This window comes from Pinus tabuliformis, chromosome J (assembly GCF_031772625.1).
Source record: "Pinus tabuliformis cultivar Carrire ecotype Pingquan chromosome J, CPIR1, whole genome shotgun sequence".
NCBI lineage: Eukaryota > Viridiplantae > Streptophyta > Pinopsida > Pinales > Pinaceae > Pinus > Pinus tabuliformis.
In genome coordinates, this window is record NC_142295.1 from 845,518,143 (window position 1) to 845,590,231 (window position 72,089).

The 72,089-nt window shown below is 38.0% G+C and overlaps 1 protein-coding gene across 1 annotated transcript; it reads right to left on the reverse strand.

Annotated features, from left to right (window-relative positions):
* Positions 1-35,353: 35,353 nt before the first annotated feature.
* LOC149229345 (cytochrome P450 720B2-like) lies at positions 35,354-36,118 on the reverse strand. Its single transcript, XM_089375819.1, has 3 exons — positions 35,997-36,118; positions 35,768-35,886; positions 35,354-35,572 (listed from the first exon to the last, which is right to left on the reverse strand). Exons 1-3 carry the CDS (start codon positions 36,090-36,092, stop codon positions 35,467-35,469), a joined length of 321 nt encoding a protein of 106 aa, XP_089231945.1. The 5' UTR covers positions 36,093-36,118; the 3' UTR covers positions 35,354-35,466.
* Positions 36,119-72,089: the final 35,971 nt, after the last annotated feature.

The following is a 72,089-nucleotide window of genomic DNA, read 5'->3' on the forward strand; positions in this document are numbered from 1 at the left end:
CTCTGCGTGTTTCCTAGCTGCCTAGAAATACGCACTCCTTGCTCTGCGTTGTCTGCTAGTGTATGTCACTACTCTGGAACTCCTGAAAACTCTTGTGGAACAGCCTCCCTAGGGTGGGCATGGATGGTCCCCCGAAGTAGAGGTTGAATCTCCCGCTTGAGAGACTCGTGGCTAAACAGTCGGTAGACTCGCTAAATAGCAGAGTGAACATATGAGTAGTTGTTTGCAAATGTCAAAGATACCAAATGGAGGCCTCTAAGCTCTATTTATAATTGCTAGTCCTCTCCCTTGGTGGTCCCCACCTTCCACTAATAAAATATTACTTTTGCGCCATTATTCATTAAAATAATAATTTCCACTTTTCTCCCACAAAATAATATTTTCTCCTTTTTATTTAATATCACCAAAAATTGGCAAAACTCCTTAGTGAATTTTGCACTCACAAAAATTGGGAACATTACAATAAACAACCATGTTCAACCATGGTCCAACGTCGCATTGTGACAAGGATTGTCTCAATATGAAAATCAACCATGTTTATTTTAGTATTTTTAATATTTATCTAAGGGTTTTTATACCTTGGGTTTATAATATTACTCCCTTGGGTTTATTATTCCTTTGGTTTTATAATATCAATCCATTGGGTTTATTATTCCCTTAGGTTCATAATATCAATCATGGTTAACCATTTTCAATCATAGCCAACCATGATCAACCATGGTTGAATGTCGAATTGTGACAAGGATTGTATCACCATGAAAATAAACCATGTTTATTTTAGTGTTTATAATATTTATATTAGGGTTTACCAATGTTGAGTTTATAATATTAGTCCCTTGGGTTTAATATTATTCCCTTCAGTTCATAATCCCTTGGGGTTGGTATTAATCCCTTGGGTTCATAATATCAATCCCTTGGGTTTATTATTAACTTGGGTATATAATATCAATCATGGTCAACCATGGTCAACCATAACCAACCATGGTCAACCGTGGTCAATCATGGTCAGATCTCGCATTATGGAAAAAAATTTCTACATATAAAAAGCATGGACAATCATGGTCAACCATGGTCAATCGTGATCAAACATGTTTGAACGTTGTGTTGTGACAAAAATTGTCTCGATATGAAAATCAACCATGATCAACCATGGTCCAATGTTGCATTGTGACAAAGATTGTTTGGATATGAAAATTAACCATAGTCAACCATGCTCCAACATGGCATTGTGATAAGGTTGTCTCAATATGAAAATCAACGATGATCAACCATGGTCCAACATTGCATTGTGACAAAGATTGTATGGATATGAAAATTAACCATGGTCAACCATGGTCCAACATGGCATTGTGATAAGGATTGTCTCAATATGAAAATCAACCATGGTCAATCATGTTTATTTTAGTGTTTATAATATTTATCTTAGTTTCTATATACGTTGGGTTTATAATATTAGTCCCTTGGGTTTAATCTTATTCCCTTGGGTTCATAATCCCTTGGGGTTTTAGTATTAATACTTTGGGTTTGTTATTCCCTTGGGTTTATAATATCAATCCATTGGGTTTATAATATTAATCATGGTAAACCATGGTCAATCATAGCCAACCATGTTCAACCATGGTCAAACCATATGGATATGGAAACCAACCATGGTCAACCATGTTCAACCATGGCCAAACCATATGGATATGGAAATCAACCATGGTCAACCATGGTCCAACGTTGTGTTCTGACAAAGATTATCTCGATATGAAAATCAATCATGGTCAACCATGGTTAACCATGGTCCAACATTGCATTGTGACAAGGATTGTCTCTATATGAAAATCAACCATGGTCAACCATGGTCAACCATGTTTATTTTAGGGTTTATAATATTTGTGTTAGGGTTTATATACCTTGGGTTTATAATTTTTATCTCTTAGGTTTATTATTCCCTTGGGTTTATAATATCAATCCCTTTGGTTTATTGATGTAAGCGTTCATATTCATAGGGTTTAATATTATTCAACAATGGTCAACCATAATCAACCATGTTCAACCATGGTCCAATGTCACATTGTGACAAGGATTGTCTCAATATGAAAAGAAACCATGCTCAACCATGTTTATTCTAGTATTTTTAATATTTATCTTAGGATTTTTATACCTTGGTTTATAATATTAGTCGCTTGGGTTTAATATTATTCCCTTAGGTTCATAATCCCTTGGGGTTTTAGTATTAATCCCTTGGGTTTATTGTTCCTTTGGGTTTATAATATCAATCACTTGGGTTTATTATTCCCCAGTCAACCATGGTTTATTAGGATGCCAACCATGGTCAACCATGGTCCAACATCGAATTGAGATAAGGATTGTCTCAATATGTTCAAAATCAACGATGGTCAATCATGTTTATTTTAGTGTTTATAATTTTTATCTTAGGGTTTATATATGTTGGGTTTATAATAATAGTCCCTTGGGTTTAATATTATTCCCTTGGGTTCATAATCCCTTGGGGCTTTAGTATTTATCCCTTGGGTTCATAATCCCTTGGGGTTTTAGTATTAATCCCTTGGGTTTATAATATCCATCCATTGGGTTTATAATATTAATCATTGTTAATCATGGTCAATCATGTTCAACCATGGTCAACCATGGTCAAACAAGGCTTGATATGGAAATCAACCATGGTCTAATGTTGTGTTCTGATAAATATTGTCTCAATATGAAAATCAATCATGGTCAACCATGGTTAACCATGGTCCAATGTTGCATTGTGACAAGGATTGTCTTTATATGGATATCAACCATGGTCAACCATGTTTATTTTAGGGTTTATAATATTGATGTTAGGGTTTATATACCTTGGGTTTATAATTGTTATCCCTTAGGTTTATTATTCCCTTGGGTTTATTGATCTAAGGGTTCATATTCCTAGGGTTTAATATTATTCAATAATGGTTAACCATAATCAACCATGGTCAACCATTGTCCAATGTCGCATTGTGACAAGGATTGTCTCAATATGAAAATCAACCATGCTCAACCATGTTTATTTTAGTATTTTTAATATTTATCTTAGGGTTTTTATACCTTGGGTTTAAAATATTAGTCCCTTCAGTTAAAATTATTCCCTTGGGTTCATAATTCCTTGGGGTTTTAGTATTAATCCCTTGGGTTTATTATTCCTTTGGGTTTATAATATCAAAACCTTGGGTTTATTATTCCCTTAGGTTTATAATATCAATCATGGTTAACCATTGTCAACCATGGTCAATCATGGGGTTTTAGTATTAATCCCTTGGGTTTATTTTTCCCTTGGGTTCATAATATCAATCCATTGGGTTTATTATTAACTTGGTTTTATAATATCAATCATGGTCAACCATGTTTTATAGAATCAAACATGGTCAATCTTCAGTTTTTTGTATTAATCCCAATGGTTTGTTATTCCTTTGGGTCAAACATGGTGAATCATAGTCAACCATGGTCAACCATGCTCAAATGTCGCTTTGTGACAAAGATTGTCTCAATATGTCAACCATGATCCAACGTCACATTGTTAACATTATTAATTATTATTATTATGTAAAAATGAATTAATTATTATTATTATTAATTAATTAATTTATATTCATATTATTATTATTTACCAATATTTAATTAAAAAAATATTATTATTATTAGTTAACAATAATTAACTAGTAGAAAACATTCTTTCGGATTAATCACATTGTAAGGATTGGGTCCTATTGACCCAAAGGACTCAAAAGGGGTCTACCTCGTTCCCTACTCCTCTGCTATCACCTACATTGGAGAAACAAGAAGGTCTATTAAGTAGAGGATTAGGGAACATGCTACTGACATCATATTTTTAATATTATTTATTTTTAATATTATTAGTAATTTATTATATCATGATAACAGCTAGTTTTCTACCCAATTCACATTGATTAGGTCAACCCTAACTTATAATATTATATAAATAAGTTTTACTTCGATTTTATTATTATTTAAATTGATAAATTATTGAAAATTTCGATATTAAATAATTAATTATTACATAACCGCTGGTTTCTAACTAAGTATTAGTTAATTACTCCTAAATAGTTTTATTTTCACCAACGGCTAATTTTGAATGGCTAACACTGAACAATGATGCATCCATGTTATTTATTCTTTCACATCGATTGATTTCTCACCTTGTCCTGAGGATGAGCCACATTAGTTGGTTTGAAACATCGACCCAATCCTTACAATGTGATTAATCGGAAAGGTTGTTTTCTAGATCTAACAATAATTGACTATTATTATTATTATTATTATAAAATAAAATAAAATAAAAATATTTATATTTTTCTTAAAACAATAGTAAATATATATATATATATATAAGTAATTATTTATTTACATTTTATAAAAATGAGTAATTATTATTATTATTATTTATCAATTGTTTATGTCATAGATAGAAATAAAGCCTTATAGGTATATCAACTACATTTACTAAAATAATTATTGTTGTTAGATCTAAGACTTTTGTGATCCATAATGTAGAAATAAGTCTTTCGGATTAATCACATTGTTAGGATTTGGTCGATGTTTCGAACCAACTAATGTGGTTCATCCTCAGGACAAGGTGAGAAATCCATTGATCAAAAGGAATAAATAGTAAGGATGCAACATTGCCCAGAGTTAGCTGTTAAAAATTAGTTGTTGGTGGATTAGTTAGTAGGTAAAGAAATTAATTATTTTGGGATTAGAGGTAAGGAAAAATATTCTATATTTAGTTAAAAATAGTTGTTAAATAAAAATAGAAATTCAATATTATCGATTGATGTAGAAAACATCTTGTTTGTTATGGGTTGACTTATTCATATTAGAAAACTAGTTGTTAGGAAAATATATTTAATCCAAAATAATTCATTAATAATTATTAATAACATTAATTTCAGATTATTTAATAATAATATCATGTTTAAATTATCTGATAGAGGGGCGCTTAAATCCCTCAAAAAGGAATCCAAAATAAATTAAAACAAATCAGAGTCAAAGGAAAACTAAAAATTTTATAATGTGAAAAGCAAAAAAATAGATAGAAAATAAAAGAATAGAAAATATTTGATAATAATAAAAATAAAATAGGGGATCAAGACAAAATAAAAATAAAAATAAATAAATAGATAGAAAATAAAAGAATATAAAAATAGAAAATTTTTGATAATAATAAAAATAAAATAGGGGATCAAAAAAAAATTATCAACAAATAAATAAAAAGATAGAAAATAAAAGAATATACAAATAGAAAAATTTTGATAAAGGAAAATAAACCAGAAAGAAAAGAAGAGGAGAAAGGATAAAAAATAATGATGAGTTATAATGAGAGAGTTGGAATGCAGCGCTTACTCAATTTCCAACAATCATCCTTGTTAGGATTTATGGCATGCCTTTCGATCTCAATCACCTCCCTAAGTTTCCTGTGGTGGAAATGATCTATCTTAGCGATAACTTTGGATTCTTCAATGCAAACATGGTACTTCGATTTTTCTGCATGCTCAGCTAAGGCTGATGAGCACGAGTGATTGTGTCTGATGTCTGTTGCATGCTCATTGATCCTTTGTTTAATAGATCTACCTATTTCTCCAATGTAGGGGATACCACAGGAGCAGGGAACAAGGTAGACCCCTTTCAAGGCCTTAGTGTCAATAGGGTCTTTAATAAATCTAAGAGAATTTTTAATGGTATTGAGAGGCTTGAATGAAGAAGATACATTAATATTCTTGAGGATATGGGCAATCTTATCAGTGGTTCCTTGGATATATGGAAGATGAACTTTAGAGATAGGATTGTCACGAGAATATTTAACTCTAGACACTTTACATGCCTTGTGGAAGGCCTTGACGCTTTGAGATCTGTTATACCCATTATTTTTGAGAACTTCAAGAAGATGGGATACGAGTAGCAAGAGTGCTGAGAACCCCGAATTTCTGAGCTGGGAAATGATGAGAAATGGCATCCAGATACTGTTCTATGTGAGTCTTTTTCCGAAGGACTTGGTGACAAATGGAACCATCATCCATCCTCGAAAGGAGAATTTCAAGAAAGGGAAGGTGCCCATCCACCTCAACTTCCATCGTGAACTTGATGGAGTCAGATAGAGAATTAAGGTGGTTGAGAAACATGTCGATTTTGTCTCGACCATGAGGCCAGATGACACAGGGATCATCAACAAACCTCTTCCACGTTTTAGGATGAAATTGTGCAGTGGCTAAGGCCCTAGTATGAAAATATTCCATAAACAAGTAAGCAACGATAGGGGAAAGAGGGGAGCCCATTGGCACACCGCAAGTTTACTCATAAAACTCACCTTGGAAACTAAAGAAAGTCGAGGTGAGGCAAAGGCCAACCAACTTGGCACTGTCTTTGTCAGTGATGCGGTTTATGATATCAATGGCTTCTTGGATGGGGATTTTGGTGTATAAGGAAACAACATCAAAACTAACCAGTAAATCACCCGATTCCAATTTGATATCTCTCCATTCTTGAACAAAGGAAGCAGAAAGTCTTATTTCTATAATTATTGTTATTAAAAATATTATTGTTAATATTTTTAATATTATCAATTAATATTATTATTATAATAATATATCATATTATTATAATAATTATTATATTATATTATTATTATAATAATAATAATAATAATAATAATATATTATTATTATTATTATTATATAATAATAATAATAAGAAGAATGTAATATTATTATTAGTTATTATTATTATTAATTAATATTAGTAATATTATTATGAGTTAATATTATTATTATAATATTAATATAATAATAATAAATATATAAGAATATGGTTGTTATTATTTATATAGTTATTAATTATTATAAATAGTTAGTTTTAAAAAAATATACATAATAATTATTAATGTGGTTGATAAAGGTTAATAGGCTTATATCTTACATTGGAAAACATGGTTATATATAAATTTCATATAAATCTATTAACTTATATCAACCACATTAGTAAATGTAATTATGCTAATATATACCTAATAAACTTTTTGATTTTTAACATAGTTACTTTTCCATTTACCTATCACATTAAACATAAAGCAAATAGACTGCTACATCCATAATATATACCACCAATAAACTTTTTGATATGGATTGTGTAAAATGAATCTGGTTCCCTATATTAATTTTTGGTTTTAAAATCGGAGTTGTCTATAATGCGACTTTTTGGAGATTCCGGTGACGGAATCCGGCGAAAGAAATTGAGGTTAAATCTTGATTTCTTGCAGTTAAAATGGTTTTTTAACTGCATATTTGGATTCAGCACCCTCGAAAACCCTTGGGACGCTTTCATTGTGCAGAAACTAGCTATCAAACTTGCGATTCCAATAAATTCCTGCCGGATTTCGACCGGAAAAACCGGCCGGAAAAGCTTTCAAAAAGTCGCGTTATAGACCACTGCTTTAAAATCTGTGTACCTCATCGACAAGATATATCAATGGTCAACTCTAGATTGCTACATCCATAATATATACCACCAATAAACTTTATGGATTGTGTAAATGAATCTGGTTCTCTATATTAATTTTTTGTTTTAAAATCTGTGTACCTCATCGACACGATATATCAATTGTCAACTCTAAATTGCAATCATAAAAATGGCTGGTCACCTAATTATTTACAAATAACTTTTTCCCCGACGATTGTCATCGTGATCTTCGGCTATGATTTAATATGCTTTAACGAATGGGGGAAAAGCAAAAACATGTTGGCAACCATGAATACTTACATGAATGAAACATTGAATTAAACAATACTAGCACCTTCGAAGCTCGCGAAGGTGCTCCTTTTGGTGTATAGACTGCACATTATTGAAGTCCAGTTTGGCCAGTTCCAAATATTTGCCGTTGTTAATATATGGCATCCTGCTCCCCTCAATTATACATTAAAATACAAATGGTTTACTATTTAGCATGCTGAAACCAATATTGGGTTCAACGGTATTGGAAACAAATATTATAAATTTTACAATCTTACTTATACATGGTTTTCCCAAGCCAAACATCGTTTGCCCCGTAATGTAGCTTCTGGCCTCCATCCTTGGCAGACTCCTAAGCCATGGAGGTCAGATGACAGTATAGAATCAATAATATCATCCTTCCAAACTGCCGGAGGGAATTGTGGTGTCGCTAGTGTCTGAGCAGAAAGCGAATCTGAAGGTATCCCATAAAAATGAAAAAAATAATAGTGCAATTAATCACTTGGCAGGATGTTGTGAACATTTAAAATAAGCGTACCAGTCTTCTTTTTATCGGAGTGATTGGAAAGGCAAGTTGAGTCTTCGCCAACACAAGCAATGATCTTGCTTGAACCTGCATATTCAAAATGGCATGGCCATCTTTCCAAATGAGCCGCTGGATTAGCAGAGGTAGCGAATGAGCTTTCAGTATATGGAATGTCAAGTTGTAGGAAATTTCTATAAATAAGTCCAGGAGAACTTCTGTGACCAAAACCAAAGTTTCGTAGCCGCGTTGAAAATAGATCTCCTCTCCACAACACTACACTCCAAAGATTTGAGATGCCGAAATTTGTCTATTGTCCATAAATTTTCGTTGGCATATGATGGATGCAGATAATTCAATTTGAAAGCTACGGTGGCCTCGAACTTACCGTGAATAGACTATGGAAGAAACGAGAATTGCTGAACAATTTTCAAATTAGTGGTGCGCTGTTCAGAATACGGACGCGATGATAGGAGCCCTCGAAATTTTTACAAACTGGTAAATTTTTCTTTCAATTCAAAATATAAGTTAGATAGATAGATCTAATAGTACTAATCGATGAAGTTGTTGAATAATTTAATAAGGCAAAGGGTTTTTTCAATGTCTTTTTGAAAATTTCATTTTCAAAACGTATTGGACAGCAAGGTTTTAATGTACAACGTAAAAATGGAATGGACTTTCAATTCAAAGTAACAAGTTAGATAGATCAATGTATTCGTACAATTAGGTAAAAAATTTCTTTCAATTCAAAATATTGGTGAGAGCATTAATCTCTAACTCTCATTCTCGTCGGCTAGATGCAGTTAATTGACTTTCAATTCAAAATATTGTTGAGAGGATTAATCCCCACTCTCATTTTTGTCTATGGGGTGTCATACTCACTTTCAGGTCAATTTACTTAGTTGAGTTATATTGTTCACAACATTAATCTCTCACTCTCATTTTTGTCTATTGGGTGTCATACTTAGTTTGCCTTAGTTGAGTTGTAGTTGAGTCTTATTTCATTGATTTATTGCTATTGTTCCCTTCTCTCTTATGTAATTTATTTAGATGTTACTCAATGATGAAAAGAGCTAGAGCTAGTTCACTCCATTTCTAGTTTCATGTTTTCAACCTTTGCAATCTTTATCATGGTATGAGAGCGCCAAGTTGCATAAAACTCCTTGAGAGCATTTGAAAACACAGAGAACAAGGAGAACTAAGAAGCAGGCCAAAGCCAAGGTGAGATGGAACCATCACTATGCGAGAAGTCATGTGTTTTTGGCTTAAAAAATTGTGAGGAGCCATAGGGGACACCAGTTGTTGTGTGCCCTCCCTTCCACGTCATCAAAGTGCATGCATTCATTCACATGGACCATACAATAGGTGTCATACATGGAAGGTATGAGGTGTCGCCAACCTTTTGGCATTGCTCACAATCATTTTTGAGGTTGTTTAGGGTTTGTTCTTGCTCAAACGTAGGAGGTGGTATTATGCCCTCGCTTATGTTGCTCAGGCCTGATGTGTGGGCGTTATGCTGCCTTGAATCCCATGATAGAAGCCTTCATTTCCTTGCCTCTTACGGTTGTCATTTTCTTCGTGTGAGGTTGTTTCGATGAGATTGTGGGGGCTTTGCCATTTACGGGGTTGTTGCACGCCATTTATCCCTTGGCGGATTGTTGTAAGTTGCCTGTGGTGCACCAAATCGTGGTAAATTTGTCCCTGCGCAGACTTATTGCAAATTCCATTAGGTCGAATGGTTGATATGGAGGTTTCATGCTTGAGTCCTATTTCATGAAGGTAACCCTTCAAATTCTGCAATTGTTTTTACATGGATTTCTCTTGGGTTTTCTTAGAGTGTAACACCACTGTCTTTTTTTAGTTACAGGAGTTTGTTGTAAGTAAGATTTGTTCGGGTCCTCAAGTCTTCATCACTGTTGCAATGGTGTGTGGGCATGGCTCACAATTTCTATGTTTTTTAACACATTCTTCTTGTTGGCATTATGATACAAGTGTTGTCCTTGATGGAAACTCACTCAGATGAAAGCTCACAGTGCAACAGTTCAAATAATTACAGATTAGACTACAAAGAATGAAGAAAGAGAGGTATACGCAGCTTCACTTTGTCCAAGCTGCATATATACGTAGGTTTATTGAACAAAAGGAGCGTATACGTACACATGCACTTTCACAGAAGGAAAAGCACGTATATCTTGGAAAAACAAAGTTTTTGGTCCAAGGATTTCTTGGTCCAAAGTATTTGACCCAAGGTAATTGGTCCGAGGTATTTGGTCCAAGGTATTGGTCCTAAGTAGTTTTGGTCCATGGTATTGAGAAAGGCCTAAAACTATATAAGGAGGAGAAGATCATTAGGCCAAGTGTGCAAGTATTTGAATATCTTATGAGGTGTTGGATCATATATGCAAGTTAATGAGCTTCTGATGGTTTGCTTGATCTGATCTAAGGAGGCACCTATATGGCTGATGAAGGTTGATGGACCGGGATCATAAAGGCTTAAAAGTATTATTATTATGTGGTTTTGATCTTGAACAATCTAGATCTAAATACTAACGCATGTTTTATTTTGTAAATATGATGATCTGGGTATGACTGAAGTCTGGAATAGTTGTGATGTTTTAAGTTAGCATTTACAAATCTATACGCAGGTTCACTTTAGTAAAAGAGCGTATACACACTGGTTCAGCATATCAAAGTAGTGTATACATCATAAATTAGAATTTGCAGATCTGTACGCTGGTTCCCTTTGGTAAAAGTGCATATACACGCTGGTTCGACACATGGAAGTAGCGTATACCTTATGAAGCATGATGTTTAAAGTTTCAATAGTTTCTGTTTGCTATTGCAGAGTTCTGGGTTCTGCTTTGTGTTCTAGTGACTGTATTTTGGTAACAGTGTTCTGAATGATCAGATTGATTGATTGTGATTTGCTTCAGTGATGATGGGTTGTTAGTGATTGATTGATTCAGTTGTGGTTGATTCAGAAAGTGATGATTGAGTTTCAGTGATTGGTTGATGCAAATGTATTTGATGGTTGTATTGCAGTTATGATTTTCTGAGTTTCAATGTTGTTGATGGGTCCAGTATGAAAATTGGATGAAACGTGGCCTTTAGATTGTGGTGTTGTGTTCCAGGAGTATCCAGTCTGAAAATTCATGAAACGTGGTCCCTGGTGGAAGAGTGGAGTTTTATGTAGGCTAGCACCTACGTACTAGTAAACATATTGGCTAGTACAAGAGCTAGGGGGTTGTAGCTCCCTTCCAGTAGTAGCTAGAGAATGAGAGAAGGTTGTAGCCTTCTGCAGGTGTGTGCCTGCGTACTGGTATGATTTTGCACTAGTACAAGATTGTAAACATATCTTATTATTATTAAAAGAAGACAGAGACGACAACAGTAGGTGGTTTTTACCCACATTGTGTTTCCACCTTATATCTTGGTGTTCATGTGTATTACTTATGTGTGATGCTTTATTCTACTTTTACTGCATTGTCTAATAAATCTTTGATATACTGGTTAAAGCTCAATACATGATAAATTGTCTAAATCAAAAGTTCTCTGCATATATGCTGGTTGCTTTAAGTACAGTCGCATGTACACACTAGTTCACTTAGCTGAAGTAGTGTATATAAATCTGTTTGGGAAATAAAATTATAAATATGATAATACTGATTCACCCCCCTCTCAGTATTATTTCCAACACTTCCTTGCTAGAAATTGTAGTTTGGGTGTTATGGCTCTGTTTTTTTTTTGTTTTGTGGTGGTAAATTGATGTTATGGCTTTGATTTTAGGGTTTATGGCTCTAATTTTGGTTCCGGTTTTGTGGAGGGTAAATTATTGTTATGGATTTGTTATGGATATTATGGCTATGATTTTAGGGTTATAGCTCTCATTTTAGGGTTATCTGTGATGAGTTATGGCTCTGATTTTAAGGTTGAACAAGTAATTTATTAAATATTGCTTAATTTGACTTGAGAATAATGTGTTCAAGCAGGAAAAAAGCTAACCTTGCCTAATTTACATGGCTAACCTTGCCTAATTTTTAAAATTCGACTCAATTCTGTGAATTTCAAATCTTTAGGGTTAGGGTTTTATATGGGGTTGGGGTTTGTGAAGCACTAATTGGGAAGGTCTCTGCGTGATTCTTATTTTATTCTACCGCCTCACAATTTTTGTGTTTTTTAACACTTTCTATCCTACTATCCTACTAGTAATTCACATCACATATTTTACAAGGAGATTTAAACCTTTGCGCACTATATACAGATTTAAACCTTTGCAATACATTAAAACAATCACATGTAATTTAAAGACATGTGATATGAACTCCATTTCACATTATTAAAAAACTTTTCATATTGGCAATACAATAGTCCATCTCCCATGGTTTAAAAACTTTAATACTTGCAATATAATTGCTCATGTCCTCCATCCAAACTTGTTTACATTACAGAGAGCCTGGATGATGATATTATACTTTTGACCTTTGTCCAAACTTTGCATCGCAAAGAGCTTGGGTGATGGTATTACGACTTCATTTGCACTCACACCATGGGTATCTTATTTAGAGGTTGTTGTTCGGTCATTTATGGGTATAAACTATAATAATTTTTGTTTTATTCATTATATTTTTTAAGTATTCATATTTATAAAATATTTCAAAATCTACAATAGAAATAGGAATTTCAAATAGGGAGTCATAACATTAAAGACAAGATCAAAACCCTGCCTTTCCAATACTTATATGCATCTTAAATTCTACGCTACCATCTTTACAAAGGCCTTCAATAAGGGTATTGTGTGTGATAGTATCCACAGGTTTTCCCATATACTATGGTGTTCTTATGAACCATAAGTTACCATCATGACGAAGTTGTTAACTTTAGATAGTTGTAATGTAGATGCAACTGCTTTAGTTTATGGCATATGCCATTCCAAAACTTATATACATCTTGAATTGTACTCTACCATCTTTACAAAGCCCATCAAGAAGGGTATTGTGTGTGACATTATCAAGTCCATGGCTTTTACCATATTCCAGGGTGTTCTTATGCACCATATGTTACTACCATCACGACGAAGTTGTTAACTTTAGAGAGGTGTAATGTAGATACAATTGCTTCACTTTATGGCATAGACCATTGAAACATAAGGGTAGGATGAGACATCTATCATAAAAATACAAATTGATTCCAAAAACAACCTGCATAATTATATAGCAATACACCACCCATGGTGAGTATCAAGGAAGTCAAGATGATTTTTGGAAATGCATTTTATTAAAATTAAAAAACATCAGTTGCATTGTCAAACCTTTTTTATTTAGAGTTATGCCAAGTATAAGAAGCTAGATAGAATAGACCCGAACAAAGAATACTTGACTACGTTGGTCTTGCAATGGTGAATTGCAAACATTGCAATGAACATGTTTGTTACATTTCCAAACGTGGAAGTTTATGAATGGAACCACACCATCTTCGAATAAAATTAATATATTAGTGTCAATAAATTATGTGATGAGAGTAGCTTATTCTTTATAAAGTTTATCTGTGATGAGAGTAGCTTCAAGTTATATTTTTCATGCGATATATGATGAAATTGCAGGGCTTTTTTTTAATTACAATATGTTGTCAGTGCTGGAAATTCATCAACTAAGGGGGTCTCCCTGATGTGAAGTCCCAATTAGACCTCACACTATATGGAGTAGGAGCCCCATCCGGAGTATCGACCTGACTACCATGTATGTTGTAGATTTTCCTTGGCTAGAAAGTTCAACACAAGAGAGTAATACACATGTATCTTAGCAAGTGAGTATGCCTTGTGAAATGTTCAACTGCGGAAAGTATCAAGGTTCTTCTACCGAAAGGGGAGAGAAAAGTGGGACCTTTAAAGACAAGTAATAATACAAATATAGAAAAGGCACACAAGCACATACATAAGAATGAATCATTGATCAACCAGCAAAATATTTCACAAGGAAGCAATGATTATTAAAGCAAATACAACACACTTTTAACAAGATAAGTACCAAAGCCACCGAAATAGTTAAATTTCCTTAGTACATATGAGAAACAACATCCATCGCAAATACTCAAAGAACAATCTTACAATATTCATGACATATGCATGAAAGTGTGTCATCTCAACGAGCTTCTGAATTAAGTAAAAGTTCTGAGATACATCGAAACAATGAACACCACTAGCCCCAATAGTGGAGCATTATAGAAGTCACTTTCTCCTCCAAAATAACTATCTTCCTCTTTAATTCTTGGTAGGAGGAGCCAAGGTGAAAATCCCTTTGCATGTACAATGTGGGTGTATATATAACAAATGGGGTGATCATTCACCTCCCATGTAACTCTTGGACTACCCTCATGACTGTTTGACTTCTCTATGACCTTTCAACTCCCACATGACTTTTCACATTACATAGATGACTTTTGGACTTCCATTTTACATTACATTTTCCAATATAGAATTTACATAATCCACAAATGATGTGGCACATGATGATTCATGACATGACATCACACTGATGACATGGAAAAGTCAAACCACTCTTTACTACTACTTTGTCTTCAATAAGAGATGTGTTGATGGTGTTGGACCTGCCAACATGTCAGGGGATCTCCCTAGTAAGAAGTCCCAACTAGACCTCAGACTGTTTGGTGTAGGAGTCCCAACAGTGGGTCGTACGGTATCGCCTTGACCACGATGCTGCACAGAGGCAAGTAAGATGTCCTTGTTGGTAGCAAGGGTGTGACATATGCAGTAAGTCAAGGAAGGTGCATGAGCGGTTCTAACACATGGGGGTGAGGTGAGTGTGCCCCTTGGAAACCTATGAAAGCACGGAGTTAAGAAGGGAACACACGAGCAAAGATGCATCACAAACTAGAAAGCAAGTGAGCTAGCAATCCAAAGTGATGGTTAAACCAACAACACATTTTAGTAAGATTCATACATACTTATATAGGAAAGCCATACATGCATGTGTAAGCAAACATATACATATATTATTAGTGTATACAAGTTAGCTGAAATACAATAACAAAATATGCATGAAACGTGCTGGCTCTGTTATATTAAGAAGTGAAATTTCCAGTCATAAAATACAACCATGACCAACCACTAGTTCCGATAGTGGAACGTTACAGTCACCATCGCCTGCTCCTCCAAAGAGATATATTAGCTCTGCACAGTGGAGAAGCTAAGGCTCGTTACAATATTGTCCAAACTTTCTCTAAGATACTCCTATTGGAAGCTTGGCTGACCAAAAACCTATACAATGAGTTATGAGGGACTATATATAACAAAGGGTGGGGTGGCCCTTGAAATTCCCCTTTGTGACTGTTCACCTACCCTCATGACTCTTCAACTACTCTATGACTCTTACATTCAACTATCAACACTTGAACTTCCACTTGACAAGATGTTACATACAATTTGCACATGTACCCATGTGAGACAAAATAGGCTTGAGCAACCCATGCAAGACATCACTAACACTCAGACTGTTGTGGTAAGACCAACTCTTAGACATCCTTGCGATAATTGACGGTGGAGAACTGATGCCAAGCTTGGTAGTCCATGATGGTGTTAGCGCGCTCAATGGTGACATCCTGCTGAAAGAGAACTCTTGCCTCCATTGCATCCGGGTACACTGATATGGCCCCTCTGTCCAACTCGTTTGATAACATGCACATCATTGCCTTCAATTGGCTGGACCAGCAACATACTGATGCATAGTGTCTGTGCTAATCTCCAAGTGTGTGCTGGTGACCATGCACATCAACTTGTCCAAGTACATGTTCAGCTCTAGTCGGACTTGCTTCTTGTCTTCGCCTCAGTGAGTGTGCCAAATGGGTGGGATCACATGCGTGCACATAATGACATGCATGCTGTTGAATTCCATTGCATGTGATCAACATCATTTCTCACCTTGTTTGCTTCATGCCAGCTGCTGGGATGGATATATAACTTGTACGGGCACAGTTTCATCCATTTGTGCATGTTGTGCCCCCTACTGTACATGTTCCTGTTGTAACTCATTCTCTCATATGTGCATCTCCTGTTCTTCCTTGAGTTGTTGCTTCAGCACATGCAACTCCTTCTTTGTTTCTCTCTCTTCCTTCGCGCGATCTACATATTGCACTGTCACCTCATAGCCTCAATCTCCAAAGCTTCTTTCGTCATGAGTGGATCTGCTTTGAACTTGCAGCTTTGTTTCGCCTCTATGCTATCAACAACTTTCCTCTTGCATTTGTCGCATGCAAGTGTGTCACCTTTTTCTGCTGCTAATGGTGCTACTTGATATGATGTCGTTTCCATTCATTTTGATATCCTTGTCCATGAACAACTTGATGTCTTCGTGGATAGGAAAGTCCATAGACGCTTGAATTACTGCATCCCCAGTTGCGATCTTAGCTTTGTCTTTGACTCTGCTCTCCTGGAAGCCATTGTACCTGTGCTGCTAGGAGGTGGATGACACCTGTGATACCTAGATACATAGCAACACTCATGGAAAACAATCTGTTAGTTGAAAACCAAAACAAACTAGAGGACTGACATGCAACATACATGTGTGATTGATCGTGAAGGTTGCACAATTTCCGTCGAGAGGTCGAGAGACTTACTACCAAAACTACGCAAGGCACAGTTTGGGCTCTCAGGAGGCTGACTGACTGCTGGAACTGCGGAATGCACATTCTAGCCTGGCTTGCTGAGGACCAAAACTGCACAATGCTCCATTTCAGTCAGCAGTGACATGCAACCAGTAAACTGCATTGCGCAGTTTTTGGGGCCAGCAGGACACTGCCTCCAAGACTTGCACAATGCAAGCCTAGAGGTCAGTGCTGGGCTAGACTTGCACAATTTCTGGAGGGAAGGTAGAGCCTTCACTTCTGGAGATGCGTAGTGCTAGCCAAGCAAGGCACGGTCTGAGCCAAGGTAGCTCAGACTGGCTGATATGCGACTGAAAACATGAGAAGTCTAAATGCATGATGAGATGAGTGCAAACAAGAGTGAATGATTATGCATGCAAACAATAAGTGCAGGATTCAGAAAATAGGACGCATGCATGTGTGTGAAGTGGGTCGTCGCGACGACGGTCGTCGGTGAAAAAACAATGTCATGCATGCGACAATAGTGAGATGCGAATGAAAAATGAAATGACACTTATACAAGCTGTCATGCATGCAAATGACAGCAAGAATTCACAGAAATCAAGAAAACAACACTCACAAAAGCCGAAACACAAAAAGCGACAAAATGAAGCACAAGATATGCGAAGGTGGCTTAACCTAAAACAACTGAGCTGAATGTTTCGAAAAATGCGATGTGGGATGTTAGAGATGCAAGATTGATGCGAGGAATGAGCTCTGCAACATCTAGAAAATGATTTTTGATAAAATCGAGGTTATGACGTGCATGCCACAAATCTAGGAAAAGCGACACTTGGTGGGAGGTTTCTAAAGTGATCCATGCATGTAACCTCCATTTGCTAAAAATAGATCCCTAAATATAGGGTGTCCTTTGCATGCTGCCTTGGGAAAAGAAGTCCATGCATGAAAATTAGTTTTTCTCGGTCCCGGAGGGAACTTGTCAACCTGAACGCACATGCATCGGTGTGCGAGCCTGGGAGAGGGATTTGTGTAGTTTCTAGGCTGAGCAAAGATGGTTGTCCCAGAGGGATTGCACAATTTCTGGGAGGAACAGGTGACTGTCTCCCAGTATTATGCAATTTCTGGGCTAAGCAGCTGCCTTGGGTCAGACTGCGTAATTTTCTCAAGGAAGTCTGTCTGACTGCATTGCACAATTTCTGAACCCAGCAGGCTACCTAAATGATTTGCACAATTTATGTTAGCTACTGGGCTGGATTTCCCAGATGGATTGCACAATTTCTGGGAGCAGCAGGTGACTACTGCCCAAAATTTCACAATCTCTGGGCTGAGCAACTACCGTGGGATGAATTGCGCAATTTTTGAGAGGAATACTGTCAGGAAGAATTGCACAATTTTGGAGCCTAGCTGGGTGTCCAGCTAGGTTTGCACAATTTCTAGAGGGAAGGCTCATTCCCCTCCAAAATTGCGCAATTCCCAGAGGGAGATGCTCAACCAACAACTGACACTAAGTCTAGAAATCAGCCTATGAAGGAGGTGGAATAAACTTGCATGCACAGGCTGACAAGACTATGAAATAGCTGAAGCTGATGTGCTTGACAGTGCAAAACATGCTGCTGAGGATGGTTGGTAGGAAGGCTCCAAAATGAAGCTAAGGAAAAATGTTGGAGGGTAGTTGTAGCTGCTACAACACTTGGTGACACACTGGTAGAACTCCAGCTCTCTGAATGGACCTTGTTTGTGAAAAGAAAGTCTAACACCTTTGGTAGTATTGTTCAGTTCTTTGTTCCTCTTGGTTTCCACACTTGCTTGATTGTAAGATGTAGAATCTGCCATGCTCTTGGTCGGTCGACACACATTCCAAGCCAAGCCAACACAGTTGTTTCGATTGGGGATGAGGGGTATATTGGTGCACAAGTCATATGATCATCAGAGTTTTAGTTTCATCTCTGGTGTTGCTCCGTTGCCAGCATGCTTGAACAATACCTCGACGGAGTCACATAGGAACACAAGCATCACTCCGCTACTAGTGAGCCTGGTCAGTACCCCGGCGGAGTTACTTGCATCACCTCTCTGTGCAGGAACCCTTTCTCTTCTTTCACCTTGTTCATTTTCATATTTTCATTTTTCATAACTATGCATAGGACTTATTCATTTTAGAGGCAGAAGAGGGATCCCGACTTATTTAGAGCAGAAGAGGTTGTTCCTTCACAGAAGTAGTTTGTATATACCTTTGAAGTGCTTGTTAAGGTTTTTCTCCTCATCTTACTCTACTTGACCGAGATGACAAGGATTGACCCAAAAACAACCTACTAGAGTAGGTGATACTAGTTCGCACGCAAGGGTTGTGTTTTCACCAAGCTTCACTTCGAAGAGTATGTATTTTCCATTGATGTATCATGGACTGAAGACAACAAGTTCTTACATAAGAGGCAGGACAACGGATAACCAAGTATTGATAGTTGTAAAAGTCCTCTTGTACTTCACCCAACTTGTTTCAAGAGTCACACACGATCCATGCGAAACTAACATATGGACATAAACAAGCAAACAAACCAAAAATCAAAGCAAGAAGAAGAAGCAAATGTGTATGCAAAGAGAGTAAGCAAACAAACAAGCAAGCAAGAAAACACACAAAGAAAGAAGCAAACATGCATGCAAGAAAACAACTCAAAAGAAAACACTACTCCTACTTCTAAGCTAATAGTGCATGGGTCGTCTCACGTGAAGTGATACTTCCAATGCAGCCATCGGTGCATTGGTCGACCAATGTTGGTGACGGCATGGTTTGCGAACATTGCAGTTGCACAAACCAACAATCATGAAATATATAACGATGAAGAGAGACACGCTCCGAGCTTACAAGCATCCATAGAAAAAAATGAGTGAAAGCATATGACATGCACTCTGTGGACTTGCCATGGTGTTGTGCTACACTGCGTGCAGAGGTTGAGTGTATGCATTCTCTTGACTGTGACATGCAAGCAAACGCGAGAAGGGTAGACCACTTATGTTGTGCAAGTGTGCTTGTTGTGTAAGATTCCTCCAATGCATGGGTGATGGGATCATGTAGTTCGAGTGGAGGAAGTGAAATTTGAGTGTTAGATTGATCTTCAATGCATACATATGAGTGATGAGGAGCCTTGCATGTTTGATCAACTTCCTAATCAGAAGTGGAACCAACCTCAGGACAGTGAGGGCCTAACATAACCATCATCTCGAGTTGAAGTGCCTCGACATTCTGCGGGGTTTCGACTTCATCGACATATAGATCAACATAGACTAGTGGCTTAGACAGATTAACAACGAGTGAATCAACATCATGATCGGATAAAGAAGTAGAGAGATCACGACAACCAAGATTAGAAAATCCAGGATGTTTGTCAGCATCCTCATGATTTGATGAATCATGCAAAGGGGTAGATGAGAAGAAAGGATGTTCACCCTTTGTGCTTTCAGAAATGACAGATGAATGATTAGACGGATTTTCCGAGGAAGATGTGTCCTCTCCACAATGTAATGATAGACTGACATCCAACGTGTCCTATGAACGATCAAAAGTAGAAACATTCGGAAATGAGTTTTCACAAGGGAAATCAACAGTGGCAGAATCACAAGGGATGTCAGGATAAAGCAGATGAGGCGTGGCTGGAAGGGAGTCATCCTTCACCGCATGTTCTTCTTTAGATTCCCACATACACTCATCATGAATGATGGCGTAGGTTGGCTACATAGTACCAACTCCGTCGACAACTTGATCCTCGTTCACAATAGGTGAGGAATCTGGAATGGAAGAACACAAGACAGTACAATCTGGAGGATCAACATAACGCAGGGACGGAGGTTGAGGGAACGAATCCACGTGACAACCAACATTCTTGCAAGACAAATCTACGCAGATATTAAGAGCAAGTGGGGTGGGAGGATGTGACAGTTCAACGAATGTGTGTGCATAATCTCCCACATCACTCTGCAGTGGTGGAACTGTCTGATGAGGTGAAGGCAGATAGTCACTTGTGACAGCAATTGTGCCTGCCTATGATTGCGCAGCTCCATCACCGAAGTGTGCTGAGCGGGGTTTGGATGGTTTCAAGAATTATGGATTTTTCGGATATGTGAAGAAGATATTCAAATATTCCATCGAGAAATTCCCAATCAATTTCATCTTCGAGAAATCGGTATGCAAGATTACAAAAGCATGTGTGAAACTGTTCAACGGATTCAATGGGTGCTTTTCGTAATTCCACAATTTCTTTGTTGAGTGATTTATGGTTAAAGTGATTGAAAGCATGGTCTATCTTTGCGACCAGATGAGAAAGAGAATGAATAGATTTTTCAGGAAGTGTGGCACACCAGTGCAATGGGTTCCCTCGAAGCGTGTAGATGAACAACGCACAGGTCATGTATTCTTCAAAGATTCCATGTCTTTCGCATGAGCCTACAAAGTTGGTCGCGGGCCCAACCAAGGCTACATAGCCTCCACCATCATATGTTTTATGTGACAAGTTATTTGAAAGCTCTTCTGAGATTTCAAGGACTCAGCTTGTCATCTGGACCTCCTTGTAGTGCCAAAATGTTGATGGTGTTGGACCCACCAAAATGTCAGGGGATCTCCCCCATAAGAAGTCCCAACTAGACCTCAGACCATTTGGTGTAGGAGTCCTAGTAGTGGGTCATATGGTATCGCCTTGACCGTGATGGTGCGCAGAGGCAAGTAAGATGTCCCTGTTGGTAGAAAGGGTGTGACATATGCAGTAAGTCAAGGAAGGTGCATGAGAAGTTCTAACACACGGGGGGTGAGGTGAGTGCACCCCTTGGAAACCTGTGAAAGCACAGAGTTAAGAAGGGAACACACAAGCAAAGATGCATCACAAATTGGAAAGCAAGTGAGCTAGCAATCCAAAGTGATGGTTAAACCAACAACACATTTCAATAAGATTCATACATACTTATATAGGAAATCCATACATGCATGTGTAAGAAAATAGATACATATATTATTAGAGTAGAAAAGTTAGCTGAAATACAATAACAACATATTCATGAAACGTGTTGGCTCTGTTATATTAATAAGTGAAAGTTCCAGTCATACAATACAACCATGACCAACCACTAGTTCCGACAGTGCAACGTTACAATCATTGTCGTGTGCTCCTAAAAAGAGATATACTAGCTCTGCATAGTGGAGAAGGCTAGAAATCTGTCAGTTGAAAACCAAAACAAACTGGAGGACTGACATGCAACATATCTGTGCGATTGATCGTGAAGGTTGCGCAATTTCCATCGGGAGGTTGAGAGACTGACTGTCAAAACTGCGCAAGGCACAGTCCGGGCTATCAGGAGGCCGATTAATTGTTGGAACTGCATAATGCATAGTCCAACCTACCCTAATAAGGAATAAAACTATGCAATGAAAATTTCAATTAGTAGTGACATGCAACCAACAAACCGCATTGCGAAATTTCAGTTAGCAGCGACATGCATCCAACAAATTGCATTGCACAATTTCTGGGGCTAGCAAGACACTGCCTCCAAGACTTGTGCAATGCAAGCCTAGAGGTTAGTGCTAGGGTAGAGTTGTGCAATCTCTAGAGGGAAGGTAGAGCCTTCATTTCTAGAAATGTGTAGTGCTAGCCGGGCAAGGCACAGTCCGGGCCAAGGCAGCCCAGACTGGCCGACAGGAAACTGCAAACATGAGAAGTCTGAATGCATGACGAGATGAGTGCAAAAAGAGTGAATGATTATGCATGCAAATAGTATGTGAAGGATTCAAAAAATGGGATGCACGCATGTGTGTGAAGCAGGCGTGTGTGAAGCGGGTCACTGCGACGACAACCGTCGGTGCAAAAACAATGTCATGCATGCGACAACAGTGAGATGCGAACAAAAACCAAATCAATTCTTGTACAAGCTAACATGCATGCAAACGATAGCGAGCTTTCAAGGAAATCAAGCAGACAACACTCGCACAAGCTGAAACACAAAAAGCGACAGAAATGCAACAAGATATGCAAAGCGGGGTTATCCCGAAACAGTTGAGCTGAATGTGCCGATGAATCCTAGATACGACGTGGGATGTCAGAGTTGCAAGATCGATGCCAGGAATGAGCTCTGTAGAATCTGAAAAATGAGTTTTGATAAAATCGATGTTATGATGCGCATGCCACAAATCTAGGAAAAACGACACTTGGCGGGAGGTTTCTAAAGTGATCCATGCATTGTACCTCCAATTGCTAAAAATAGATACCTAAATATAGGGATGCATTTGCATGCTACCTTGGGAAAAGCACTCCATGTATGCAAATAAGTTTTGCTTGGTCCCGGAGGGAACGAGTCAACCTGAAGGCACATGCATTGGTTTGCGAGCTTGGGAGAGGGATTTGCGTAGTTTCTGGGCTGAGAAAAGATGGTTGTCCTAGAGGGATTGTGCAATTTCAAGGAGGAATAGGTGATTGTCTCCCAGGAGAGCGCAATTTCTGGGTTGAGCAACTTTCCTGGGTCAGATTGCGCAATTTTCTCAAGGAAGCCTGTCTGACTACGTTGTGCAATTTCAGAACAAAGCAGGTTTCCTAGCTGATTTGTGTAATTTTTGCTAGCTATTGGGCTGGCTGTCCCAGATGGGTTGTGCAATTTCTTGGAGCAGCAGGTGATTGCTGCTCAGAATTGCGCAATCTCTAGGATGAGCAACTGTCCTGGGATGAATTGTGCAGTTTTGGAGCCCAATTGGGTGTCAAACTGGGTTTGCACAATTTCTGGAGGGAAGGCTAGTTCCCCTCCAGAATTGCGCAATTCCCAGAGGGAGCTGATCAACTAGCAACTAACACTAAATCCGGAAATCAGCCTGTGAAGGAGGTGGAACAAACTTGCATGCACAGGTTGACAAGACTATGAAACAACTGAAGTTGATGTGCTTGACAGTGTAAGACGTGCTTCTGAGGATGGTCGGTAGGGAGGCTCCAAAACGAAGCTAAGGAAAAATTTTGGAGGGTGGTTGTAGCCGCTACAACAAGATGTGAAATAATTCATCTTCATGAGAGATATGCTTTGTTCTTCATATCCACCCTCCAAAGGGTTGTGAATCAGATGGAGCATTCATGCAATCTTGATCTTTGATCTTCTGTTGCAATCTGGTGTTCCTTGGTCTTCTCGCCTGATGATCATCTTATCTCTTTAGCATCAGATCATTTGATGACAAGGTTGAGGTCAAAAAAGCATCAGATCACTCACTTTTCATGACTGGGATAGAAGAAGAAAGACTACTGAAGCTACAAGGAACCTCTGCTCATGCACAAAACTTTTCATACAATTCTCACTATGATTAAGGTACACTTCCATCAAGTCTTTTGTGGCATGCTTGATTTGGACATTTGAACTATGACAACCTTCATTTTTTGAAGAAAAATGGTGTTACTGTTTTTCCTACAATTCCTAGGAAACTTAAGCAATGTGATGCTTGTATCTTAGCAAAGAACAACAAACATTCTTTTCATGATTCTCATTCTAGAGCACATAGAAATCTTGAACTCATTCATTCTGATTTATGAGGCCCAATTCCCGTTTCTTCTGCAAATGGTAGTAAATATATGATGACATTTATTGATGACTACAATAGAATGTGTTGGGTTTATTTATTGAAGAACATATCTAAAGCTTTTGAAACATACAAGAACATTCATATATGGATTGAAAATGATGCACAATCTCATATTGTTTGTATTCGTACTAATAATGGAAAAGAATATACTTCAAATGAATTTGAAAACTATCTTTTCCAGCATGGGATCAGACATCAAACAACTATGCCTTATAATCCCCAACATAACGAAGTAGTTGAAAGAATGAACAAGACAGTCTTAAATATGGTACGTTCAATGATGTTTTTCAAGAATGTTAAGCTGATGTTTTGGGATGGTGTGGTTATATGTGTTGTGTATATAAAGAATAAGTGTCCATCTCATGATATAAACAACAAGACTCCCTATGAAATGTGGTATGGGCACATTTCTTCGGTGAGGCATCTTAGGGTTTTTGGTTCCACCTGTTATGCCTTGATACCTAAGGAAAAAAGAAACAAACTCAGAGCAAGCAGTCGAAAATGTATCTTCTTGGGGTACTCAAATACCTCCTAATCATATTGTCTCTATAACGAAGTTAATAAGAAGTTTATAATATCTAGAGATGTGATCTTTCTTGAATCTTCCAAGACTAACAATGTTGTTGAGCGATAGTTTGATCACTTAGATAAATTTGGACATGAAAAATATTTTCAATAGTTTGATAATGAGATTCCACATCTTAAAGCAGGGATCCCTATACTGGATCAATCTATGGAATCTCCTTCTGAAGTACTCTCTCCCCCACATGAAACTCCATCCACTTATCAAGATGACACTTTGAGTGATGTGATTGACATAAGTGGGAGGCTAAATCTGGATTCATCCCCATCTCAGTCAACTGAGTAGCCCAGGTCATCTCAGAAAGGTCCTCCAAAATGGCTCACAAAAACACTTGAAAGTGTTCGTCCTGATGAGGTTGGAAGGATAGGAACAAGGAGCTCTGTTAGAAAAAATGGATGTGATGTAGACAATCCTGATTCACCTATTGATATGGATGTCTCGTATGATTGTGAACTAAATTTGTCTACAGATTTTGAACCAACTTCCTTCAAAGAAGTCGCTTCTCATGATGAATGGAAATAAGAGATGCAAAAAGAATATGATGCTTTGATAAAAAATGGCTCCTAGAATTTGGTTGATCCTCCATTTGGTACCAAACCAATAGGCTACAAGTGGGTTTTCGAGAATAAGTATAAAGTAGGTGGCTCACTTGACAAGCACAAAGCCAGGCTTATGGAAAAAGGTTTTGCACAGAAGGAAGGGGTTGATTATGAGGAGACTTTTTCCCCCATAGTAAAATGGTCTACCATTGGGACACTCTTTTCCTTAGCGGCTCAGAATGGTTGGAAAGTCCATCAAATGGATGTAAAAACTACTTTCTTGAATGGAGATATGAAAGATAATGTTTTTATATCCCAACTAGAAGGATTTGTTATGAAGGGTTAGGAAGACAAAGTATGCAAGCTTGTAAAATCCTTGTATGGCCTCAAGTAAGCATCGTGAGCCTAGTATGAGAAGTTAACTAAGCATCTTCTGAAACTCAATTTCAAACATTATGATCTTGATGATGCAACTTTGTTTGTCAAGAAAGTTGGAAAAATAGTTGTATATATTGTGGTGTATGTAGATGATCTTCTGATGACACAAAACAATGAGAACTACATTGCATCCATAAAGAAAGAACTAATGAAAGGATTTGAAATGACAAATTTGGGCTATGTTCACTACTATCTTGGTATTGAAGTAACCCAACATCCAAAGTTTATATTCCTCTCTCAGAAGAAGTACATTGGAGATTTGTTGAATAGGTTTGGCATGGATGAGTGTAATCCTTTGACTACTCCAATGTAACAGAATTTAAAGTTCACCATCCACCGAAGGAAAATAATTTGAGGATGCAACAAAGTATAGACAACTCATAGGAAGTCTCAACTACCTAACTAATACTAGGCTAGACATTTCATTTACTGTTGGAATCCTCTCTAGGTTTATGCAAAAGCCTTGTGAGGGTCATTGGTTTACTGCAAAAAGAGTTCTAAAGTAGCTGAAGGGAACTCAAGACTTTGGACTCAAGTATACACAGGTGGGTGACTTCAACTTGATTGGATACTCTAATTCAGATTTTGATGGAGATAAAGAAACTGGAGTTTCTACTTCAGATTTATTATGAGTATTGGATCAGGAGTTGTCTCATGGAGGTCATGCAAACAATCAATTCCAACAGATTCCACAACTGAGGTAGAATATGTGGTAGTAGTTGAAGCAAAGAAGGAAATTGTGTGGCTCAGTAAAATTCTGGAATATTTGTAGGAGAAACATGTGCATTCAACTCCTCTCTTGATTGACAAGATTTCTGTAATAAAGTTGCCCAAGAACCCAAAATTCCATGATCGAACGAAGCACATCAATACAAAATACCATGTGATTCAAGATCATGTTGAGGCCAAAATAATCCACCTACGACATTGTTCCACAAGAGCAGATTGTAGACATCTTCATCAAAGCACTTAGAATGGGAAAGTTTGAAAGATTCAGAATGAGTTCTTGGACTCACCAACATCCCTTCATATTAATGGGGGGGGGGGGTGGTGGGGGGGGGGGGGGGAATGTTGACACCTAACCTTTGGGATTAGGAAAACCTATGTAAATATTGTAAATAGAAAAATAAAGGAAGTTGGAAGATGAAGAGACATTAGGAGATGAAACCAACTCTTTGACATCCTTGCGATGATCGACGATGGCGAACTGATGCCAAGCTTGGTCGTCCATGATGGTGTCCGTGTGATCACTGGTGACATCCTGCTGAAAGTGAACTCTTGCCTCCATTGCATCTGGGTACAATGATATGGCCCCTCTGTCCAACTCGTTTGATAGCATGCACATCATTGTCTTGAGTGTGGTTGGACCAGAAACATATTGATGCATAGTGTCTGTGCTAATCTCCAAGTGTGTGCTGGTGACCATGCACATCAACTTGTCGAAGTACATGTTCAGCTCCAGTCAGACTTGCTTCTTGTCTTCGCCTTGGTGAGTGTGCCAAATGGGTGGAATTGCATGTGTGCGCACAATGACATGCATGCTGCTGAATTCCCTTGCATGCAATCAACAACACTTCTCACCTTGTCTGCTCTGTGCCAGTTGTTGGGATGGATCTATAACTTGTACGGGCACAGTTTCATCCGTTTGTGCATGTTACACCCCCTGGTATACCTGTTCATGTTGTAACTAATTATCTTGTCTGTGCATCTCATGTTCTTCCTTGAGTTGTTGCTTCAGCACATGCAACTCCTTCTTTGTTTCTCTCTCTACCTTCACGCGATCTATGTGTCACACTGTCACCTCATAGCCTCAATCTTAAAAGCTTCTTTCGTCATGAGTGGATCTACTTTGAACTTGCAGCATTGCTCCGCCTCTATGTTGTCAACAAATTTCCTCTTGCATTCGTCATGTGCAGGTGTGCTACCTTCTACTATTGCTGATGGTGCTGCTCGCTGTGATGCTGTTTCCATTCATCTTGATATCCTTTTCCATGAACAACTTGATGTCTTCCTGGATAGGAAAGTCCATAGACACTTGATCGACTGCATCACCAGTTGTGCTCTTAGCGGTGTCTTTGACTCCTCTCCTAGAAGCCATTGTACCTGTGCTCCTAGGAGGCGGATGACACATGTGATACCTGGAGGCATAACAACACTCATGGCAAGAAATATGTCAATTGAAAATCAAAACAAACTGGAGGACTGACATGCAACATACATGTGTGATTGATCATGAAGGTTGCGCAATTTCCACCAGGAGGTCGGGAGAATGACTGCCAAAACAGTGCAAGGCACAGTTTGGGCTGTCAGGAGGCTGACTGACTATGGAACTGTGAAATGCACAGTCCAACCTGGCCTTTTGAGGACTAAAACTGCACAATGTGCAATTTCAGACAGCAATGACATGCAACTATCAAACTGCATTGTGCAATTTCAGTTAGCAGTGACATGCAACCAGCAAACTGCATTGCGCAATTTCTGGGGCCAACAGGACACTGCCTCCAAGACTTGCGCAATGCAAGCTTGGAGGTTAGTGCTAGGCTAGACTTGCACAATCTCTGGAGGGGAGGCAGAGCCTTCTCTTCTGGAAATGCAGAGTGCTATCCGAGCAAGGCACGGTCTGGGCCAAGGTAGCCTAAACTGACCAATAGGTGATTGAAAACATGAGAAATCTGAATGCATGATGAGATGAGTGCAAACAAGAGTGAATGATTATGCATGCAAACATTAAGTGAAGGATTCAGAAAATGGGATGCATGCATGTGTGTGAAGCGGGTCACCGCGACGACGACTGTCGGTGCAAAAACAATGTCATGCATGCGACAACAGTGATATGCGAACGAAAACTGAAACGATGCTTGTACAAGCTAAAATGCATGCAAACGACAACAAGCGTTCACACAAATTAAGCATACAACACTCACACAAGCTAAAACACAAAAAGCGACAGATACGTAGCGCAAGATATGCGAAGCGGGCTTACCCCGAAACAGTTGAGCTGAATGTGCCGACGACTCCTAGATGTGATGTGGGATGTCAGAGTTGCAAGATCGATGTGAGGAATGAGCTCTGCAGTGTCCGAAAAATGATTTTTGATAAAATCGAGGTTATGATGCGCATGCCACAAATCTAGGAAAAGCGACACTTGGCAGGAGGTTTCTAAAGTGATCCATGCATGTAACCTCCAGCTGCTAAAAATAGATCCCTAAATCTAGGGATGCCTTTGCATGCTTCCTTGGGAAAAGAAGTCCATGTATGAAAATTAGTTTTGCTCGGTCCCGGAAGGAACCAGTCAACCTGAAGGCACATGCATCAGTCTGCCAGCCTGGGAGAGGGATTTATCAGTTTCTGGGCTGAGAGAAGATGGTTGTCCTAGAGGGATTGTGAAATTTCTGGGAGGAACAGGTGACTATCTCCTAGGAGTGCACAATTTCTCAGCTGACCAACTTTCCTGGGTCAGATTGCGTAATTTTCTCAAGGAAGCCTGTTTGACTGCATTGCACAATTTCTGAACCGAGCAAGCTGCCTATCTTATTTGTGCAATTTTTTCTAGCTGTTGGGCTGGCTATCCCAGATGCATTGCACAATTTCTTGGAGCAGCAGGTGACTGCTGCCCAGAATTGCGCAATCTCTGGGCTAAGTAGTTGTCTTGGGATGAATTGCGCAATTTTTTAGAGGAATACTGTCAGGAAGAATTGTGCAATTTTGGAGCCCAACTGGGTGTCTAGCTGGGTTTGCACAATTTCTGGAGGGAAGGCTGGTTCCCCTCCAGAATTGTGCAATTCCTAGAGGGAGCTGATCAACCAGCAACTGACACTAAATGCGGAAATCAACTTGTGAAGGAGGTGGAACAAACTTGCATGCACAGTCTGACAAGACTATGAAACAACTAAAGTTGATGTGCTTGACAGTGCAAGACATGCTTCTGAGGATGGTCGGTAGGGAGGCTCCAAAACGAAGCTAAGGAAAAATTTTGGAGGGTGGTTGTAGCCGCTACAACAAGATGTGAAATAATTCAGCTTCATGAGAGATATGCTTTGTTCTTCATATCCACCCTCCAAAGGGTTGTGAATCAGATGGAGCATTCATGCAATCTTGATCTTTGATCTTCTATTGCAATATGGTGTTCCTTGGTCTTCTCGCCTGATGATCATCTTATCTCTTTAGCATCAGATCATTTGATGGAAAGGTTGAGTTCAGAAAAGCATCGGATCACTCACTTTTCATGATTGGGATAGAAGAAGAAAGACTACTGAAGCTACAAGGAACCTCTGCTCATGCACAAAAATTTTCATACAATTCTCACTATGATGAAGGTACACTTCCATCAAGTCTTTTGTGGCATGCTTGATTTGGACATTTGAACTATGACAACCTTCGTTTGTTGAAGAAAAATGGTGTTACTAGTTTGCCTACAATTCCTAGGAAACTTAAGCAATGTGATGCTTGTATCTTAGCAAAGCACAACAAACAATCTTTTCATGATTCTCATTCTAGAGCACATAGAAAGCTTGAACTCATTCATTCTGATTTATGAGGCCCAATTCCTGTTTCTTCTGCAAATGGTAGTAAATATATGATGACATTTATTGATGACTACAACAGAATGAGTTGGGTTTATTTATTGAAGAACAAATCTGAAGCTTTTGAAACATACAAGAACATTCATATATGGATTGAAAATGATGCACAATCTCATATTGTGTGTATTCGTATTAATAATGGAAAAGAATATACTTCAAATGAATTTAAAAACTATCTTTTCCAGCATGGGATCAGACATCAAACAACTATTCCTTATAATCCCTAACATAACGAAGTAGTTGAAAGAATGAACAAGACAATCTTAAATATGGTACATTCGATGATGTTTTTCAAGAATGTTAAGTTGATGTTTTGGGATGGTGTGGTTATATGTGTTGTTTATATAAAGAATAAGTGTCCATCTCATGATATAAACAACAAGACTCCCTATGAAATGTGGTATGGGCACATTTCTTCGTTGAGGCATCTTAGGGTTTTTGGTTCCACCTGTTATGCCTTGATACCTAAGGAACAAAGAAACAAACTCAGAGCAAGCAGTCGGAAATGTATCTTCTTGGGGTACTCAAATACCTCCAAATCATATTGTCTCTATAACGAAGTTAATAAGAAGTTTATAATATCGAGAGATGTGATCTTTCTTGAATCTTCCAAGACTGACAATGTTGTTGAGCGATAGTTTGATCACTTAGATAAATTTGGACATGAAAAATCTTTTCAATAGTTTGATAATATGATTCCACATCTTGAAGTAGGGATCCCTATACTAGATCAATATATGGAATCTCCTTTTGAGGTACTCTCTCCCCCACATGAAGCTCCATCCACTTATCAAGATGACACTTTGAGTGATGTGATTGACATAATTGGGAGGCTAAATCTAGATTCATCCCCATCTCAGTCAACTGAGTAGCCCAGGTCATCTCAGAAAGGTCCTCCAAAATGGCTGACAAAAACCCTTGAAAGTGTTCATCCTGATGAGGTTGGAAGGATAGGAACAAGGAGCTCTGTTAGAAAAAATGGATGTGATGTAGACAATCCTGATTCACCTGTTGATATGGATGCCTCGTATGATTGTGAACTAAATTTGTCTACATATTTTGAACCAACTTCCTTCAAAGAAGTCGCTTCTCATGATGAATGGAAATAAGAGATGCAAAAAGAATATGATGCTTTGATAAAGAATGGCACCTAGAATTTGGTTAATCCTCCATTGCGTACCAAACCAATAGGCTGCAAGTGGGTTTTCGAGAATAAGTATAAAATAGGTGGCTCACTTGACAAGCACAAAGCTAGGCTTATGGAAAAAGGTTTTGCATAGAAGGAAGGGGTTGATTATGAGGAGATTGTTTCCCCCATAATAAAATGGTCTACCATCGGGACACTCTTTTCCTTAGCAGCTCAAAACGGTTGGAAAGTCCATCAAATGGATGTAAAAACTACTTTCTTGAATGGAGATATGAAAGATAATGTTTTTATATCCCAACTAGAAGGATTTGTTATGAAGGGTCAGGAACACAAAGTATGCAAGCTTGTAAAATCCTTGTATGGCCTCAAGTAAGCATCATGAGCCTGGTATGAGAAGTTAACTGAGCATCTTCTGAATCTCAATTTCAAACATTATGATCTTAATGATGCAACTTTGTTTGTCAAGAAAGTTGGAAAAATAGTTGTATATCTTGTGGTGTATGTAGATGATCTTCTAATGACACAAAACAATGAGAACTACATTGCATCCATAAAGAAAGAACTGATGAAAGGATTTGAAATGACAAATTTGGGATATGTTCATTACTATCTTGGTATTGAAGTAACCCAACATCCAAAGTTTATATTCCTCTCTCAGAAGAAGTAAATTGGAGATTTGTTGAATAGGTTTGGCATGGATGAGTGTAATCCTTTGACTACTCCAATGGAACAGAATTTAAAGCTCACCATCCACCGAAGGAAAAGAATTGGAGGATGCAACAAAGTATAGACAACTCGTAGGAAGTCTCAACTACCTAACTACTACTAGGCTAGACATTTCATTTACTGTTGGAATCCTCTCTAGGTTTATGCAAAAGCCTTGTGAGGGTCATTGGCTTACTGCAAAAAGAGTTCTAAAGTAGCTGAAGGGAACTCAAGACTTTGGACTCAAGTATACACAGGTGGGTGACTTCAGCTTGATTGGATACTCTGCTTCAGATTTTGATGGAGATAACGAAACTGGAGTTTCTACTTCAGATTTATTATGAGTATTGGATCAGGAGCTATCTCATGGAGGTCATGCAAACAATCAGTTCCAGTAGATTCCACAACTGAGGCAGAATATGTGGTAGCAGTTGAAGCAAAGAAGGAAATTGTGTGGCTCGGTAAAATTCTGGAAGATTTGTAGGAGAAACAAGTGCATTCAACTCCTCTCTTGATTGACAAGATTTATGTAATAAAGTTGGCCAAGAACCCAAAATTCCATGATCGAACGAAGCACATCAATACAAAATACCATGTGATTCAAGATCATGTTGAGGCCAAAATAATCCACCTACGACATTGTTCCACAAGAGAAGATTGCAGACATCTTCATCAAAGCACTTAGAATGGGAAAGTTTGAAAGATTCAGAATGAGTTCTTGGACTCACCAACATCCCTTCATATTAAGGGGGGGAATGTTGACACCTAACCTTTGGGATTAGGAAAACCTATGTAAATATTGTAAATAGAAAAATAAAGGAAGTTGGAAGATGAAGAGACATTAGGAGATGAAACCAAATAGTCTCACATTCCTTGTATATATCCATGATATATCTTAATGCAAAAAAACAATTACATTCTATTGATCTCCTCGATGATTTGCAGGAGGTTGAGTCATCATTTGACTAAGGAAATGCAATTTAAAGAAGCAATTTTGCAATATGGAGTCCTCAATGCAATTTCTTTGTGAAGAAGCAAGACCTCTTTAAGTAGAGAACAATAGATTGTTGGATAAATATCAAACTCCTAAACAAGATTATGATGCCTTGTCACAATAACTGATTGGAAAAGATGAGGTCAATCAATACTTGCAAGAGTGCAAGTAGCACCTTGACTTGGAAGTCAGTTTCCTTCAAAATGATGAGAAGGAGAATATTATTATTGACTTATCATGGTCACTTTCTAATGTTGATAATGGTGCCTTTTGTTTCACATAGCTTTGAAAAATACACCATTGGTATTGGATCTCTATTGCTAAGCAAAATGAAACATACTGGAGGAGGACTTGGAAAGAGTGGACAAGGCATCATTGTTCCTATTAACTCTATAGTGTGGACATCAAGAGCAGGACTTGGATTTAATCTTGTTGTTTCTTCATTACCTATATCTAGCTCTCTTGAGACAAGAGAGGTGTCGTTTGTTGTCAAAAGGAATTCAGACTAAGGTATTGGAAGAACATGCTCCTAGTAATTATGATAAGAAAATTGATGACATGGCTACTAATGTCATTCCTGGTGAAAGTATTGTTGTACCCAACTTTGAGTTTGTAGAATTAAAATATGAGCCATATCAACATCCTCATTAGAGGAAATGACCCAAGCATCAACATTCTTTGTAACATAGTAGCCCTACATTTAGAACATTGTAGAAGGGATGTGGAAGGATGAATTGTGGACCAATGTCGACCATCATTATTTCTTGTGGTTGGATCGGTGGATGGTCATGACATCATTTGAATAAATGTTTGCAAAATTCATGTAAATTTCATGGCTTGACATTATTCAAGGAAACCATTGATATCAACATGCCAAATCATTAGCAGATTTAGGCATGTCACCTTTATTCTCTTTTAAATGTTATGAAAAAACTCAAGATCGTGTACTCTTTACATTGAGAAAGAAAGAAAAACACATTGAATGCTTTGTTAATATAACCCTTTGAAACTCTTCTGAAATCAATAAATTTTTCAAAATGCAATAATTTAGCTATATATTTCATATTTGAATGCATTTCATAATTATGTGCTATGTACGACATGTCTTTGTCTCCATGAGTTATGAATTTCTCTTCTTCTTTAGTTCATATTGTTTTTCAATTACCATTTATTTCTCAATATATTTACAACACAGATAAATTTAAGAGAGAGGCAAAATATGGAGGAAATGAGCAACTCTCAGGTGAGCCAAGCTCAACCTGAAGAGTGCCTGCACAAAACTTCATATCATTCACCAAATAATTTGTACATAAATAAGATTAGAAATATGTTGAGGAAATTGAACAAATTCCTCAAAATAGGATCTAATCTACCTAATCACAACCAATAGCTAATAATAAAATAATCTGGAGAATTCTACATTTCTCCATTATTCCAAGTATCCCCCTTAATGGAGAAATTCACCCATAGTCATGTTTTTCCTTCCTTTTAGTGTGAGATGATAAAACACCATAAACCTTGTGATCTAGTTTGTCCTCATCACAATATGGTTTGCCTTGATCGCTGGTAGTTGATAACACTTTAGAGGGTGCAAGCTTGGTAGGAGCATTTTTCCTCCTTTCAGTGTCCAACATTTGAGCACCAAATTCTTTGTGCCCATAGATAATTTTATTTGCTTCCATTTGCTCCTTGTGAGTCACCTCATGAGGGCTCATTCCCATGATTGTTGAGGATGTGTAATATGAACTGCTTTGTCCTCCATAGGTTACTTTGGAGCTTTGAGATGATGATTGCCTTAAATAAGAATTGTTAGCTTGCTTGAACACATCTTGGTTTCGTTTCTGCTTCTGTTGTGTTTTTAACACTCCATACTGCATGAATCAAATCCTATTATAATGCGATTAATCATCCGTTCCTTCAAACTTATTTGCCTGTTTTTAATAGTCCATACTGCATGAATCAAATCCTACTATAATGCGATTAATCATCCATTCGTTCTTGAAGATGATGTAGACGGATCGGAAAGCCTTTAGTCAAGTGAGAAACAGGAAAGTAGGAGATCTTATCATCCTCCAGTGCCTCCCATCTGCAAACATTAGGTACACGTAAAACACAATTTTAGCGCAGTCAACGAATATGACACTGTGTACATGCAGAGCGTAAATAAGTTCATAAACCATGTTGCCACACTATTTTGTATTGTTTTCTTTTCTTTTCTCCTAGAGGATGATATTAATTAGGAGCGATGCTTCAAGTAAAATTGATGTCTTATTTCTTTTACCTGAATTTGGTGACGAAGTTATGAAGAAAGAGGGCCAGCTCAAGTTTTGCCAGATGCATTCCTGGACAGAGCCTGGCCCCCCCTCCAAAAGGTATAAAAGAGGGGTTCTTTGAGAGCTCCTGCAATATAAAGTCCCAAAGATTACTAACAGAATTAGACAGAGAAAGATTAGTAAGAGATTTGGATTTCCACAAAACATGAAGTGAGCGATTTCATGCTAATTAATTACATTATTTTCGAGCTGCCGTTGCCAACGCCATGGGTCAAATGTGAGCGCAGAAGAATGGTACTTTTCGTCCAGATGCATGCTGTTCAGAAGTACCATGACTGTCCACCCTCTTGGAATCACAAAGCCTCTTCTTTTGCTTCTCTGAAAAGCGCTGAAGCGACGTTGGCGAGACGAAGTGTTTTAATCAATCATCTCGACACTATATAATTATTTTAGAGTAACTACTCATCATTTTACTCTTTTCAGTTTAAAGGGCCCAAAAAAAACACCTAAATTTCAGAATCTGTGATATGTAAAGTAGCTTCAATATTTATGATATTAGATTTAAGATTGAATTTCCAAATTTAAAACTTGCTATTACCGTTCATTATCAAGAAAGAGAATGAACTGCACCACCAAATTCTAAAGGGCAAATCCTAAATCTAATGTGATAAATCCTGAAGCTAGTTTACATCCAACAACACAAATAGGTAAAAGCTATTATAGAATTTTAAATGATCTACAATTCATTTACACAAATAGGTAAAAGCTATTATAGAATTTTAAATGATCTACAATTCATTTATGTATATAAACATATGTTACAAAATTTGTAATTAAAAAAATAAAATAATGCTATTAGCCTATCACCCGAGCTTATCTAAATTACTGATTCGCCCGCAATCAGACAGACATGGCCATGTCCATCTCATTGCCTAATATTCGGCGAATCAACTAGATCAAACAGAAATCTTGAGCTTATCTAGATTGCTTATTCACCAAATATTCAGCAATCAGACCTACATAACCATGTCCATCTGATTGCCCGATAACAGAAATCGTTTGGTTGGTCAACAAAGCAGTAATTAATTAATTACATACACATTCGGTGAATTTCATTGACTGGTAGTCATCCCAAGTGAGCTTTTGGTTTCTTGGACTCCCCTTTCTCTTTAACAGAGCGCTTAAATTTTGTTTGATTTCGATAAATGTTTAATAAAATCCATAAAGAATGCTTAAACAGTGCATAGCTTCTCTAAAAGTTAATGAATTGAATTGAAGAATTTTAATGAGGCGAATGACACCAAAATAGTATAAGGGGTTAGATATTTAACTAACAAAACATTATACAATCAAGTTTTTTTCTATAATAGTTTTTTTGGTGTGAATAATGGTTAAAAAAATTGGTTTTGTAAAATTTTCTTTTCACAAATAGCTAATAGACTATGTACTTTTAAGTCTTTTAACTGATTAGAAATGTCTTTATAACTAAGACACTCTGTGTCTTTATAAGCAAGACACTCCGTGATAAAGTGCTATTAAGTTTCAACTGCTCTTTCCTCACTAAAAAACACAAGTTTTTTCTTCTCACTTTTTCTTGGGAACTACCCAACTGCTTGTATTTAACTAACAAAACATTATACAATCAAGTTTCTCTTTATAATAGCTTTTTTGGTGTGAATAATGGTCAAAAAAATTGGTCTTGTAAAGTTTTTCTTCCACAAATAGCTAACTAACTATCTACTTTCAGATCTTCCAACTGACTACAAATGTCCTTATAGGCAAGACACTATTCCAACTGACTATAAATATCCTTATAGGCAAGACACTATCCTTATAGGCAAGACACTCCCTGATAAAGTGTCATTAGGTTTCAACTGCTCCTTCCTAAAAAAAACACAAATTCTTTCTTCCCACTCTTCCTTAAGAACTCTCCATGATAAAGTGCCATTAGGTTTCTTCTCACTCTTCATTGGAAACTACTCAACTACGTGTTTAACATATAAGATGATGCGATCCAATCCTTAATTTTACTATTAATTGTGTTATTAAGATATTAACCTTTCCCTTGAGTCACTCAAATAGGTCTTTAAAGAATTTTTAATTAATGCATAGCTTTTCTGAAATATAAAGATTGAATGGATATCCCTCTTGGCTTGCCACTGGGCGAAGGTGGTGTGCATAAGGTTCTGTATGTCCTCCATGAAGTGCACACGCAGCTTCTCGAACCCCAGGAAATTTACGGCCGTTCCGTGGAGCTTCTTCTGGAGATCTCCGTGCACCGAAAGCAAACCGAATTTGCCGATGAGATTTCGAAAAGGTCTCGGATAATTGGATTGAAACAGCCTGCCTTCATTTTGCAGAATATGTTTGTTGAATTCTGGATCCACAGACACAATCATTCGAGATCTTCCGAACAAATTTGATCTGAATATCTCGCCATACCTGCGTAATTCGCCTTCACATATATAATTCACATCTTGTATTTGATATTTGATAAAATACGCGCCAATGTTAAAATTAAGACAGTACCTCAGCTCTAGATGTTGAACGTTAAAATTAACACAGTACCTTAGCTCTCGATCTTGAATGAATCGGCGTGGTTGTGAACCCGAATTAATCGCTCGCATGAAGCCCAAGGATTCTCCAATCAATGGCCACCCTCTGGAACCGGGAGGCAAATTGTAGCCTCGACTGTCCACTATTCTTTTTTGATATTTTAAAATATATATCAATAATATCATGGGAGAATGATCATTCTCATCCTCCATTATAACAATTTTTTGCTAATAAGAAAATATTAATTTTTTTAAGTTAATAAATAAAATTTATAAAATATAATATACTAGAAATATTTAAATTTTTATCTAAAATATAAATATTAAAATTGTTAAAATATAGGATTGTTTCAATTTAACTAGTCACATCAATTTCTTTAGTTTTCTTTAGTTTGTTAGTGACTTAGAAGAGGGCATGCTAAAGTCAATGCTATAGAGGGAATTGATGGTAATCAATCACTTTTATAATATCAAAATAATTCAATTATAAAATGGGAAAAAAGTAAATACTATATTATTAATAGTTTATAAAAGAAAACAAATATTTTCAAATTTTTATCTATTTTAAATTTTAAAATGAAATTAATATTATATATTTTATTCGAATTTATTTTTTATGTTTTTCTGATTAGGGTGATGAAGAATGGTAGGCAAGCTCACCACACAACCATCTCACATAAAATTTATGAGGGGTGGAGTGACCATCTTCCCACATACAGATTGATGTGAACTCTTCTCATTCAAGTTATGTATATGTAAAGATTTCATTTCGAAGTTAGCTCCAAATACATAACACTCCTAATGTGAGTTATATGTTGTAAATTAGTCCCTGCCCTGGTGCAGGTGGGATTTCCTCTGCAACCTTGTGGCATCAAGGGGCTTTTGTACACTAATTCACTTTCCTTCTCTGAGAATTTCCTTGTATTTTTTCTAGAATTGGACATGTATGCTCGAGACAATGGAGCTGTAGTGGTTTGGATCTATCCACAATTTGCATTAGGAAATGACTATTTCTCAACTAAGCAATTAAGGAGAGAGTGTAATGGTGATTTACTGGGCGCGGGTGGTTGTGTTGTTGAATTTATGCTTAAGACATTATGGCTTCCTTTGTAGCTAGGTTTTCCTCTAGTTGTATATTATGCACCATCTTTCGTCATCCACCATTTGAAGGTTGGGTCATCACGGGTTGTGCTATTTGGGATACTCATTGTGACTCTTAGCTTTGTTCATTTTTCCTTTGCCCATATCTTTGTTGGTTGTAGCTCCAATTGGTATTCTATAGTTGTTGGATTTTGGATTTGAGAATTATGGTGGGATGTGGTTCAATCTATTGTCATGTTAGATGTCCTCTTCCTCCTCTCTTTCCTCTCTCCCTTATCTTTCTATTCAAGCCTCCTTCCTATTCTTGCCTTTGCATTTTGCTGGATATCCTCTACCTTTGCTTCTCTTCCCTTGGAATTATGATCCCGAATCTCTTCACACGACGTTCCTTTTTTTCAAGGTCCATGCCTTGGAAGCACATGTATAACCACCAAGGAGATGGCGGGGGGTTGGGAGAGCCATGGACCTAAGGGGTAGAACTTATGCCCATAAATAGGCTTAAGAGGATGCAACCATCTACCAATCTTGTCCCCTCTGATGTTTGCGGTGAGATCCCTCATATTAATTCCATTTTTATTGATGATTTTCAAAATTGATCAAACTCTAACATCCTTGAGGAGGTATCCCATCAGGTTCCTCACCCTGGTGACACTAGAGGAAGGTCGAAAAGGTGTCTCAACTCTATTACTCTTCATTACTAGTTATGAAGGAGAACTAAGAGGAGGAGTATGGCATATTTTCTACCTTAAATGATATCAATTGTCCCTAGCAGTTCCAACACTCATGCTTAGAGACTTTGAATGCTCATAATCGACCTAGAGACCCATCTCTCATGCTAGGTAAAACTTCCATCTATAGGCTCCAGTGCTAAAGATCCTTCTCTAGTGACTTCTTGGGACACTTGATTTTCTACTATGTACCTCAACAACATTTCTCTTTACAGTTTCATAGTTGATAGACATTTTTCCTTATAGTAAATGTTTTTGTCTTAGTATGACTTTCTCCTCTTATTTCCTTTATGGGAAATTGAGACCACCTATAATAACCTAAGAATAACATGGACAATTGGTAATTATATTTTGATGTTTTGAGGTAATACAAATTCAAATTATATATATATATATATATATATATATATATATATATATATATATATATATATACAATTTGTATTAATAATATTTTATATTTAATTTAAAATAATTTATTTGTAATATTTATTGCCAGTAAGAAGAAAGCACTATTTTTATTAATATCAGAGAAAAATTTACAAAAAATACAGATAGTCTGACAAAACATGCCAATCAAAAACAATATTCAAATACAGTAAGCTTCATGTAGTAACAGCAAGAGTCATCTTCCCCTAAAACATATGAAGGAAGGAACAGAAAATACTAATATATGGAAGCAGTGTGAATTTATTTGTAATATTTATTATTATTACAAATTTAAAATTAACAACCACGCCGATTCATTCAAGATCGAGAGCTAAGGTACAATTCCTATTATAAATTAACATAGTACCTTAGCTCTCGATCTTGAATGAATCGGCGTGGTTGTGAACCCGAATTAATCTCTCGCATGAAGCCCAGGGATTCTCCAATCAATGGCCACCCTCTGGAACCGGGAGGCAAATTGTAGCCTCGACTGTCCACTATTCTGTAGAGCTGAAGCAGTATCATCGCCAGAACGAAACAGACGAAGCCCACCAGCCATGAATACGTAACACTAGTCTCCGATTGCCCCCTACGATTCCAAATTTTTTGTCCACTTCCGATGCCCCGCTGCTTTCATTGGATTCTCTTTTTTGTTGTGTCCGCCGGATAATTCATAACCAGTACACCTTCACGTCACTGAATTACCTTGTGCTCTTGATGCTCTTAATTTTACGGTTTTTTTTTGGAGTTTTGGTATTTGGAATTAATTTGTAGTAGTAGTTTCACTTGTGTTATAGGTTAGTTGTCATTATATTTAATTTTATTATTTATAATTTTTTATATTATAATCAATTTAAATTTATAGTTGATACTTCCTCTAAGATAGCAACGTGTCATCAAAAGTGAGAGACCAAAGAACTTGACAGAAAAATGTCACAACAACTTATCTTTAAAATCTTGGAAAAAAAAAAAGTGAGTCACTTTGAGGGTGTGAAAAAAGCCGAGTCCATCACTTGGAAAAAGTGTGAAAACCTTGTGAAAAAATTGGAACTGACGTACCTCGTGAGCGGAAAGAGCGCATACAACCTCTGACAGTCATTTTATACAAAAGCATGGGTTTTCTTTTAAGGTTCACGATCAAGGGTTCTCTTTTAATGTTCACGATTAAGGGTTCTCTTTTTAATGAGTCTTTCTTTACCATAAAAGTTCCACGTTAATGAAATTTTCATTTTAAAAGGGAGTTGTTTTTAGTGTGATTTTTTGGATTTTTTATTTAGGAATCCAGAGGAAAAATTTGAGGTGAAAGTTTGATTTGTGTTATTTAAATTAGCTTTTTGATTATATATATGGATTCAGTAGCCTCAAAAACCCCTAGGGCACTTCTATTGTGCATCCGTTACCCATCAAACTTGTGATTTCAATAAATTCCTGCTAAATTTTAGAGAAATTAGACCAGAAAAACCCACTAGAAATTTAGTTGGTAAACATAACCACTAAATTACTTATTTTATTATTGCAGTCATATAAATTAAATGGTTGGTATATGTCTATAACTTATATCCTCAAACACATGCTTTATTATCGCAATCATGATTAATTATAAATATCAAAACACTTATTTCATAACATATTTCACATTTCTAAGATTTAATAAAATCATCAAAATTAATTACATTATAGTGTCTTTTTTTATTATTATAAAAAGAATTAATATATGAATTAACCATCCACCACCTATATACAATATGTTAACATTAAATAAAATGTTTTATTTTTATAAACAAACATTTAAAATACAAAACTTATAGCATCTGATTATATTGATCATTATTTATCTCTAAAACTATGGTCATTCTTCTAGTTTCTTGCATATTTGATTTCTTCATCACTCATAAGGGATATTGTACTAAGGGAATTAAAATGAGTTTCTGTTGGGCCATCTAATCAAAATGTTCTAGAGAACCTACAACATCTTGGTTTTTATTTTTTTCTTTCACATCCTTCACTATCTCAAAGGAATCACAATAGTCCAAAGGTTGCATAATATCAAACCATGAGGATTGTTAACTAGTTGTATGTGAACATTTTGCACTTGATGCACTAAGTACTCCTCTTGTTATAACTAGGTAAAGAATATTGGAAAATATGAAAAGGGAAGGGGAAAGTAGGATAGACGGGGACACTCTTACAACTCCCTTCATCACCCTTGCTTCAAACATGTTGTTTCCAACCTCTCCTTCTGTTTATCCCCTTGATCACTTCATTCTTATTTTCTTATTCTCATCATTTTCAAGATTATCTTGTTCATTCTCCTACTTTCTCTTCTTACCTTGGGTAGCTTCATTTGTATTTCTTTCTTCTTCAACCTCGTTGCACCTATCCCTACTTTTTTCTCAACTTTTTGGACAACTTTTTCTTCTACAACATTTCTCTCTTGTTCTATCTTTGGAAAATTTGAAAGGGGAAGGGGAATCTAGGATAGATGGGGGCAATCACGCAACTCATTTGATCACCCTTGCTTCAAACATGTTGTTTCCAACCTCTCCTTTCGTTTATCCCCTTGATCACTTGATTCTTATCTTCTTATTCTGTACATTTTCTTTACCTTGGTCATTCTCACACTTTCTCTTCTTACCTTGGGTAGCTTTATTTGTAGTTTTTTGTTCTTCAATCTCCTTGCCCCTATCCCTACTTCTTCTTCTTCTTCTTTTCTCAACTTATTGGACAACTTTTCTCTCTTCTTCTACCATTTTTTATCTTTTGTTCCTTCACTTCAAGCTTTGCTTCTATTATTTTTGGTGTTGTTTCTTTAACCTCTTTCTCTTCTTTCTCCTCCTCTTCCACCTTCTTTTCCTCAATCCTTGTTTATTTAAAGTCATATTCGCCTTCTTCTTATGTGATTATGTCACCATTGTTGAGCAAAAGCAGGTGGAGTGGTGTGGTTAGGACGGTTTGTTTGGATCTAAACCTCCATTATTGTTATCGGGAAATCTAGTGTCTACTCGGAGCTGCTAGTCCCACTAAGACTGGTAGCTATCTTAGAAACAAACAAACTAAAACTACTTTCGCTTTCCTTTATGAGAAATAGATAAGAGAGGAACAAAGGACACCAACCTTAGTCTTGCGCTTAGTTCCTTGCTTGGTTCCTCTCCCTTCTGACAGATCCTTGCCGCTTTTCCTTCATTTACCCAGCTTCAAAGAGCACCTGTGGAATCAAAGCAGCATAATACTATCGAAGAACAGAGATCTACAATCATAAACAATATAGGACCAGATATATATTGACCACACAAATTCATATATCATCAAACATATAAGAATGTGGAGGAAAACTTGAATAGCTTTATTAATATCAAGAATAACAAAGAGGATTACAACCAATTGTTTTGACCCAGCGTCATCCTTCCAGCATGAAAGCCCTTCTTCACCTCATGAAAAGCTTAGAGCACCCAACACTATGATATTCCACCAAGAAACCAACAACACTTCCTTACAAGATACAAATTCCAGCCTCCGGATCTCTGGGATGAGGGATCCATATATAGATGATTGCAGGGGGGTGAGTCAGCTTCTGGGATTTTGATTAGTGTCCTCTCTCTGATAGTTCTTGATTCCACTTTGAGATTGATGATCTCTTACTTATCCCTGGGCGAATTCAGAGAGGCAAGTGTCATAAGAGAAGTTTCTGGAAGATTCCATGATGATTCACCTTGCAAACTGTCTCTGCCATTTGTCTACTCTCGCCCATCGCATCCTACAGAAGGGCTTCCCAGTATGCATCACAACCTTTACACTGGGCAGTCTATATGGTCCAGCTTTGACCAGTTCTGAACAGTTTTCTGTGGAGAACTTCTGGGAGATGATGTAATTAGCTGACCTTGTTCCTTTAGGGTGTGAAGCAACACTTTTAGGGACTTAGGAGCCCTTGGTTTATGGACATGTATGATTGGGGTTGTAGTGCCCAAAAATGTCTATAACAGTTGCCCCCTAAAGCATGAGGTCGTTAATCTTTTGATGTCAGGTGAAATGCTTTATCATGAGGATCCGAAGTTTTTTCGAGCTGGAAGGCGACCTGTAATAAGATACAATACAATACATTATCTTCATAATATTTTTCATGATCTAGCTAAGGCGGGCATTCCCATGCTCAACTTTATAAATTCATTTTCATGTACATAAGATAGACAACCGTCTGTGTGGTAGACTGATGATTCTGATAGAGCCATCATCCTTTGATTCGGATGATCATCTATGCAGCAATGATGTACATTTTATGTCTTTATTTTCCTAAATATATCATAGCCCGGATGGATGAAACTAGATCCGGGGTCTTCAAACTCGTCCGATCTTCACTCGGAGTACAAGTCGATCCATGTGAAAGATGTTCTGGAGTCGAACATGGAAAGACATCGCCTGATTACCAGCCAATGATGTAGGCTATTAACAGGTGCAAGAGGAATCACCGATAATGATTATGACCCTCAAGGTACTACAGTAGAATTCACGTGGTGTGAAAAAGGGACATGGCGTGGAACACCACGCAAAATCTTTCAATCGAAGGCCATTGATGTAAACCTGTCGCCGGAAGTGAGAAACTTGCCATTGAGGCATGCAAGCTTCAAAGTACTGAAAGGGTTGTTCCTAAGTCGACCTCTTGGATAATGAGCTGATGTCGACAACAAGTGACCCGTCGTAGGAGGGCCTTAATGAATCCCACATCTACGACATGGAACGGAGTAAATGATTTTGGAGATGAAAACGATCTGATGATACAGGGTTCAGGGTGGCGGTCATGAAAGAATGGAGCGTGAATGTATTGCAGTGGATGAGACACAGGTGAATTCTCTAAGCGACTTTTCTTGAACATATCGGCGACACTGTCCTGGATTGGTAGCGTTAACCCCAAATATGGATGGTGCGATGGACCAATGGTGATATGACCGGTGAACGGAATAGCCCAACCTAACTCGGACGTGGAGTGAAAGTGTCATGTTCAAGAGCGACCTTGCTACCAATAAAGTTTCTTCAAGTTTTCTTCCCAATTTTTCCCCAGTCATTGCTGACCAATACCTCTTTATTTTTATCAAGCTTGAGGAGGATAACATATGTTTGTTCTATAATTTTCTCTTCGGGCAAACCCGTCGCTATGTTTTAACGAGCCTAGCGACAGTGAAGCTCGTTCTTATATGTACGGACAAGTTTGCCGCTATTGGTTTTAAAGAGTTTAATGACAAAGATAACTCGGTCCTTTTCAATTTTAGAGAGTTTGAAAGGGACGTAAAGGAAACTCCAATAATCCTTTTTCGTCATATAATCCCTTAAGTCTGAAAAAGTATAAAATAATACGAAAGGGATGAATTTTTGGTAATTTTAACGAGCCGAACAAAACAAGCGCTCAATCATTTTGTGTAATAATCCCTCAGGTCCAAAAAGATTAAAATGTAGAGGAGGGATAGCACTTCCAGTCGCTTTAACGAGTTGGAGAGGCCAATCGCTCAGTAATATTTTCATATTTTACGAGTCAGGTGAAAAGAGCTTAAAGGAGACTTGTTTTTTTTTTTAAGAACGAGTGATAATTTCAGGTAGCAGCTGATTCCAGGTAAGGTTTGGAATTGTCCAATAATGGCAGTGTCACAAGGATGGCTAACAGGATCACCATTTGTAGCTGTTCCTCAAAAGGGGTAAACAATCAAATGGAGGTGAATGATTGGCTAAAATAGAGTGGAGGTGATGGTAAGAACACGACCAGGGCTCAAAAACTGATGATAATGCATTCACAATGGTTATTTACCAGGGATTGGTTCATTTTTTAATGAGCTTAAACTCTAGGGAAACATTTTCTCATTGCTAAGGTTTAATTTTTAACGAGCTTGAACTTCGCATAAAAACTGCTCGTGATAATGGTCATTGATTATTTGATTTCACCGCTAACCACTTTGTTCCTTCAAAGGTTGTACTGCCTGTTCAATTGCTTCATCAAACCGATTAGAAATGAACAATATATGTTTGAAAAATGAGTTAAAACACTAATATTTTACTCAAATTACGTGAAAAGTAATTTAAAAGTGGTTTTTACCCCTCATTTTACCATTTCATTTGAACTTTGGTTTGTTGGAGCTCTGGAGGTGCTTTTCCCCCTTGATTTTCACCAGCTGATTCCAGGAGATTCTGTGGACAATTCTCGGCGCTATCTAGACCAGGTAGGAGCTAAACCTGAGCTCTTCAGTTGCATTCCTTCCTTTTTGAATTCTGAGCATGTTTCCCTGTTTTTCTAAGCCCCTGGGGTTTGAAAAATTCGCCCTGGCTCCATCGCACCCTTCCTATATCAAAAGGTGCGATGCATACTGGCTTGGCCATTAGCCAGTCAATATGCATCTCACCCAGTACACTGCTGGGGTGCGATGGGCGCGAGAAGGGAAACTTTTGCACTATTTTCTCATGGAATTTTTTCCTGTTTTTTGCCAAATCAGGACCCTGACTCTTCTCTTGCTTGTTTTACAGAGATTCATTGGAGCAAAATGGTTGTTACATGGTGAGAACGCGAGCATGAAGAAGAGGACATGGTTGCTTTACATGATCCGGTTACGGTAACTGCACTACGGAACTGTGGCCTGTTCAAGTTTTTCCGCATCTCTAGCATGAGGCAATAAATCAACTTGTTGCAATATCTTCTCGATGCATGGGATCCTACCAACCAGGTGTTTCAGATCAGAGGTAAATCTATCCCCTTGACTATCGTGGACATCTATTTTTTGACTGGTTTATTGAGGCGTGGTGCCCATCTTTCATTATCAGGTTCCGCCCGTGGGGGCAAATCCGTGAGAGATTATATTCACCGGTATTGCAGAGAAGGATCTCAACCGAGTAGGGACGGCAAGATCAACATCCGAGATGTCACTGATTGGTCCTTGAGGACCATTCTATTCACTTTTGCTAGACTAGTTGGTAGTGCGGCTCTTCACGTGGCTAACAGGTCCTATATGCAGTACGCCTTGGAATTCCTTCAACCAAAGGTGTTCAACTGGTGTGACACAGCACTCCCTTTGATGAAAGAACAACTGACCAAGTTAAAAAGCGGAAAATCCAAGAACTTCGGCTATGGTTCTATTTTGACTGCTTTCACCTTGGAAAAGATCCCACTGATGCAGCCGCAGTACATTTCACTTAGCTCACCTCCACCGACTAAGCCACGGATGTAGAGATGGGTCAACCTTATGGCCCGACATGCTGGTCAGTCCCAGGTTTCTTTCTCTGATACCTTCTTCAAGTGGTTCAATCGTCAGGAGATGGTTTTTTCCGAGTGTCCATATGCTAGTATGGATTTCCAGGGTGATCCGGATTTGGTGCTGCCAGTTGGTGAGCAGTGGGGTGCTATCGGTAAATTCTCTGACCATATCTATGTTTATTGTTTTTTTTATATAATGTTCTCGTGCTTTCTTCTATCAAGACTAATCAAAACTCATGTGCTCATGCAGATATTGGACCAGTTCGGCCAGCAGCACGTCTGAGAGCACCAGTTGTCATTCCAGCAGGAGAGGCTGTGGGGAGGGCTATCCTTCGCGACCTTGATGTGGCCGAGACTCTTTCAGCATTGCAGGATTAGGTCGAGGGCCTCACTCTTGGTATTCCGGACGTGAGGACCGACGAGCTTCCTCTGAGGTTGCAACGACATACTACTGGCGTGCCAAGTCGATGGACTAGGCTTTTACGCATGATTGCACAGGCGGTGACTTGTTATCACCAGCATCATTAAACTAGGGTGCCCCCTAGAATTTTGAGTTTTGGGTCATTTTACCAATTTTGTCTTGGTTACAGAACATTATGTGTGAACCATAAACAGTTATATATATATTTTTTATTTTCGGAGCTTTATTTTGGTTAAGTTACATGATCTCATTGCAAATATTGATGAAATGCTTCTTTTATAAATGTTGCAAATGTCTATCTAACACATAATTTGCTAATGAGTCTGTTAATGTGTTTAAGTTTATGGAAATATGCTAATAGTGAATAGAATCAAACTACCTTTCCAAAATCTTGACCCTTAGGAACATGCGATAGATAGTTGGATACCGTACGAAGTAGATACCGGTAAGCTGTAGGATGACGAGTTGTGAGTCTAGCCTGATGATGAGTCGGCATATGCCATGTGTGATGGCATCAGAGAGGAGTTCTATCAACGCAGTGTATTCAGCAATATTATTCTTTGACCGACCAATACATACCCCTCTGAAACTTAGTAACTCGCCGCTTGGATCGAAGATGGCCCAGGCCACAGAAGATAGGTTCTGCGAACTATGACTCGCTCCGTCGGCATATCCAACAAATGATTCCAATATGTCTGACATCTGCAACAAATGTGAAAGTGGATTTCTTAACCAAAACGATTACCCTTAGCAAAAACAAAAATGTAAGAAAAGCATAGGGGTTATTATCTTGAGTCAAGCATAGTAACGCTTAAGGTACAACCCGTTGCAGGGTTGCGCCAGCGGAATCCCATCATAATCCACTAACTCATAGGCTCCTTTTGCTAATACACTCTTAACAATATAGGGGTCCATCCATAAAGACTTGAATTTGCCTGTTCCCAATTTAACGGATTCCTGGTCGTAAAGTAAGACCATGTCACCTTCTGAGAAGACACGGGGTTTGACATTCTTGTCGAACTATGCCTTGACTTGTTTCTTATGGGCTTCATTAGCCATAGCGGCATCACGATGGGTTTCATCCAATTGGATTAGTTCCAAGAAACGAGCCTCCTCTTCTGAAGTTCTGGGGAGAAGGTCGACCACGGGTTTGAGGGACGAGATTTCACACTGAACTGGTAAGATTGCTTCCAGGCCATACACCAGTTGAAAGGGTGTAAACCCGGTTGCATTCCTCACCGATGTCTGGTATGCCCACAAAGCTGAGTACAGGATCAGGTGCCAACTCCTTTTATGGACTCCAATCATCCTTTGCAACATCCGCTTCAGGACCTTGTTGATCACCTGAACTTGTTCGTTAGCCTGCGAATAATATGGAGTAGAGCTGTCGTGGGACAACCCTAATTTGGAAGCCAACTCAAACATCATGTGACTGCAAAAATGCGATCCATGATCTGTGACTATGGCCTGTGGAACGCCGAACCTGGAGACTACATGATTAAAAAAGAATAGGGCAGTCGTTTCGTCGTTGTTGTTCAATGTAGGCATCGCCTCAGCCCATTTGGTAAAATAGTCTACTGCGACTATGATATACACATGCCCCTCGGCCAAGGTGGGGTTACATGTCATGAAGTCTATGACCCATTTGGCGAATGGCCCAACAGCAACTACTGGTTGCAGAGGTGCGGGTGGTATTCTGGTTTTGCGATCGAAAATTTGGCAGGCATGGCAACTTCTGACTACAGTTATGCAATCTTTGAACATTGTTGGCCAGAAGTATCCTGTTCGTAAAAACATTTTCACCGTAGTGTAACCAAATTGATGCCCCCCACACGCGCCTGAATGACAATCATTCAAGACTTTTTCAGCCTCCTCGTGGGTGAGGCACCTCCGCAGAACTGTATTGACACCACGACAGTAAAGCGTGTCACCGACGATCATGTAGTCTTTTGCTTGGTATCGAATTCGTCTTGCGCGAGGTATTAGACCTATATGTTTGGGTTTGGAGATAAATTATTATGTCTCCATACCACGAATTGCTTGAAGATATCAGAAACAAATATTCGTCCACAATTGCTTCTTCTGAGGTTGCATTGTTGGACGACGATGGGAGATCGTATAGTAACTCTTCGAAAACCAGGGATTTCTTCGATTTGGATTTTATAAATTCCAGATCAAACTCTTGTATAATTGCTATCCATTTTGAATATTTTCCCCCCAGCAACTGTCGCGACAATATATAAGTCATGGGGTTGCAATCTGACAAAATGGTAGTTTTTCGAAAGAGGACATAGTGTCGAAATCTCTGTATCACTTGAACAGCTGCGAGAGCCAGATTTTCAACGTAGGAGTACTTGCTTTTTGTATCATTTAAGTTTCTACTCAAATAATATATAGGATGTTCAATTCCATTTTCTTCTTGAACTAAAACCATTGCGATGTTCGTATCCACTGCAGCCAGATACAGGTTAAAGTCTTTTTGATAATCAGGAGCGTACATTAATGATGTTTTTATTAGGGATTCCTTTAAAGCATCAATGGAAGCTTGCACGACCTGATCCCAAACAAAGGGTACTTCTTTTTTCAATAAACGAGTATAACCTTTAGCAAGTTCGGCGTAATTTGGAATGAACCTCCTTAGAAAGTTTGCTTTCCCTTGAAGTTTCTGAATCTGAAGCAAATTTGAAGGTGGAGGAAAATTAATGATTGCCTGAACCTTACATGGGTCTAGACGAATCCCATCCTTTGAGACCACAAAGCCAAGCAAACGACCAGAACTGACACAGAACACACATTTGTGTGGATTGAGTCGTATCTTGTAGTGTCAGCAACGTAGAAATATCGCTCTTAAATGCTATGGATGATCGGTCCGCTTTCTCGAATGAGCCAGAAGATCGTCGAGAAATGGTTGAACGATGTTTTTGATGTCATGGAAAGCATAATTCATTACCCTCTGAAATGTTTCCCCTACGTTCTTTAAACCAAAGGGTAGCTTGCGATATGAAAATGTGCTCCACGGAAAAATAAATGTAGTCTTTGACTGGTCCTGTGGGTGGATATTTATTTGATTATACCCAGAAAATCCATCCATAAATGAAAAGATTTCACATCCGGCGCATTCATCAATTATCTGGTCAATGAAGGGTGTAGGGTAGTTGTCTTTCAGACAAGCTTGATTTACATCCCTATAATCGACGCACACTCTAATCGTTCCTTGTTTTTTCGTTACAGGAACAATATTCGATACCCAATCGGTTAGAGGAACCGAGTAAATAAAACTAGCATGGAGAAGTTTTTCAACTTCTACCTTGATGGCAGCTGCTTTCTTGGGGTGCACTTGCCGTAGCCGTTGTCGTACCGGTTTGACATCTGGATACATATTAATTTTGTGTTCAACTATGCTCGAGTCTGTGCCTGGCATTTCATCATACAACCAAGCAAAGACATCTCTGAACTCACGAAAAAGAGCGTGATATATTTCCAGTTCTAAAGGAGAACAAGATTTGCCGACATGAATATTCTCTACAACATCTGTTTTGGTCGAGATATTTATGGCCATAGTCTCTTCAATATTGGACAAGTTTGACTCGGAATCCACCGTGTTTACAGTATTTGATAGAAAGTCAAAAACTGAGGGATGATGAAGGTCACTAGGAGTATCTTCTTTGTAATCCGGAAGATGGGAATGATGGTGGTAATCTTCCCATGGTGCCCCGTCAATCACCCTTGACTGAACAATTCCTTGGTCTATAGAATGTACTTGCGACCAAGGATCTGAAGGGGTACCATATTCCTTAGACCTATCTATCCAAACACTTGATGAGTGTTGATTTGGGTTTGCCTCCCATGTTGAAAACATTGATTGCTACAATATTTCCATTGGGCTTGGAGGCAATACCTGCAGATGATCCATGTTAATATCATTTTCGGACATCTTTTGAATAGATATCATATTGCAGGTTCCCACTGTTGCCACTTCCGCCAGATTGATTGGAGGCAGTAGGGCGAAAGTCCCCATTAATATAGGGTATTTTAGTAGGCCTACTCCGATATTTTGAAGCGAATCGGAATGCTTCCTGTAACTTGCAAACTGTTGGGGAGAAATGTTTGTTGGTCGACGATTGTAATACCTCCTTGGAAGGGAAATTCAATCTTCTTGAAGTAGGTCAACACAACGGCAGCCATGGCATATATCCAAGGCCTTCCCAGTAGGATGTTGTAATCGAGGTTTCCGTCGATCACTTCAACATCAATTTCTATTGTTTTTCCCCCTAGTTCGACTTGAAAGTTACTTAAAATCCCATATGGGATGTATGTTCATCCATCAAATGCTTTTAATGTCGTCGAAGATCGCGACAAGGGTGGGGATCCTAAATTTTTCCAGCAATTCATCAATCTAATACATGTAGATGCCCCCTCATCAATAATTGTTCGATGAACAGTTTTGTTGAGGGCTTTCAGTTGAATAAGGAAAGCTAGTTGAGCTGGTAACTGAGGGTCATATCCTTTGTGATTAAAGGACACAAGACTGGAATCCATTGGGTCAATCCCACCTATCGCCGATAATAAAGCCTGCTTTTGGGAGGGGCAATTTTGCAGTACCTCAAGCGTCGACATAGCGGATGGCGATTGGGCTAGATCTTCCACTATATTATAATGTTGTGTTGCTCTGGCACGAGGATTAAATGTCGATTTGTGTACTACTCCCTTAGGCGGCTTTATCGTTAGTTCAGGAATGATGGGTGGCACAACTTCGGTTGAAGTTGTTGTCGAACTACTAGGTTGATCATTAGCCTTGTTGTCCAACAGCTGTGGATTCCTGTAATCTTTATTCCTTGTCGATATCAAAGCATCATTTTGCTGCTTCGAAATCGACAACATTAGCACTTGGGACGGGGAAGCATTGTCACTAGCAACCAGATTTGTTCCTGGATTTGGAAACGGATCAGTCAATACTGCCGAGGTTTTTGAATTCTTGAAGAATTTTCTAAGCTCAGCTTTATATGGAAACTCTCTTGTCCAATGATCCTCATCACATATAAGGCATGCACAATTTGGTTTCCTATCTATAGAAGTGTTTGCAGAATATTTTTCAGGGGATGACTCCTCCTGTTTCTTCTTCTTCCCTTTCTTTTTCTTCTTGCCTCCTGGTTGCTTGGTTTCTTTGCCTTTGTCATTCGATACGGCATTTACTTCCGAGGTGAGAAGTTCTTCATTTGCATTTTGACCTGAAACCGTACAGGCCTTCTTCGACTTAGCCTTTACGGTTTTCGTGCTGGTCGTTCCTATCACGTTGTCCCTGGCATGAGAGTCTTTGTTTGATTTAGGAGAGGGAGGAACGGAAAATTCCAGTCTAGGAGCATCAGGGATTTTATCGTAGAGCGTGCCAGACTGAGTATAGATCAAATCTAAATATTGCGCACGAGCAATGACTTGCTCTTCAATGACAACTCCTCCCTTTGCCACATCTTTTGTAATAGAAGGTAACAATGACTTAATAAACCATTCAACCAACAGCTGATCAGGAACATATGTTTTTACCATTCTACGATGATGTCGCCACTCATGAATATGATCGGATATGTGAGTGGCCGTCGTTTGCTTGAAATTGGTAAGAAGCTCTGTTCCTGTTTCGTACCTTATGGGTAATTGAAAATGGGTTTAAAAGGTTGTGGCTAGGGTACTGAAGTTATCAAACGAAGCTCTAGGAAATTCGATATACCATTTTGCTACCGGACCAATTAACGTTCGTTGAAAAAGGCGAAGCCTAATCGAATCATCATTTAGGGTGTTAGATGAACACCACAGATGAAAGGTCATCACATGATTCGACGGGTCTTCACCCGAATTTCCATTAAATTTAGGAATATCTGACGGAAGTTTATGAGGAATCGCTGGCCACCAAGGGGCGTAAGCGATTGGATCGTTTGTTAGCTGATTTAGATCAGGTAACTCTAAAGTTGCTATGAAGGGCAACTGTTGATTCAGGTTTTGCGAAGCATACCCAGGATAAGATAGGATTGCCTGAGCAGTGGGTCTTTGCATACCAGCATAGTGCATTTGATGCTGATAACTTTGATAAGGTTGATGGGCATAACCATTATGAAATGGTTGATGTTGACCGTTTTGAATATATGGTTGCCCGTTACTTGCAAACACTTGGTGCTCAAATCCTTGGTAAACTTGTTGGAATTATGGTTGTTGATATTGCACCAGCCATGGTTGTGAGACCATGTGCTGTTGTCTAATACTGGCTGTTTGACCAAGATGAGGGGTAATGGTACCCGTTTGAGCCTCGGTCACTCCAGTTAAGGAGCCACTAATCGATGATTGTGGTGGCATCGCGGGGACAAGGGGCTATTGGATTGCGACCTAAGAGACTTGAGGTTGGCATACAATAGGTAACGCTTGTACTTGTGACACCGTCGCAATAGCCAGTGTAGTGGGGATATTTGACATAAGCAAACTTTGTTACATTGAGTATACAACTCTTGGTTGTTGTGGCAATGTTGGCATCCAACCACTAGATGTAATTCCAGCATGACTTGAATTCTGTTGTGAACTCTCGTATGTGTGTTCTCCCAGAGGAGATAATGAAAGGACATATTGCCCCCCATACGGCGGTAATCCAGTGCTTAAGGGAATGATTTTCCTTTGAGGACCGGACTGCCCAAATTGACATTGCGTAGGATTAATTTGCTGAGACTCAACATAAGAGATTCCAGATATTATTCTGGATGAACAAACGGGAACAGACCATACTGTTGAAACAGTCCCTAGATGGATTCCATCCAACGATTGAGAGCTAGTTGTGACAGATGGTATGCCAGCGAACATTTTTGGAGTGGCAGTAGGAAGTTCTGCCACTACTGTGTCAGATGACACAGTCCTAGATGTCGACGGTTGTTCAGACACATCTAGTCCATCCAAAAGATTTCCTATCGATTCTACAGGAACTTCTAATAACGTTAGACTAATTTTTGACGAAGAAGGATATAGGGTGATCCCAACTCCAAAATGCGATGGAGTACTAGATGGGGGATCCTCCTCAATCTCTTCTATAGCAATCAACCCAAGTGGAAGAGACAGACCATCCGGTCCATAAAATATTTCCGGTTCCGAAGAAGGTATAGGTTCTGCAGCAACAGATGTTTGGGGAATAACACCTTCCGAATCAGCTGTAGATGGAGCCGGTTCAGGTATAGAAGTGTTTACCCTTACACTAGGATCAGTTCTACTATCCTCTAGTGGCTACGGAACTTCTTCTGTAAAGGCAGGGATACCAGAAATGTTTGGAGTAACCAGAGTCTCCGAGGGTGTCGGAACACTTGTTCCAACTAGACTAGGGGACTTGGAACCGGTTAAACGAGTTCGCTTTGTCCGGAATAGTTTTGATTCTGGAGACAAAGACGGTTGACTCGTAAGTCTCCACGAACGACGGGATTTCAATTGAATTTCTTCCACGATTGCAAATTACTCGATCAACTAAAAATAAAGGGGAATTTTTTTCTGAATTAAATGAATTTTAGACGCTTTGACACAACTTGTTATTTCAATTTTTAAGAGTCGAGAAAAAACAAAAGATGACTCTAGTCGCCTTCAATTTTTAATGAGCTTGAAGTGACAAGTGCTCAGATGGACCTTTTCCTTTAAGGAGTTTGAAAAGGAACGAAAGAGACTACTATGGAAATCTAGATAGAGGGATTACCAAACCAATCGCAAAACTGCAGAATACTTTTTACGATACGGAAATCAATCTTCCCGCATGCTGTGTTAAGTGCATTGTGCTCGATAGGGCAGCAGACACGGCTTCCTATGGATAAAGGATATATCCTAATGTGGTCTCCCAATATATACTCGATGGTACGCGGGAGCACAAGTCCATACTGGCACTTGTCATCTCAAAGAGGAGGAATCACCCAACCAACAATGAAAGCGACAGTTACCAGGATTTACGACGCCAGAATACATCTCTAGCCTAGACTTCTAGATGTTGTGCATTAGGTTCCAAAGCGTTTTTATGTTCATTAAATTTATTTTACATTTGATCTTTCTTAAGAAATTTGCCTTTCAGGTTCACCGCGTGATGTAGATATAGAATTCCTAAAATGCAATCTAAGATGATAAACAATCGTTTAATCTTCTTTTTGCAATGAAAATCCTAGCTACTAAAGAAAGAGAGATGATATTCTTTCAACATCGAGCAGAGAGCACACACTAGATGCACTATCCTAAATCAAACCAACAAGAAGTCTAAATGCAAATGCACATGCATGTATTTGTTCTTAGCTTTCTTAATGTGTGAATGAAAAGAAGAATGCTAAGTACAAATCTGAATTATTTTTTCAAAGCGACAATACGAACAAATTTCTCTTCAAAAACGAAAGGAAGATAATGACGACACTTTTCTATTTTGAATTGAAAATTGCTTTCGACACTTGAAAAACTACCAATTCAAATCAAATACAATAGTAACAGTATAATAGACTATCAAGAACAATTGAATTCTTTTCTTTGACTAAAAACAACACTTGCAACACTTTCAAATAAAAAGACGACAGTTTGATTATGCTACTCTTTGTAAAAGAGAACTGTAAATGGCGCACAATACATAAAAACATTTACAATTCTTTGCACAATGCAGGCAGAATCATGCAGAGGAAGAGAGCTTCCAAAGTGGTATACTGATCACAGACAACAAAATTCCTAAATAAAGCTGAAGAGAGTGAACACAAAACAAAAATCTAAGAGCAGAAGAGGTCTTGTCTGATCAGCGTACCTGCAACACATGGAAAGTGCGATGCAGTGCACCTACTACACACGGGAGGTACGATGCATCCAGATTCCCAAGTGAAGAAAGTGCGATGATCCAGGGATGAGACTTCAACTTGGTTCCGGGTCATAGTTTGCAGCTTAGTTCAGGGATTTAGGCCGAGCAAGTGATGTTCAGTAAATATAAATCACAGGGATTGATCTAATGAGGTTACTAGAGCCACCACTAGGGCAATTAGAAGGTTTACAAATCGATTGTTCAGTTTATAAATGAAACTCGGAGATAGACTGAAGCAGCATTGATCTACTTTGCACTTGCATAGAAAATGCAGTTTGAAGGCTAGCTGGCTTAGCTTCAGGCTCCGTCTGTAAGTTTATAAAGGAAACAAAAATAGACAAGCAAACAATCTATTCGCTCCCCAGTGGAGTCGCCATTTTGTTATCGGGAAATCTAGTGTCCACTCGGAGCTACTAGTCCCACTAAGACTGGTAGCTATCTTAGAAACAAACAAACTAAAACTACTTTCGCTTTCCTTTATGAGAAGTAGATAAGATAGGAACAAAGGACACCAACCTCAATCTTGCGCTTAGTTCCTTGCTTGGTTCCTCTCCCTTCTGACAAATCCTTGCTGCTTTTCCTTCGTTTACCCAGCTTCAAAGAGCACCTGTGGAATCAAAGCAGCATAATAATATTGAAGAACAAAGATCTACAATCATAAACAATATAGGACTAGATATATATTGACCACACAAATGCATATATCATCAAACATACAAGAATGTGGAGGAAAACTTGAATAGCTTTATTAATATCAAGAATAGCAAAGAGGATTACAACCAATTGTTCTGACCCAGCGTCATCCTCCCAGCATGAAAACCCTTCTTCAACTCATGAAAAGCTTAGATCACCCAACACTCTAATATTCCACTAAGAAACCAAAAGCACTTCCTTACAAGATACAAAATTCGAGCAGGATCTCTGGGATGAGGGATCCATATATAGATGATTGCAGGGGGGTGAGTCATCTTCTGGGATTTTGATTAATGTCCTCTCTCTGATAGTTCTTGATTCCACTTGGAGATTGATGATCTCTTACTCATCCCTGGGCGAATTCAGAGAGGCAAGTGTCACAGGAGAAGTTTCTGGAAGATTCTATGATGATCCACCTTGCAAACTGTCTTTGCCATTTGTCTACTCTCGCCCATCACACCCTACAGAAGGGCTTTCCAGTATGCATCGCACCCTTTACACTGGGGAGTCTGTATGGTCCAGCTTTGACTAGTTTTGAGCAGTTTTTTGTGGAGAACTTTTGGGAGATGATGAAATCAGTTGACCTTGTTCCTTTAGGGTGTGAAGCAACACTTTTAGGGACTTAGGAGCCCTTGGTTTATGGACATGTATGATTGGGGTTGCAGTGCCCAAAAATGTCTATAACAATTATGTTTTGGAATTATGTTATTTCTTATCCTAAAGGGACACAAGCAGACTACACATCTCAATTTTCAATTTTGAATAAGTTGTGAGGTAAAAGGACACAAGTATACTATAAATCCTCATTTTATATTTTGAGTAATATGTTTGAGATCACTTTTTATTTTCATTTTATAAATTTTTGTATTCAATTATTTAGTTTGAAAACTAATTTCAAAAATAGTTTAATATTTTCAAATATATATCAATATAATTTATGATTGTGATGTAATTCATATTTATTTTTTTTCAAAGATGTATAACTATATTTTTCATTTTTAATATTTACTTTTTTAAATACTTCTATTTTATTTTTACTAATTTTTTCCTTGTTTTTTAAATTTTTTTGATATTTTAAAACATGTATCAATAATATCATGGGAGAATGATCATTCTCTTTTTTTTTTGGTAAGTAAGCACCCACATGGGATTTGAACCAGTGACCTATCGCAAGGAGTGCCTTAACAATGCACCCATTCACAATCAATCCAAAGCCCCATGGGCAAGAGAATGATAATTCTCATCCTCCATTATAACAATTTTTTGCTAATAGGAAAATATTACTTTTTTAAGTTAATGAATAAAATTTATAAAATATAATATACTAAAAATATTTAAATTTTTATCTAAAATATAAATATTAAAAGAATGTTAAAATATAGAATTGTTTCAATTTAACTAGTCACATCAATCTCTTTAGTTTGTTAGTGACTTAGAAGAGGGCATGCTAAAGTCAATGCTACAGAGGGAATTGATTGTAATCAATCACTTTTATAATATCAGAATAATTCAATTATAAAATGGGAAAAAAGTAAATACTATATTATTAATAGTTTATAAAAGAAAACAAATATTTTCAAATTTTTATCTATTTTAAAATTTAAAATGAAATTAATATTATATATTTTATTTGAATTTATTTTTTATGCTTTTTATGATTAGGGTGATGAACAATGTTGGGGCAAGCTCACCACACAACCACCTCACATAAAATTTATGAGGGGTGGAGTGACCATCTTCCCACATACAGATTGATGTGAACTCTTCTCATTCAAGTTATGTATATGTAAAGCTTTCATTTCGAAGTTAGCTCCAAATACATAACACTCCTAATGTGAGTTATATGTTGTAAATTAGTCCCTGCCCTGGTGCAGGTGGGATTTCCTCTGCAACCTTGTGGCATCAAGGGGCTTTTGTACACTAATTCACTTTCCTTCTCCGAGAATTTCCTTGTATTTTTTCTAGAATTGGACATGTATGCTCGAGACAATGGAGTTGTAGTGGTTTGGATCTATCCACAATTTGCATTAGGAAATGACTATTTCTCAACTAAGCAATTAAGGAGAGAGTGTAATGGTGATTTACTGGGCGTGGGTGGTTGTGTTTTTGAATTTATGCTTAAGACGTTATGGCTTCCTTTGTAGCTAGGTTTTCCTCCAGTTGTATATTATGCGCCATCTTTCGTCATCCACCATTTGATGGTTGCGTCATCATGGGTTGTGCTATTTGGGATACTCATTGTGACTCTTAGCTTTGTTCATTTTTCCTTTGCCCATATCTTTGTTGGTTGTACCTCCAATTGGTATTCTATAGTTGTTGGATTTTGGATTCGAGAATTATGGTGGGATGTGGTTCAATCTATTTTCATGTTAGATGTCCTCTTCCTCCTCTCTTTCCTCTCTCCCTTCTCTTTCTATTCAAGCCTCCTTCCTATTCTTGCCTTTGCATTTTGTTGGATATCCTCTACCTTTGCTTCTCTTCCCTTGGAATTATGATCCCCAATCTCTTCACATGGCATTCCTTTTTTTCAAGGTCCATGCCTCGGAAGCACATGCATAACCACCAAGGAGATGGTGGGGGGTTGGGAGAGCCATGGACCTAAGGGGTAGAAATTATGCCCATAAATAGGCTCAGGAGGATGCAACCATCTACCAATCTTGTCCCCTCTGATGTCTGTGGTGAGATCCCTCATATTAATTCCATTTTTATTGATGATTTTCAAAATTTATCAAACTCTAACATCCTTGAGGAGGTATCCCATCAAGTTCCTCACCCTGGTGACACTAGAGGAAGGTTGAAAAGGTGTCTCAACTCTATTACTCTTCATTAGTAGTTATGAAGGAGAACTAAGAGGAGGAGTATGGCATATTTTCTACCTTGAATGATATCAATTGTCCCTAGCAATTCCAACACTCATGCTTAGAGACTTTGAATGCTCATAATCGACCTGGAGACCCATCTCTTGTGCAAGGTAAAACTTCCATCTCTAGGCTCCAGTGCTAAAGATCCTTCTCTAGTGACTTATTGGGACACTTGATTTTCTACTATGTACCTCAACGACATTTCTCTTTACAGTTTCATAGTTGATAGACATTTTTCCTTATAGCAATATGACTTTCTCCTCTTATTTCCTTTATGGGAAATTGAGACCACCTATAATAACCTAAGAAATAACATGGACAATTGGTAATTATATTTTGATGTTTTGAGGTAATACAAATTTAAATTTGATATATATATATATATATATATATATATATATATATATATATATATATATATATTTGTATTAATAATATTTTATATTTAATTTAAAATAATTTATTTGTAATATGTATTATTATTACAAATTTATATTGTGAGTATATTTTTATGTAGTTTTATATAAATATATATTACTTTTAAAATATATTAATATATAAATATTAATGTATAAAAAGTGAGTGGATTTTTAATAAGATAATTATATATAAACATTATTAATGTTGCACTATAATTAATTGATTAATTAATTCTTTTTAGAAATTTTACAATATAATTTCAAGCAAGATTGTGATTTCTTGTTACTTAAATTACAATTTTAAATACATAAATAGATTCATCACTCAATTTTTTATTTAAACAAAACATATGTGTGTGTGTGTGTGTGTGTGATTTAAATCATTTTATTATTTATGATAACTAGCTTGATATAAAATAATATTTAATAATATAAAATTCAGTGTACTTCCTCTTTTTTTTTTTGTAAGTCAGCTTGTTATATTAAAAAAGAGGAAAATATAGTACAAAAAGTCTGCACTTGCAGACAGAGGGCCGCCAGACTGCAGGCCTACCTTCAAAATTGACCAAAAGGGCTAACCATACTATCATAAGCACACCACGCAGGGTGGCATTGTCATAGAGCTTAACAAAAGACAAACACTTAAACATCTACCTGAATAAGGCAGCAGACAGACAACAGAAGCAACAAACCAACTAACCAGCATAACAGAAGGGAACATAGAGGACCAGCCGAAAGAACAAAGAAACCAGTCTCGGTAGAAACAACCCCTTTACATCTTGAGCACCACATAATTCATAGAAGTCTTCGGAGCTTGTTCAGACATTGAGATGCCTACCTGCGCAAGCTTGGGATGCTGGCCTTGATGATCTCCCGCAAGTTCATCCTTTTGATTTTCGGCTTGCCTTGTATCTTGTCCAATAGTATGCCTTAGGAGTTTGATCAGCACTGTGAGCTTCTTGGTGATGCTATCGACCTCTTGTTCCAGCACACTAACCTTAAACTCCAGGCTCTCTAAGATTGTGATGTGTTCCTTCGTCTTGGCCTCTGAGATGTGCTGGACTCTTCGCAATTGCTCAGCGTAATTGCCCTGCATGCTCAAGGCTTGAGCAAGTAGTGTTTTCATATGCCAACTCTCTGCTTGAGTCCTGACGAACTAGGTGGCCTGCGTGGTAACAGTTCCGGGGTCCTGAAGCCAATCCACTTCCTTTTCTATGTCCTGCTCCGACAGCTTCTTTTCTTCCTCATGGACCATGGCTTCCAGGTCAATGATCTTACGCTTGTTCTTTTGCGAGGTACGTGTTTCATACATTTCTCTAGCGACCTTGAGATCTTTGTTTGCAGAAGCGTTGCGACTTCCTTCCCCTGCCATTGTCGTGCCTACTCTCACGGTGTAATTCTGGGTGCTTTCTGCAGAATGGGTGGGCTCTGGTCTACTACACGATAAAACAGTGCTTTTTCCTTTGCCTTTGGTGGATGTTAAATAGAGGTTGCCTGGGATGTTACCGGTTGAAGACCGCCTGTCTCTTTGCAACTTGCATGTCCTATCATAATAACTTCTGCGTGATGTCGAATTGTTTGTGTAGTGGCTCATATTCTTTCCCTTACGGTCACCTTTTCTCTCCTGCTCCAGTTCCTGCCAAGTGTCCCCCTCCTTGATCTGGCCTCGGCGGCACATATCCTTACTTATCATATCTGATCCTATATCCTCTTTCCTCTGCTCGCGCCATAATTGTGCCGAACTCGCGTGTCCTTCTTTCCCCTGCCAAACTTTAATGGTATCTGCAGTGCTAGCATGTCTCATCATAGTGTGAAGTGGTTATGTTCTTCCTCCCCCTCAATCTAAATTGTCATCACCCAGGTCTTGCCTGGAGAGTTGGGTGCACTTTTCTTTTAATTCTTGGCAGTCTACATTCTGCCAACAGCTATCCCACGTGGTGTTTGGGTGCTCGATTCCATAGTTCGCCAGGTGGTCGGCAACCATATTAGCTTTCCGTCGCACCACCTGAAAAATTAGACCTTTCATTTCTCCCAGCATTCCTGCGATGTTGTCTATAACCTTGGCAAGTCTCCAATGTTTAGTAACCTTACTTGCTTTTGCTCCCCCGTAGAGCTTCCTTGTTGTTGTTATTGCCAACTCTGAGTCTCCCTCAACCACCACGGTGCCACCCTGAGTATCTCTGAGAATTCTGAGTCCTTGTTCCATGGCAGCAAACTCCATCTCGTTATTAGTCCCTTCCCCCAAGGCTTTACTGTAGATGTGAAGGATTTCCCCTGCATAGTTCCTTATGATGCCTCCGATGCCCGCCAAGCCTGGATTGCCTCTGGAGGCTCCGTCAAAATTCAGCTTAAGAAAGCCTGCAGGAGGACGCTTCCAGCCAATTGACGCGGTACTTGGATTTTGCTGGCAATTCGTGGTGCCCATACTTCGACCGTTATCCAATTTGAAGGCTTTTAAAATGTGTAACTCTCTAGCCGAAGCTTGTTTATCTGTTTCTGCTCTGCACTTGACCAAAATTAATTGTCTTATATTTTGGGTTATGGTGTCTAACGAATTCTCTATGTCTCTGTATTCATTCTGAAAGATTCTTCTATTCCGTTCCTTCCATATGGTCCAGGTTATAAATCCCGGCAAGGTTTTCCATATGCTGTTAATTCTTATATTATTTGAGTACCCTCTCTGCCAATTCATGATGGTATCCTGGATGGAGTCTCTGGTTCTATCTGTCCTTTTAATGATGTTTTCCGCCCAATTCCACAGGTGACAAGCCCAGTCACAAGTGTTGAAGAGATGGTTCATTGTTTCTTCAGCTGAATTGCACATGGGGCATCTAGATGGGCCATTAAACAATTTTTTGTGAAGATTCCCCCAAGTGAGAGTTTTCCTTCGCATCAGGAGCCATACGAATGTTTTAATCTTAGGCCAAAACAGAGTATCCCAGACCTTATTGCTCCATTGAATCACCTCCATTTGCTCTGTGTTCTCAAAATACTCCCTGGCTTCCTTGAGCGTAAAATTACCACTCCCTTTCATGCCCCATCTTAGCTGGTATTTTTCTTCAACTTTTCTTATCTTCCTTTTGTTTAGTTGGTCGAGAAAATTTCTTATATTGTTGTTTTCCTCATTTGAGCTTTCTGTGTCATTGATCAACCACTCTCTCCATTCCTGGTCCCTGCTGCTGTGATTCCAGTATTGATGGACAGTGTATCTGCCCCTGTCCTGGCACTGTCTCTGAAGGCCTACTAACTCTGGTCTTTCAAGCTTCGAGAGTTGCTGCCAAGCATCTTCCCAGAATAAGGCTGTTTCCCCATTTCGGATTTCCCAAAAGTTGTGATCCTGCACAATGTCACGATTCCTTCTTGCTAAATTCCATATAGGAGACCCTTCAGGAACCTCCTGCAGCCTTATTAATTCCTGAATGTTGCACTCTGGGGTATATTTTTCCTTCCAGTGTCTGGCCCATGGAATATTGGGTTTCTTCAACCATCTCTACCAGAGCTTGGCTCCACAGGTCATGTTGATAGTGGAGGGATCCATAAGATTTAATCCCCCTAATTCTTTCGATTTGAAAAGTTTGTTCCAGGCAACAAGCGCCCATTTCTTTTTTTCTGCATTGCCATTCCAGACAAAGGATCTCTGGATTGCTCTAATCTGCTATAAGATTCCTTTAGGGGCAGGGATAATAGAGAGCAAGTACTACGGAATGGCCTGCAATACTGCTTTGGTGAGGACTAATCTTCCAGCAAAATTGAGGGCTCTGTGGGTCCAGTGCTGACATCTCTTCTTCATTTTGGCCAGGATTTTCTCCCAGTGTATCTTTTGCCAGGGTTTGTCCGTCAGAGGGGCCCCCAGATACTTAGAGGGTAGGCTACCTCTTCGAAAGCCTAGAATACTAGATAGATGCTTCTGAATGGCTAAATGAGTATTGAAGAAAAAAATAGTGGATTTTGAAAGATTGATTTCCATACCTGAAGCCTTACTGAAGAGATTTAGTATTTTCTTGAAAGCCATGGCTTCTTTCACAGTTGGCGTCCCATGCAGCATTGTGTCATCCACAAATTGCTGGTGCGTTGTCGCTGGTATGGAATGAAGGGGTTGTAGTCCTTTGATTTTTCCCTCATTCTTTGCTTTGCTGATGAGTCTGCTCAGACCTTCCATAAGGATAACAAAAAGGAAAGGAGACAGAGGGTCTCCTTGCCTGATGCCTCGGGAGGGAGAGAAAGGGTCGGAGGGGGAGCCATTGACAAGGATGGAAAACTTAGTGGATTTAATCAGGGCAAGAATCCATTTAGTCCACTGCTTATCAAAGCCAAAAGCGTTCAGTATGGCCTTAAGGTAGTTCCAGTTGACCTTATCATAGGCTTTAGAAAGATCAAGCTGCATCAACATCCCTGCTATTTTCCTGGTCTGAAGAGTGTGAACCATTTCCTGGGATAGTAGAATATTATCCAAAATCTGTCTTCCTTCAACATACCTCAACTGCTCTTCCAAAATGAGGCCAGGAAGAATGGGCTTCAATTTGTTGGCTATAACTTTATATATGATTTTATATATTACATTACATAGGGCTATAGGTCTATAGGTCTATATTTCTCTGGGGAGTTAGCCTCTTCTACCTTGGGAATTAGATTGAGGAAGGTTGAATTTAGCAATTTAAGGATAGAACAGGAGCGTCTGGAATCTTCTACTACTTCCCATATTTCAGTCTTAACAAAGCTCCAGTAGGCTTTATAAAAATTGATGGTGAAACCATCAGGCCCAGGTGCCTTGTCATTCGGCATACTTCTAACCGCTTCTTCCACCTCCTCCAATGAGATTTCCCTGATAAGAGCTAGGTTTTTCTCATTGGTAATAATTTTAGGAATAGCCTGAGTTAGTTCCTCAATAGCTTCCATCCTGTCTGCTTGCGGCTCCTGGGCTATATGATTGAAGTGCCTTGTGAGCAGTGTTGTTACTTCTTGGTGACTTTGTAAAGTTTCCCCTTTTTCATTGTTGAGACAGAGTATTTTATTTGCCCCTCTGTAGTCTAGCGCAGACCTATGGAAGAACTTGGTGTTCTGTTCCCCCTCCTTTAGCCATTGTATCCTGGATTTTTGTTTCCATAAGGTCTCTTCCTGTTGACAGCGTGCTTGCCACTGTTGCAACAGGACTTTTTCCTGTTCTGCTGAGTCCTCATTGTTGTGCCCATTAGCCCATTCTTTGTGAATCTGTTCTAACTTTCCCTCTATGATGGTTTTCTCCTTAAAAATGTTCCCAAACTCTGTTGTATTCCATTCTTTTATTTTGTTTTTGATGTATCTTAATTTGCTTTGAAGTTTAAACATTTTGGTTCCTCTGATGTCCATTGGTTCGTGCCACCATTTCTCCACCAGTTGAATGAAATTAGGGTGATTCAACCAGAACTTCTCAAATCTGAAAGGCTTGTTTCTGGGGGTTCCTTGGATGGCCGCTACCAAAGAGATTGGCCAATGATCCGATCCTCCACTAGGAAGGATGTCGGATTCCACTATTATTCCTTCAAGTATAATGCTTTCAGAAATAAGAAATCTATCCAAACAAGAGGCTATCTGCTTCTCGCCTCCTCTCCTATTATTCCAAGTGAAAGTTCCACTTTTTGGCTGGATGTCCACTAGTTTGGCAGAATCAATGAATTCAACAAAGAGCTCAGCATCCTTATTGAGTTTTCTAATCCCTCATTTATTCTCCAAAAGAGAGGTTATCATATTAAAATCTCCCCCCATGATGATTTTTGAATTGAGATATCTGAGCTTTAGACTTAAAAGAGAGCGGAGAAAAGAGAATTTATCTTCTAGCTTTTGAGGTCCATAAACATTTGTGCATAAGTAAGTTTCAGAATTACCTATCAATTGAGTTTCCATGGCTATGAACGATCTTGTAGCTTCTGTCGAGAGGATGTTTATCACTCGGGAGTCCCAAAGAGTTACTAAACCCCCTTCCCAACCTTGACTGGCGACTTCCATAAATTCTATGTATTTACCAAGCCTTTTGCTGATATTCACCATGTTGTTGTTAGCACACTTGGTTTCCTGTATGAACATGATATCCGGTTTCTCTTTAGAAGTCTTTGTTTCGCTTGGCTATTAAGCCCTCTTGCATTCCACGATATAACTTTCATTTTTAACTAGACAGATTATTGGTAAGACGGGAAGGCATTCAGAGCCTTCATCTTGCCAGAGTTTAACATTAAAATACCTAGTTCCTGTAATACTTCACCATTTGTTCTTCGGCCTCTCTTCCTTCTCTGTTTCGAGCTGGTTGAATTGCATAAAAGGCTCTTTGAATGGCTACCTGTTCCCTTTGCTATGCCTAACTTCCTATTTTGCCTATCCAACTCTGCCTTCTGCCTTGCAATGAATAGATTATTGATCTTTCTAATCTCTTCTTCCGGAATATTTTCTATTCCTTGGGTTTTCCAGATTTCTGCCATGACTGGTAAGTTCACTCCTTCCTGCTCTAGAACCTCATTTAGCTCCATCTCCTCACTACCACCATCACTGGTAAGCATATCTGCATCTTCATCTGGCTCTCCTATTGGCTCCTGCATTTGGACTACTGTTCTGAGGGGATGTTCCTCCCTTTCTTTGGTTTCATGACCTGTCCTTTCTTTGTTCCCTTCACTATTATTTGATTCCTTATTTTGTTCTTCTGAATCTGTATCTGTCTCTAAGATTCCAAAGGCGTTGCTGGTGTTGCCTTGTGCTACCCCTGTTCTATTCGTTCTTTTTCTGTTAGCCCTTTGTCTTGCTTTTGGCTTTATGAAGGCATCCCTGCTCTTTACTGCTTGCTCTGGCTTAGGTTCTTCCCCTGTTTTGTTTAATGGGAATTCTCTTACTAAATGGCCATGTTCGTGACATTTTCTGCAGCGGAAGGGGATTTTCTCATAGTCAATGGCTTGGAAATAGTCTTCATCCATGTACTCCAGCCACAATCCTTCGTGTAAAGCTCCTGATACATCCATCTCCACACAAATTCTTGCGCAGGAAGTGTATTTTCTTTGCATCATTGCTTCTGAGGCTTTGATGAAAGTTCCTAGTCAATCCCCTATTTGCTTTAATGCCGCCAAGCCCCAGTAGTCTATTGGAAGTGAGAAAAGACGGATCCACACTGGGACCTGTGTGAATGTCTCTTTTTCTGGCACGAAGTTGGGTTTCCAGGGCCTCATGTAGAGACCCGCTGAAGCGAAGAAGTAAGGACCCCCATCAAATACTCTGTCCTTATCCTCTAAATTCGTAAAAACAACAGTGAAAAAACCTTTTGCTCCTAAGTGCAGTTTGACATCACCTTTGGGTTTCCATTGCTGCCTGATCCACTGACATAGCACTCTTTCAGTTGGCCACAGTCCCATGAACTTGCATATTACTGCATGTTCCGACATATGTTCTCTATAGGCTTGTATCTCCGGATCTGTGATCACCACTCTTAGGGTTTCTGCTTTTTTTGGTTTGCATGCTCCTCTTGTTGCTTTGTTATTGCTGGGGTTTGGTGCGGTTTCTTCCTTCTCTTCATCTCTTGATTGATTCCCTTCCTCTCGTTCCCCTTCTTCCTCTATTTGTTTCTCTTTATGGGCTATGTGTCTTTGCCCTGTATCATCCTTCCTTTCACTGTCCTCCTTTCCATTGCTTTCTTTTTCTTTCATTTTTGGGTTACTGTTTGTTTCTCTATGTGCCCTTTGTTTCTTCTCTTTTACTTCCTCTTTAAACATATGAATATATTTTACTATAAAATTCACAATATAAATATCTAAGTTTATTATATTATAAAATTGACAACATAAATATCTGAATTCCTTATAGATTATTTAAGTATCAAAATATTACAAATATATTTGCATTCAAAAAAAATTTACAAACATTTTGTCTCGTTACATGAAGTAGTAGATCCACAATTGTATCAGTTAAAAAAAAGAAAAGACCTTGGTAAATTTAGATATTTTTTCTTAATTACCTTACAACTAGCTTTATCACCCTTGTTTCAAACATGTTTCCAACTTCTCTTTTTGTTTATCTTCTTCTTCACTTCATTCTTATTTTCTTATTCTGAGCATTTTTTTTATCTTGCTCATTCTCATGCTTTCTCTTCTTACCTTGAGTAGTTTCATTTGTAGTTTTTTCTTCTTCAATCTCCTTGCCCCTATCCCTACTTCTTTTTTCTCAACTTTTTGGACAACTTTTTCTTCTACAACATTTCTCTCTTCTTCTACTGTTTTCTTTTCTTTTGTTCCTTCACTTCAAGCTTTGCTTCTATTTTGGTGTTGTTTCTTTCACCTCTTTCTCTTCCTTCTCCTCCTTGTCCACCTTATTTTCCTCAATCCTTGTTTATTTAAAGTCTTGTTCACCTTATTCTTATGTGATTTTTCCACCATTGTTGAGCAAAAGTAGGTTGAGTGGGGTGCTTAGGAGGGTCTGTTTAAATCAGAACCTCCATTATGTGTTGGAATTATGTTATTTCTTATCTTGAAAGAGACACAAGTAGACTAGAAATCTCCTTTCTCAGTTTTGAGTAACAAGTAGACTAAAAATCTCCTTTCTCAGTTTTGAGTAAGTTGTTAGGAAAAACTAGACAAGTATACTGTAAAGCCTCATTTTCAATTTTGAGTAAGATGTTTAAGATAAGTTTTTATTTATTTTTTATATTTATTTTATTTGATTTGAAAATCTAATTTCAAAAATAGTTTAATTTTTTCAAATATATATCAATATAATTTATGATTGTCATATAATTTATATGATTTTTTTTATAGTAATTTTAATATATATATATATATATATATATATATATATATATATATATATATATATATATATAATTCTATTTCTTTGTTTTTAAATAATTTTTTTATTATTTTTTCAAATTATTTAATATTTCAAAATATAAATCAATAATGGGAGAATGATCATTCTCGTTGTCCCTTATAATAAATTTGGCTAATAACAAAATATTAATTTTTTAAATTAATAAACTTCTTAAAAATATTTAAAATTTATATGTAAAATATAAATATTAAAAGAATATTAAAATGTAGAAGTGTTTCAATTTAACTAGTTGCTTTCATCTCCTTCATTTATTAGTGACTTGGTAGTTGCTTTCATCTCCTTCGCTTATTAGTGACTTGGAAGAGGGCATGGTAATTTCAATGCTAGGGAATTGATTGCAATCAATCAATTTATATTATAGAAATAATTAAATTATAAAATTGGAGAAAACTAAATATTATATTAATGTATAAAAGGGAAAATTTTATTTTTCCAAATTTTTATTTATTTTATATTTTAAAATTAAATTAATATTATGTATTTCATTAAGGTCTTGGAAACAAAATAACATTATTCTATTCTGCTAGTGTTTTGTGCTAGTTATAGTAGTTTGCAGGAGTTCGCAAGTGGTTGCAGTAATTTTTGCCAAATCCAAGCCGCAAAGCCATGTGAGATGTCATCATCCTCCATTCTAGTCACCTCATGAGCGACCCCACAACAGGGGGAAGGGTTCTCCTCCTAGCGCCATATAGTTAATGAATCAAATAATGGAACGAGAGGAGCTTATAGCTCAGCCACTAGAGGAAAGGAAAATGAGGAGTCACCTATGATGGGGGCTTTGTGGCAAGCAAGAAACTGTGTGTTTCTTGCCGAAAGCCACCCAAAATAAAATAAAAAAAATTGATTCCAAACAACCGTTTGGAAAAGACCTGAAAATTCATGAAATATCATGTCCTCATTTGTAAACTCATGGGAATCTGGCCGAAAGAATAGGAAATTATTCAATGGATCCAAACAAAATGGAACCCCAATGGGCCAATCAAGCTTAGGTTAAGAGAATAAGGTTTTTTATAGTGATTTTCATAGATCTAATAGATTGGAAAAGGGTATTTGATAACAGGCCCTATTTCATGAACAATGTGGTGTTATTCATTTTTTTATGGGAAGAATGTTATAATTCAGAGAACGAGCACTTCCTGGTGGCCCCAGTATGGGTGTGTCTCTTCTCATTTCCAGAATACTTCTGGGAACTCGATATTTTAAAGGAGATTGGTAATTTTATAGGAAAATTTATGAATATCTTGAAGATTACAAAGAGAAGGAGACATGCAGGCTACACCCAGATCTGTGTCCATGTGAACATTTCACAACCCTTGCTAGATTCAATTGACTTGGAATATAATGACACAATTTGGACCCAGCCTTTGGATTATGAACATGTGTTGTTCAAATTTCATTAATGCCATGAATATGTCCATTTCTTCAGAGATTGTCCATTCATAGTAGCGTAAGACAAAAAGGTAAAGGAGAAGAAAGACAAGGAATACTTTCAATCAATTGACCCAAGAAGGGGTACATTAGCTAGAAATCAATAGACCCAATAGGGTAATAGATCGGCTCAAACTTCTACGACTATGTCTAGTCAAAATGCATCTCAAGGTCAACCCTAGAAGACCCCAGATACCAATACGTTTTCCATTCTAGAAAACATGGATAAAATTTATAACGTAGAAAGCTTGGAAAAACAATTGGCAATTCAAGTTATGGAGGTTGATGAACCAAAAGGCAAGGGTTGGGAGAAGATCACCCCCAAAAGGAAATCACCTAAAGACATGGAAGAGGACCACAAACTGAAGGAAATTTTAATCCATACGAGAAAAATATTGGAAATTGAAGAGAAACACAATAGACTAAATGCAGATGAAAAGACAATGTTGGAATTATTTTGAGTGTGTGTTAAGGGAGACATTAAAGACATCCCATCAAATTAGCTAGCCCATTTTCAACCATGGTCAACCATGTTTATTTTAGGGTTTATAATATTCATGTTAGGGTTTATATAGCTTGGGTTTATAATTTTTATCCCTTAGGTTTATTATTCCCTTGGTTTATAATATCAATCCCTTGGGTTTATTGATGTAAGCGTTCATATTCCTAGGGTTAAATATTATTCAACAATGGTCAACCATAATCAACCATGTTCAACCATGGTCAACCATGGTCCAATGTCACATTGTGACAAGGATTGTCTCAATATGAAAATCAATCCTGCTCAACCATGTTTATTTTAGTA

Bases quoted from the DNA above. Each gene is read 5' to 3' on its own strand.
- LOC149229345 (XM_089375819.1), bottom strand. From the start codon at position 36,092: ATGGTACTTCTGAACAGCATGCATCTGGACGAAAAGTACCATTCTTCT. The intron at 35,887-35,996 runs GTAATTAATTAG...TTTATATTGCAG, and splicing joins AACGGCAGCTCGAAAATAAT to GAGCTCTCAAAGAACCCCTC. The intron at 35,573-35,767 runs GTAAAAGAAATA...TAATGTTTGCAG, and splicing joins AACTTCGTCACCAAATTCAG to ATGGGAGGCACTGGAGGATG.